We start from the raw sequence: 72,089 nt of genomic DNA, 5'->3' as shown, positions 1-72,089 counted from the left end.
AATATAATGGGGAATCATGATTATCATAAACTGTGCTTTCTAGGTCTCAGTCTCCCAGTGGCTCCATACTCATCCAAAGCCCCCATCACAGTTCTCTCCTAAGAGAAAGAGCCCTCCAGGCTTCTTGCTGAGAGTGCCAGCCTGAACTAGGTATCCTGCTGCTTCAAACATGGCGCAATGCTTTCATTCCCTCTTCAGTTACAAACTCCATAGCCCATCTGTTCTGTTCTGTAGATTTTTTCCCCCTCAGCCCTGAAGAATATATCAAGTTATAGACAAACGGAAAAAGCATCACAGCACACACAGACATGGTGTCTGCTTATTCTCCTGGACTGCTTTTGCCTGCTGTGTAGCATTCTGCCCTGGATCTTTCATCAGGAAAAGGAGAGGCCTCTGATAAGATTAGGACAGAGTCTCAGTCCCCCAGCCAAAAAAGGAGACAGAAGAGCCAGAGCTTTTGAGACAGTAACACTTCCAAAAGAAGAATGCTACACGGCTTAGTCATGTATTTAGAGATAGATGAGTTCTTTTCATTTAACAGTGGTGCAAAATCTAACAGTAATTTAAGGTAAAGAAGTCTGACTTGTACAGAGTGTTGCTCTCAGAAGGTCCTTTACTGTAGCAAACTGCATAGTGCTGTGCAAATCTCTGAAATGTCACTTCAGACCTTTGAGTAATTCCAACTAAGCTTTATTGAGGTGTAACTCCCCAAGTATAAAATTCATCCATTTTTACCATGCAATTTTTAAATAAATTTTCACAGTTATGAAATTCTGTCATCTACCCCAAAAGTACTCTCATATCCACTGTTAGCCAATCTCTGTATCTATCAGCAGGGCCATGCAAGAACTCTTCTGTGGTTCTATAGCTTTGCTTTTTCTAGATATTTCTCATGAATAGAATCATGAAATATGTAGTCTTAGCATCTCATTACTTTCACATCTGTATTGTTTTTGAAGGCCATCCTTGCTATGCAGATGTCAGTAATTTATTTCCTTTTGATTGCAGCGTTTAACTGTATGGATGTACCACACCTTATCCATTCATTCACCAGCCAGTAAGATGTTCAAATGGCTTAAATGTTTAGTTACCACGAAAGACGCTGCCATGATTCATGCATCAACCTTTGTGCAGATATTTATCTTTTTTCTCTTGAGTAAGTTCCAGGAAGTAAAATCAACACACTAGCAATAGAAAAAAATTACCTGAAGATAATAAAGGTCATATATAAAACTCTTACAGTTAGTATCATACTCAGTGTGAAAAAACTATAAAACTTCCTTCTAAGATCAAGAATAAGACAAAGATGTTCCCTTTTACTGCTTCAACTCAACACAGTAACAGAGGTCCTTGACAGAGTGATTAGTCAGGAAAAAGATAAAAGGCAAACCAATGAGGAAGAAAGAAGTAAAGCTCCCTCCGTTCACACACATGCAGAAGACTGCAAAGACATCACACACACACACACACACACACACACACACACACACACACACGAGCAAGGAATAGAGCAGGAAAGAGTGAGAGAGCTAAAGATAATTCAACAATTACAAGATGCAAAATCAACATGCAAAACCATCTGTGTTTATGTAAACTAATAAGCTAAGAAAGAAATGGTTTTTAATTTATGATAGAATCAAAAAGCATAAAATACTTAGCAATAAACTTAACAAAGGAAATAGGAGGCATATCCATCGAGAATTCCCCTGTTTTGGTAGCAAAGTCATGTATTAAGAACATGTCAGTAACACGTCCTGAGATGGTGCTTTCCGCTTACAGGCTAAGGACAATCAAGTAAAGTCACTTTTCAAATTTATCCTGAATTCTTGATGAACTTAAATTTTCCTGGTCCTCGTAGCATTAACTAATGTTTGCAAAAGTATCTGCCTTCTGCATTTTTCCACCTGAATGGTAAAGACAGGCTGGAAGACAGAGGTAGAGAAAAGAACAAAAGGGGTGCTCAGGAAGGGAAATTACAGGGAACCACATTGTCAGGGCGCAGTGTTTACGCAAAGGTGAGCCGGGAATTGTTTGTTTTTAGTCTGAAATACGGTGTGGGCATGTTGCTTCACATTTTAAGTAAGGGGTTTTATGCAAGAGCCAAAATTCTAAGTGTCTTCAATCACATACATAATTACTTTTCAATTATATTCAAGCAAAGCAAACAAAGCTTTTACTGAAAATTAAAATCTCCCCAGGACACTGAGGAAAAATAAGGAGACAACTTTTTACAGAACTTGGGAATGTCTTGATAAATTATTTTTCTCTAGCATGGAGTGTGTTGTAACAGCTGGATACATATATATTAATTAGTTTAAATGTAGGAATACTGAACACTCTGAGATCCAAGAATGCTCACTGTTAAGATTCTCTGCATGCATCCCAGATACAATCTGGTCCATTTATTTAAGAAAAATAAGAAATAATCTCATCAGCCACTCATTTGACAACATCCCTATCCAGAGAGGCTCGCCTTTCTTTGAAAGCACTTAAAAGCGCTTTCAGTTTTAGCTTAGAGTTTTTTTGCTATAATTTTATCAACTAAAAAACTAGAAAGAAAAACAGACATCAGTTTCTATAGCTCATTAATTTTATTCTCTTTCTCTGTCTCTGTCACTTCATTTACAGAATGAGAAGGTGATAAAGAAAACTGTCCATCCGATACACTTTCCCTCCCCTGCATTGTATTCTCTCAGGGTCTTTAATTAATACCTGAACTTAAAACAAAACAAAAAGTAACAAAGAAGAAACCCTGCTGCCTTTATTTACTGTCTTGCTCTTTCCTGCAGGGTGGATGCAAATCCAAGGCGGTCCTTGTCTTGGCTGGAAGCCTTCAAATGCAGCACTTTGAGTCTATTTCTCATTTCGCCCACCTGCTCAAACCTCTTATTAGGAGAGGAGATAAGAGGTGGCGTTTCTGCCAAAAATAACTACCTGATATCCCTCTCTGCTTTCAGGCCAGACACCTCAAACCTGGAGAGGACAGTCGGAGATTTTTTTTTTCTACGTTGACAGGCACATTCCCAGGAACCTAATTCAAAACTGCAGGGTCGCTCCAGGTTGCTGCTCTGTGAAATATCTGTGCCACCTCCACTGGGGTTTTATCCATCTCTAGGGTAGAAGCACTCGCTGGGAGGTGAGTTTCACTAACCTGCATTTTATAAGTAAAAGAAAAGAAGCCCAGATCCACAGAAATATATAGGGCACTCTATTGAAGCCTGTGTAATAGCTTAGCCAATTTCTAGTTCTCCAACAAGACTGGTTTTCCCTCTGCACCCACAGAAAGCAAAGGATAACAGTCTGGGACACAAAAGAACGGTGTCATCGCCTCCCTCAGATCTACTCAGGACTTCTAAGCGATTATGGATGACAGAAGGACAATGGAACTTAGGCGGAAAAAAAAAGATCTCTAAAGAGGATTGTGCGAGAGGAAAAGACCCCAGAGACCCCTCTAATAGTTGCCTAGATCTGAACACAGTCTTGGTTTCTTTCCAACAAAGGTTTCCTTTGTTGGAACTATGTGTGCTCAGGCAGGCATGAATTGACATCCAGTTTAGTCAATTACCAGATGTGTTTCCTGCCTAATGTGAGGTTTCTGAACCTTGGTTCCCAATGCAGTAAAGTGAACCTTGGGCCAGTGGAAATGGACTCATATGAACCAACTGGAGGTCCACGAGAATGACCAGAGACCAAAGTCATCTTGGAAGCAATGACATGAGCGACTAAACCAGGCTGAGCTATGAAATAAACGGCGCAGTTTAAGCTCATCATTCTTGAAACACTAAGCCACACGTTCCATGTTCGTATTTTTAGAAAAACCACTGAAGAAGAAAACATATACAAATATTGAGGGTTTTTCCCCTCTCTGAATGCTAGAAATACAAGCAATTTTTGCTTATTAACTCATGTTTTTGATACAGGCCCATTTTCTTTTCTAAATTTAATACATTAACCACATACTGCTGTCATCATGAGAAAAAAATCTGGTGTTAAAAAGTTTGCAAACAATTTGCACTGGCCTACCAGTTGGAAGGGAGCCCATGGAGTCCAATAAAAGCAGACAGAGTCACTTCCCCAGCTCCCCTGTACCCCGCAGATGGCTTGCCTGTAACCAGGAGAATGGAGCGTTAAAACACGCACAGTATCAGACATCCCGTGTTTACGCTGCAAAACCCTCCAAAGTGGATGAATGGCAGCCTTTGCGCTGATTAGACTGAGGCTGCTCTGAAAGGGGGAGAAACAGAGGCAGCTTCCTCTCACACTGTCTTCACCATCACGGAGCAGGGTGGCCTTCCTTTGGGCCCTCTGCATCCCCACCTGGAGGTTCCGGGAGCAGCAGGCGACACACCAAGGTGGGCAGCAGTGGAGGGGTACTTGGCAAAACAGCCTGGCCCAGAGGGTCTGATGCAGAGGGACACTCTGGATCTAGCTGGAGAAAATCCAGGCTCCTTCCACACCTTTAAGACCACCCCGCCTTCAGTCTTAAGGAACGTTTTTATTCTCACATGGCCTCCCTGGTGTTCAGTCATGTAGGTGTCCCTGCTTCTGTCTCCGAGGAACCACTGCAGAAGTTTGCCAGAACATTGACCACTCAGAAGAGGACCTGGGAAAATGCCAGCTGTGAATCAGAAACACAAACACATACCTCAGCTTAGCAAACGTGGACTGGAACTAAAGTGCGTTTGCCTTTATTTTTAATGAAATGAAAGAAAAACCCAAAACACTCTTTCCACGTGCACTCCAGGTAAACAACAACGGTGTAAGAAGAAAGGCTGGATGTTTTCAGCATAAAGTCTGATGTCAAAAGTTTGTAAACCATTACTGTCCACTATGAGAGCCACAGCCACATGTGGCTATGGAAATGCAGTTAATCTGACCTGAGACGTGGCCTGTGTTAAGGTTGCTAGCTTTGTCCCAACCCAGAACCATACCCGCTAACAGCACAAATTCCTCCTCTCACAGTTCAGCAGGCTGGAAGTCTGAGGCCTAAAATCAACTGTCACCAGGGCTGTGCATGTGTTTGAAGAAGTAGGAGTTGACCTGGTCTAGATTTTCTCCTAGATTCTGATCCTCTTCACCTGGGCAACCTAACTCCAGTCTTCGTGGGGTGCTGGCCCTGTGTGCAAGTCTGTGCACCCACTCTTTCCTTCTCCATAAGGACGTCAGTCTTACTAGTCCAGGCACCCTCCTTCCTCCAGCACGGCCTGGACTTACTAACTGCATCTGCACCAACCCTGTCCCCATGACCACTCACACTCTGAAGTAGTGGGGTCAGAGCATCAACCTCTGAATTTTAAGGGTGTACAATGCAACTCATACCCTGCTGCAAGTATAATTTCATTACATTTCAAAGGTTTAATGTGAAAAATTATGAGCTATCTCATTTATAACTTTATATTGAGTATCTGTTCAACTGCTAATATCTTAGCAATATTGAATTAAATGAAATATCTGTATTAATATTTACTTTTGATGCACTTTTCTAGAATAGTACTTAAGTGCCTGGACTATATTCCCATGGGATAGGAATGACTTAGAAGAAAGATTTTCTTTCTGAGGACAGACACGCTTTGCATGCCCTTCCTGTCTCCATGGGGCATGGTGAGGGCATGAGGTGAAGTGCACTGGACACAGGGTAGATGGCAGGACTGATAGGACGTCCCCACCTTCGTATTGATTGGGTAATGAGGGCTGTGGTGTGACCTGCTTTTCTCCTTCCTCCTCCTCATGTTTTTCCCTTCTCCTTCCTCTCTTTCTTTCTCTTCTTCCTTGATCTTTCCTCTTTTCTTTGTGCAAGATTATCTGTGCCACAGTGGCCTGCCACAGCTGAGTTCTGGCAGCAGTGAGGGGTCCTCACTCCAGTTGGTGGGATCATTAGCTGCTGTTGTAGTCCACTCGTCATTAGCAACTGATTTACTGGGAAAGTTTTGCTCCAGGTAAAATCATTACCTGCCAGGGTGATGTGATTTCGGAGACAGGTTTTGCCTGCCCAGAATACTTCCAGTGTTCTTTAAGTAACAGTGCTCTGGCTTTGCATTGCAAGGCGGATCAATTCCTTTGATTGTGTCATTCAGGGCACCAACTTCTTCTATTCCCCACTCGATCTTCAGAGCAGCCCAACTGCTTTCCTTAGAACTTGAGTCTCAAGAGAAATAGCACACCATGGGGATGGAGATAGAGATAAGCCATGTTTATACCAGGGTCCAAAAGAGAAGACCTGTTGCTCCTACTACTGGATCCTCAGAGCTGCCCTTGGCACTTACTGATTTCCAACTCTACCTTGTTCCTATGAACTCCCCAGTAGTCCCCAAATAACTTCCTTTTGCATGAAAGTTGTCACTTCATCTTCTGTTCCCACACAGCCTTCTCTACACTCTTATTCTGATACTGTGAAATGGTGAAATGCTGTAAAAAGTATTTGAGGAATTTCATCCCTGGCTGTAATATCAACATCAACATGACTAAGATAGAGAGATATATTGGTTGCAATAGACCAGCGTCTTTGTAAAAGCCACAGTGGACACAGTCCTGAGCCATAACTGGGGAGATGAGCCCACCAGGGACTGGGAGACCTCACTGCCTGATAGAGGTCTGAGATCTAGGAAACAGCATGACAGTGAGTTCTTCACACTCATGCTTTCCCTTTGTAATCGAATTTTGACGTTATGCCTGGAGCTACACATCTCTGCACCATCTTTAAAGTGCTCCTTAAATTTTATCCTCAAAGAAGTACTATGTTCTTGTGATAGGTATATGCAAATTCCATTACTTTTGTTATTCGGGCAGAACACTGGAAGTCGTGCCTAAACCTCCTGATGATTAATAAAGTTTAAGACAGACTTGCTTTCCTCTCAGTGGTTGCCTGACTCCACTTATTTGGAGATTTGAAAGACTTGGCCATGGTCACTCACTGAGGTTGATTGTTACCCAGTGTAAACTCTGTAGCATTTACAGTGGAAGAGGGAAGAAGTGCACATATGAGTTCATCTGAATTTTGCAGCTGCAGGCACTAAAAATACTGCATTTATAAACTAAGTTATCAAGAACTGGTTGTTCCAAGAACTTTACCTATGTGTCTTATCTTTACTAGAAAGACTGGGCCAGATGGGAGGAAATGACTCAGGGATGAATCTAAGAGACTGAAATAATGTTCATTCACACAAAAATGTTTATGTTTACATCCTAAATTTCAAGTACTGAAGATTTTTCATTTGTTGTTTCATTTGTGAGATATCATTATCACAACTTTAGAAACAAGGATGCTGAGATTTAAAATATTTCAGTTATTTAAGCCAAGAAGTGGCAAATAAAAATTTTAAAGTCCACTAATATCTCATTTCAAATCCAAGTTAATTCCATTAAGTCTTGTTCTTCCATGATTGCTGCTGTTTTTTTCCATAAAATTAATTTCAGACAAACAAAATTAAAATTGAGTTTTCATTAATCACACCTTGTTTCTTCTATGTTCATCTTAAGTGCTATGAAATAAGTATTTAAGACATAGGCTTCATCAGGGGTAGATGCATCAAACCAGTACAGTACATCAGTATCCACTTTTAAAACTTCAGCCTACCCATCCAAGTGTCAAACTGAAACTTTCTGATGTTAGTATTGTTCTCTGGGTACACATATTCTCTCACATCTTTGTGCTTAAAACGTCTAGATCCCAGCACCTGCACAGGCTTTCCCAGAGGTAACATCTCAGAATCCAATCTTTCTGGGATCCAGCTGCCAGATTTCCTCCCAAAGCTTAACTGAAAGCACCTTACTGATTCCACTGTTCACCATCTATCCCCAGCCCTGCAGTCCTAAGAATCTAATTAGTTTCATAACTAAACTCACCCCTGCCCTTAAGATGGATAGTTGAGCAACTGCACAGCATTGTTAGTAATTCTCTGGTTCCCAACCAGGATGAATCAGTCGGTTGTCAAAGGAGCTGTACTCACGACTCTCAACCGAACATGTGAAATAGTCCCAAATACAAGACACTAAGTTCTGTGGTCATTGCCAGACATTGTCACAGGTGAGTTTCTCCTGTTATATTACATAGTTACTTCTCAACATAGCTATGGGAAGGGTATTTCATACCCAAGGCCAAGAAATTCTGATTCTACCTGCTGCTCCAGCATATCTGTCTGGCTTGGGACATTGTATACAAAATGCCAGTCACTGCCTTCCAAGCCACTACCAGCTCTAAGGAAAGCACCTTTTCTACAGTTCTTGATTGCAGGAGGGGAGACAGGAGCAAGAGGAGACAGTTTTGTGCTAAAGACTGTTACTTATTGCACTTTGTCCATTTACCAAGCACTGAGGTAAGCCTGTCACACATACAAGTCTCATTTCTCATCCCAACGATCCTGTGAAATAGATACCATTATCATCCGCACCTACAAATGAGGAGCATGAGGCTTATTAAAGAAATCAGTGTACCAAAAGTAGCCAGCTTTGGGACCCAGGCATGCTGGCTGCAGGGAATTTCCTCTAATCTGCCTTGGGATCATCCTTGGTCCACCATATTGCCTGTTACCTTGGTGACCACAGCTGGTGGCTTATGGGAGGTGAGCCCCTGGTTTAAAGGTGGGGCAGCTACCCACAAGCTACATGACCTGGCCCTGTCCGCACCTCACGCTCAGAAATGCAGACTACGATACAAAGAATTCTGCAGGCAGCAGTTGGACCTGTGATTTAAAGTTGCAACTGTGGGTAAGGTCTGTGTCGGTGGACCATGTGATGTGTAGATAAAACTGGGCAGCAGATACCCAAGCAGGAAAGGAGAAGCAGTGTGGAGGGTAACCCTCATGCCCGTAGCCAGGACCGAAACCAGAGACCCTGCCGCTGAGGGCCTCCTGCAGTGCAGTCTCTGGGTACCATGCATGGATTTTCATATCTGTGGGAGCAGAGTTTCCAGAACAGCCTCCTGAGGATGTCCTTTCCCAAACACCAGAAACTGAGCATGAAGAGAATATGGTATGTTACATGGTGAAAGGGGCTGTGCAGATGTGATTAAGTGACCAACCCATTGACCTTAAAATAGGGAGATAGTGCTAAACAGTCCAGGTGGACATCCATCTAGGGGTATCCAGGGTGTACTCACCTGAAAGCCTTTAAACCCAGGGAGCAGGGGCCAAAAAAGTCAGAGCGATTCGAGGTGTGAGGAGAACTGGATGTGTATATGGTTTCCTTAAAGATGGAGGGAGCTATGTAGAAGGCTGAGGAGGACATGGATCCTTCCAGAAACCCCAGGGCTTGGAAGAGGACCCTGGGCCACGTGAGAGCACAGCTGCTGAAGGACTTGAGTGTGAGGAGAGAGAGAGGATGATCAGGAGAGAAACACTAGATGACCCACTAGACATTTGAGATAATGATATGAGATAATTAAGTGTTAGGCTTGGCTTGAGGAGAGATGATCGTACCGATCCCTGGTCATGACTGAGGTTGAGGTAAACCCCATGGTCTGGTCCCCTTGTGACGGTGCAAGTGTCATCAAGGTACTTACACCTGTATCTATTGGATAGCCTGCTATGCACACCCAGGTATCCAAGAAGGTTGCATGTGTTTATACATATTAGGGATGTAATATACATATATGCCTATTGCACAAAACTGAACAAGATTAAATCAAGCAAAGAAAAAATGACATAATCAAGAGACACACTAAGCATGAGATGTGTGAGGGCATTACAGGACATATTAGTTTGCAGTATTTGTGTATGTGTGTGTGGTGTACTAAGATTGAACATGTAGCTTTTTCACTAAGGCATATTCCCAGATATTTTAATTATTTAAAAGGCAAGGTTTTACTAAGTCACTAAGTTGTCCAGGCAGTATTCAAACCTGTGATCCTCCTATGTCAGCTCCCAGAGCTCTGATACTATACACATGAACCACAACACATAGTTTCAGTAGGCTTTTAAAATATATATATACATAGGAATACACTAAAAATTAAGTGTTTAAAAGTGCTTTATGGTGAACACATTAACCAGTAGCATACACATCTATTAGCATCACCATCAAGCTTTACATACTCTACATAGTTGAATGAGCTGTGCTTTTAATTCACTGACAGCATGCTAGGTCTTTTTACGCCTGCCTGAACACACACCTAGGGATATGTGGTGCTACATTACAATGGCTGTGACACTGTCAGCTCCTTATAATGTCATGGGACCACTGTTGTGCACGGGGTCCATTGCTGATCAGACACCCTTAGAGGCCACGAATACATACGATGGAAGCTTCCCACTGAGAATGAAAAAGGCCCAATATTTGAGTTAACCTGTAGCTATGTTTTAAGTCAAGGGTGATGGAAGTAACATGGAAAGGAAAAAAATGTCCTAAGTCATGACCAACTAGCTAAAACAAAACATTTGAAAGATGTTATTTCTTTCTTACAACTTTTATAACAAAATAGGGGAAAATTCGTATTTCTTTAGTTTTCCAAAATCTCAGTTACCGCAGTAGAAGGTATCCTTCAGATTTTGTTAAAATTGAATCACTAAACCATGAAGCTCTCAGGATAGCCAGTCAATCAGATGGGATTTCCACATCATCTCTTCAATGACGCGGGATCATCAGGGACATGACGTGGGGCAGAGAGAGATCCGCAGCAGCATTCGTGTAAATCTGGTGCTGAGTCCAGACGGAATGTAAAAGCCCGATGCCTGTAATGAAGCCTACATCACAGAAGCCAGATGTGGTGCAGCCTGGAATCCCTGCACCCTGGGAAACAGAGCCAGGAAGATTGCAGGTTCAAGCTCAGACTGGGCAGTTGAGCGACGGTGAGATTCTGTCTCAAAATTGAAGACTAAAAGAGGCCTCCACCTGCTCTCAGCCTGCCATCTGCCTCTGGGGACAAGGCTGGAGAAAAGTATATGTTATATAGTCCTGTAGGAACTAGGAAAAGACAAAAATTATAGAAGTTTGAGTCAAGAACAAGATGAAAGGTCTTCATCAGCGTCATCCTCTTTGCCTTTGAGCTGTTTCCGAGGAAGAGGGTTGGATGGCTGGTAATAAGGAAAAATGTCTCTTAAAATAGGAAAATACACATTGTATTCCTGCCTCACAGCACACTCTTCCATTTGTTTCAATTCTATGAATCTGTCAAAAATCGATACTTTAGATCTGTTTCTAAAAGAAGCACCAACCACTCCTCTGATCTGTCAAGCCCAGAGATTGCCCTTCTGAGTCCCACTACTTAGCAAGGTTTAGAAATATGCACAAAAGCTAATCAAAAGGTTTCTACCTCTATTTGTAGACCAGAAGACTGTGCAGTCTCTGAAGGTCTGAAGTCAGAAAGGACCATGTGTGTTCTGAGCTACTAAGGAGAGCCCAGCCAGAAGAATCCATGGTCCTGCGGCCATTAAAAACCACTGGGTAAAGATTCCAAAACCAGGTGAATCCAGTTCCAACTCCTGTCTCTCAGTTTAGTTGGGAAACAACCCCTTGCGTGGCAGTTGGAAAAGGAGGAGTGTGAAACCCGGTGAGTCTGTGTGAGGAGAGATGACTTTATCCTACAGTGGGGTCTGCAGCAGACAGCAGTTGCTCTGAAAAACTTAGCCCAGTGACCTCTGCCATTTTCCTTTCCCAGACTGTAGGTGAGGATGACTAAGATTTCAGTCCTGGTTCTCAAAGTGCTGCTCATTGGCCTTGGGTAGGCTGTTTAACTTCTCTACCAGGTTCATCAGTTAAAAGTGGGTATAATTATATTTGCTATATAGGATCATTGCTAGAATCCAGTGAGGTAATGCATGTAAGTGAGCTGGCTTCTTCTCTGGCATCATGGGTATTAGTGAATACCAACTTTATTCTTTAAACTTGAATGTATCTAACATTAAAACAGCCTAGATTTTAACTACAGATAGCATTGCACCCGTCTTGTGGGCTGAGATGAGAGCTCTCAGATGAGAGTTCCCATCAGGCTCCTTGGTTTCCTGTAGGAGGAGGCGGGACCCTCATCACACACCCAAAGGGTCTGTGAAACCAGTGGCTAGTCACATATGAAACTGTAATTTCCCGCACTCAGAAGTAGAGAGTTCTTCCTACAGGATTGTTAGCAGAAAATTAAATTATGCAAAATACCTGGCACTTTGTCACATTTACACAGTGTCTACGAATGTGGGTGTCTTGTGCTGAAGGGATGGTGCTCAGCTACCGCACCATGAAGACAGCTTCCTAAAGAGTACTTTAAAATCACTGTGGTTCTTGTTGCTTTTATCTCATCATCAGATGTACAACCCACCTGGAACTTATTTTGTATATAGTATGAGAAAGGGAATTTTCTGTAGTTTGATATTTAAAGACAAAACCAGAAAGCATACTCAAGACCACTTCAACAGTAGACTCTTCTTGAACCACAGGAAACTCTCATGACCTTGCCTCTACCCACGAAATAGAAGTCACCACTGTACTCTGTCCCCTTCCTCCTCCCTTGCCTCCCTCTCTATTTCATCAGTTTCCTGTAGAAGAAGAGATTGCCTACATATCCACCTGCAGCTCCCATTGTTCAGAGAAAATGGTCTTGGGGAATCCAAAAAGGCTGGGCTACAGCCTCTGCACAGTGAAAGCCCTGAATCCTCATTCTGATATCATTTTTATGTATCTTTGTTAAGGCATGAGGATGGGGTAACTGGAGCACAGAGACTGTGGTGATTTCTCTGGGGGCCTAGGGTGGGAATCCAGTTGTTTAGTCTCTGACACCTTATTTCTCCTCAACTTTTGATCCCTGCATCCATCCCCAGGCAACTGGACACATGGCACAGATCCCTCATCCCCTTCACCAGGTTAAAGTGCAAGGTGAAAACACAATCAAGACAGAGATGAGGGGTGCAGGCACCCGCTGCGGTACAGAGCTCCCAGTGCCCAGGAGGACACACTAACCTTCAGGGACCATGCCTCCTAAAAATTCCTCCTAAAAATAAAATAAAATAAAATAAAATAAGATAAGATAAAAGTTCTCACAGCTGGACAGCTGGAGATAATATTCATTATAAAAAGCTAACAGTCTCTGTGTTGTCAAAGAGCTCCACGACACCTGGGAAAAAAGCATTCCATTATTTTAGGGAGCAAAATGAAAGAAAACAAGTTAAAAGGAAAAAAAGGGGCGTGGAAGATAGAAAAAGAACTCTTCTATCTCAAAAGGGACAGATTTTCCCCATTCTGAGACTGTAAATTGCAGTTAACTTAAAAAGTCCCTTGAAATTAAGAGGTTGTATTAGCAGAGAGGAGACGGTCTTATCTAACAGTGAACAAGAACAGCCCCATTATGATGGGAAAACAAAACAAAAGTCTGTGAAGGACTCTGTGGCCGAGACAAAGAAACACTAAGGTCTTGCACAGCATTGCACCAGCACTGACCGAGCCAGGTTTCCTCCCTGTGTGACAAATGACATTAATGGGAACGTGTGGAGCTGTAGCCCACTTGGACTGTTATCATGGAGCAGGATGTGCTCAGAGCAAAAAGAGGAGAATAATGAAGATGTTCGGGGCAAGTACAGGAAGAGAATAGAGAGAACTGGGAGAGAGTCCCCAGGCTCTGCCCATTTCCCAGTCTCATCCCCACTTCCCACAGTCCAGTTGATTCTGTCCTGCCTGGCCTGGGGTTCAAGTGACTTCGCAGCCTCCTTCTCAGAGAGCTGGCTTGAGATGCCTTCTCTACCTTCAGCAATGAATTCTACTCAACCTAGTGGGTTTGAAGAAATGAGAGGAGCAGGTTTTTTCTACGTACAAGACTGATACAGCACGCTATAGCATTGACCAAGCTCATTCTGTCACAGGGGTGCTGAGCTGTGGCATGAAGCTCTTGAACATCAAGGAAGATGACCAGAGACACATATGGATGGGAAAGACTTGAGCAGTCCAGCCTGGGGAATAGGAGGTGACAGACTGGAGCTGGTCCCCCGCACCAGCTGGACATGTGATGTGGCCGCACCTCCATCTGCCGTACTACAGAGCGGTGGTGGGGAACCTACCTATGGCTTGCGTGCCACAGCCAGTTGTTGATTACTATTAAAAGCTCTCAAAGGTTCGCCATCACTGCTTCAGGGTCAGATAACCCAGAGCCCGCAGGGCAGCCCTAGCTACTGCCACAGCCGCACTTCCCTTAAGGTGAACCTTGCATATCCCTTATGCCAGTGTCACATGGCCCTTGTTTCCAGTGGCCTCTGAGATAATGTTAACACACATTTCATGAGGTCAAAGGTGCAAGTACTTTCATCTGAACTCAGAAAGCCCTAATGTCACCGAGATCAAGCACCACATTGTTGATTCTATGTAGGACAAATAAATAAAAAGAAAATAGCTGTGTACATTTGTGTAACTGTATGACCTAGAACAAATTATTTGAACCCTTTGGTTTCTATGTACCTCTCTGTAACACAAATTCAACGTGAATTCTGTCACGAGACTGTTCGATAGCTAAATGTACCCATGTAAAGCAATGACTTTACATAGAGAAGGCATTTCAAGCCAGCTCTCTGAGATGGAAGCTGTGAAGTCACTTGAACCCCAGACCATTTGTTACTGAACAAATACCAGCTTTTCTTATGAGAAAAAGTACCTACCTGCCCCTACCAACAGGATTCCAGAGGGACATGAACTCTTCTTTGTCCAAAAACATTTCAAACAGGACCACCACTTTGGGCTGTCATATAATCTCTACCATAATGCAGAAAATTGTACCAGGAAACTTAAGGAATATGAAATAATGAAATAGCAAAATACATGAAACAGTTAATAGTCATTCAAGCCTTTTATAAAATAGTTTTCAGGGTAGATTATTTCATCCTAATGAGTTTCAATAAAGCAAGACGAGATTAACTGTATGAACCCTTGCAGCAGGAGTAGATTGGGAGGATTTATGTCAGGGTGGGCTGGCATCATGACGGTCCCAAATTCTCTGTATTCACCAGGTAGATGAGACAGTATCCTTAGAGCTGCTCAAAGCTGGAAACTGGAGCAGGTGTGGTCCCGTTAGGTATAGTCGGTGGATGTTTTCCACCATCTATCAGTCATGTGTGAGAAGTCCAACAATTTGATGTGTGCAGAGAAGGTCATGGCTCCTGCATTTGGAGCACAGCATAGGAACCTCATTGACTCCCAGAGATTTTCTTCAGTTTACAGTTTACAGGGCGTGTCCCTAACAGCTCCTGTGAGGTGGAAATAAAAGTACAGCCTTGGTCTTTGTGGATCCACAAGCCTACAGCAGGCTTGGCTTGCAGCAGTTTGACAGTGGTTCTCCGTGGCTTCTGCATCTATGAAGTGAGGCGCACAGGCTGGTCCCTGCTACTGCTGGTATTCTGGGTCCCTCTGATGCCACATCTTTGTTTGAACCTGCATGCTCATACTTCCTTCTTCAGTAAAATTAAATCAAGGAGAAATTAAAATGTGTATGCAACTAGTTATTAGTCTCTGGGACAACTCAGTGATAAGGCAGTCAGGTGAGTACAATGCCTCTGACATCACCTTCCTCTTCAGGAAGCTGTTCCTTTTTAATTGCCTTGTTGAGACTGTATAGATCATTGGTTCATTTATTTAAGGTTCATAAATGAAATGCAAATTAGTGATGAGCGAGTTGCATGTTTCCAATTTCAGGTCCTCCTGAATGAAGGCTAGGAAGAGGTTTATAGCAGTAAAAGTACATAGTCATTTATCCATTTGTCAAAGTTTATTTAAAATACAATTTTTTTCAGTTTTTTGTACTAGATTCCTGGCTGGAAACTATTCAAACTCTTATCCAAAAGACTGTTATGTACTCTTTAGCATTCTATCTGCTTCTAACATTTCTCTTTCTCCTTCATTCTCATTCCATCCAATAATCAAGACAAAGGAATCTTTATACTCATTTTAATTGACAAACAAGAATTGCATATACTTACACTATGTAAGATGTTATCTTGATATGTACAGGGAGTGATGAAAATGCACAATGAATGTTTAAATTTTCAAAAGTATCAAAATAAAAGACACATTGGCATTAATTCCCCTCAAAATTCTTCATTTCTCTTCAAATGCACACATCCCATCATTCTTGACTCTTTCTGGAGCACCTTTGGAAGGCCTCTTTCATGAGTGTCTTTCAGCGGTGTAATAAACAATGCAGTGAATGCCGTCGCCAAGTGCTGTCCAATGGGAAGGCAGGCTCGTGAAAATATTGCAGTGTGTCTGCTATGTGCTCACAGGTGGGACATTTTGGAGTTGGCAGATCCAGGGTGTGTGATGCTGGGATGAAGGGTGTGTGTACTAAATTAGGGCACTGACTGGAATTAGCATAGCTCTGGGTGTGGGTAATGGGAACACCCACCCTTGGTTTGGGTGGCATCACCCAAACGACATGTGGCCTGGATGGGCTAAAAGGGAAAGATAGATTCATTTTGATACTACTTCTATTGCTTCTGCTGCTGATTTCTGCCTGCTTTGCCATGGACTGTTTCCCTTCTGTCATGCCCCTCTGTCCTGCCACCCTGCCTTGGAGCCAGTCAACAATAGACAGAAGTGTCTGTGAAGTGTGAAGCAAAATAAATCTTTCCTCCTTTAACTTGTAGGTGTCAGGTTTTTTTAACCCAGAAAAGTAACTAAAAAAAGTAAAGAAGACAGTTTCATCCTCTACCTGTTCACTGGACCTGGGACCTTGTGGCTCCTGGCTCTTCCCCAAAGTCAAAATAACCACAAAGGACTTCAAAAGTAACACATTGGAAATCTCTGAAAAGATAGCAAGTGAAATAAAAAAAAGCAACTCCATAAGGTTATAAAGGAAATCAAAATAGAAGTACTCTCCCATGTAAAGATAGAAATAACAACCATAGTAAAGAAATTGCTGAGCATAGCTAAAGAAGAAATAGAGAAAAAAGCACAGGAACATGGGAAACTGATCGAAACCTTCATGAACAATGTAGAAAACAAGCAGAATTCACGAAACAAACTCAGAGACATCCAAGAAACAAAAAATTATATTCAAAGATGGCAAAACCATTTAAATGAAGTTGAGTATAGGATTTCAGACCTTGAGGAGAGGATCACAATTAGTGACCATGAAAGGGTTGAACTTTTAAAAATACCAAAGCAGCATGAAATGACAATCCAGCAGCTTCAAGATGATGCCAAGAGTAACAATATAAGATTAATAGGCATCCATGAAGATGCAGGAGTCAATGCAAATCACATAACTAAAATATTCACAGAAGTAATAGCAGAAAATTTCCCAAACATTGGGAAAAAATCTCATATGCAGATAAATGAGGCATATAGAATGCCAGACGCAATATAAATCTAAACCCAGACATATAGTAATTTAGATCTCAGACATGCAGCATAAAAACAGAATACTAAAAGCTGTTAGAGAAAAGACAAAACTCATCTATCAAGGAAAGCCCATTATAATGACAGCAGACTTTTCAGCACAAACTCTCAAGTCAAGACAAGCTTGGAGTGAGGTATTTCAAGTTCTAAAAGAAAACAACTTTCAACTCAGACTGATGTACCCAGAAATTTAATGGAGAAACAAGATACTTCCATGACAAAAAACAACTGAAGAAATTTACATCCACCAAATCAACCTTAGAAAGAGTATTGAAAGACATACTGGATAGAGATAAAAATGACTACAATCCCCACAACAACCAGGTAGGACAAGCAATTAAATAAGGGGGAAAAGCAGAAAGCAAAGAACTGGAACATAACATAGTAAAGTCAAGCCAGTACATATCAGTGATATTCATAAATGTATTTTGTTCGTAAATCAGATATTCATAAATCAATTTGTCTATTAAAAGAAATAGGTTGACTAAATGGATCAAGACACATGATCCCACAGTATGCTGTATGCAAGAAACACATCTGACCCAAAAGGAAACTCATAGATTAAAAGTCAAAGAATGGAAAACAGTACTTCATGTAACAGGAACCAAGACAAAAGCAGACATAACTGTTCTATTTGCGGACACTGTGAGCTTCAAACCTAAAATGATTAAAAGAGATAAAGAAAGCCACTACATACTCATTAGTGGAAAAATTAAGAGGAAGAACTAACAATTATAACTATATATGCACCAAATACAGGAGCACCCAACTATATGAGACAGATACTAATGAACATGAAAAACCAAATACACAAGAACAAAATTATAACAAGGGACCTTAACAGCCTATTGTCAAAAGAGATAGATCAACTAGACAAAAACTGATAGATCAGCAAAGAAATGATGGAAATGAATCATACCTGCAAGCAATTAGACTTAGTAGATGTTTACAGAGTACCCAACCACATCAGAATACACATTCTACTCACCTGTGCATGGGACATTCTCCAAAAAAGACTATATATTATCCAATAAAACATTCTTAAGTAACTGCAAAGGTATTGAAATTATCCCATGCGTAATATCTGACCAGAGTACAGATAATTGGAAATTAATGACAAAAAAATTGCAAAACTTGCATAAATACATGGAAATTAAATAACCTTTTGAACAACTAGTATGTTACAGATGAAATTAAGAAGAAATAAATCAATACCTACAATTCAATGAAAATGCAGAAACAACATACTGTAATCTGTGTGATGCAAGGAAACCAGTCTTAAGAGGGAAATATATAACAATAAATTGTCATATCAAGAAAACAGAAGGATCACAAACAAACAACCTAATGCTTCATTTCAAGCTTCTAGAAAAAGAAGATCAAGTTAAACCCAAAGCTCATAGAAGAGAGGAAATTGTAAAGATTAGAGGGGAAATCAATGCAATTGGAACTAAAAAAAAAATACAAAGAACTAATGATTTAGAAAGCTGATTTTTTGAGAGAATAAGCAAAACTGACAAACCTCTAGCTAACCTTATAAAGAAAAAGAAAAAAAAAAATCCAAATTCATGCTATAAGGACTTAAAAGGGGGAAACTACTACAGATACCATGGAAATTCAAAAGATCATGAATATTTACTTTGAAAATCGTTACTCACATAGAGTAGAAAACAGAGAGGAAATTCACAGATCTCTAGAAACATATGAACTAACAAAGCTCAACCAAGAAGATAGAGCAATTTTGAATAACCCAATATCAGTTACAGAAATTGAAACGTAATTAAAACTTACCAACAAAGAAAAGCCAAGGTCCTGATGGATTCATGGCTGAATTCTACAAGAAAGTTAGAGAAGATATGATACCAGTACTGCTTACATTCTTCAAGGAAATTGAAAAGGAAGCAATTCTACAAAAAATATTCCTGGAGGCAAGTATTACTCTCATACCAAAACTGGAGAAAGACCTATCCAAAAAGGAGAACTATAGGCCAATCTCAAAAATGAACACTGATGCAAAGATTCTCAATAAAATACTGCTGCAAATCCTCAAGAAGATTATACATCATGATCAAGAGAGATTCATTGCAGGAATGCAGAGATGGTTTAACATACCAAATCAATAAATATAATACACTACATCAACAGAGTCAAAAACAAAAATCACATGGTCATATCAATAGATGAGGAAAAAGCTTTTGATAAAGTCCAACACATGTTCATGATAAAAACCCTTCGAAAAATCAGAATACACGGTGTCTACCTCAGTCTTATAAAGGTCATCTATGACAAACCAACAGCCAACATTATACTACATGTACAAAACCTGAAGGCTTTCACTGTAAAATTAGGAACAAGACAAGGATGTCCACTGTCATCACTCCTATTCAATATAGTTCTGGAAACACTAGCCAGGGCAATCAGACAAAAGAGAGAAATAAAAGGAATAAAGATAGGAAAGGAAGAAGTTAAATTATCACTATTTGCAGATGGCCTGATACTGTATAAAGAAGACCCATTTTAACTCATTTAGTAGGGGCCTCTTTTCAATAAACTGGCCAGACTACTTTCTCTTCACTTCCAACCAGGAATCCTACCCACATGCCTGAGTTTTAGTGACAGGGGAGGAAGCTGTATTCTAGGCACAAGACCCAGGAAGCACACCATGGCATGGCACAAAGCTTGCTGTGTTCCAGGAATGCAGAGCTATGCTGTGAGGTCTTGAACCGCTGGATACACCACCAGAGATGAACATCACGGGGGCAGAACTTTGGCAGTGTCTTGCCTGGGGAGGAGATGAGGGACAGACAGGAGCTTATAGCAGCACTTCATGGGTCACACTACAGAGGATTGTGGAACCCAGAACCAGCAGGTCAGTCCTGGTGAAAATACTCAGCTCCCATTTGCCTGGCTCCTGCCACCGTCTTTCTTCCCACGATTAATGTTGTAGCATCCTGACTCAGAGAGACACAGCTAAAACTGTTTGTCATATCCACTGCTCTAGAATGGAAAGATGTTGGCATAGGTGTCACGAGGGTAAGGGAGCAAAATTCCATGGGAACTCAAAGCCCCAATGTTGCTAATGTCAAACAGTACAGTATTAATTCCATACAGTATAAATAGTCATAAACATTTTAATTACATGACCTTGAGCACGTTACTTGAATTCTCTGCCAGTATATATATATATCACTTCATAGGATTATTGTGAAAACCAACACTGATTCACGTTTGTCCCCTACAAAACTCATGTTGAGGGGCTGGGGATTTAGCTCAGTGGCATGAGCACCTGCCTTGCAAGCAGGCAGTCATGAGTTCAATCCCCAGTACCAATAAAACGGAAAAAGACAACAAAAAAACAAAAAAACAAAAAACAAAAACCTCATGTTGAAATATAGTTCCCATAAATTTTAATGATAGTAATGATATTAAGAGATCAGACCTAAATCATTCTACCCTGATGCATGGATCAATTCCATATAGATATACTAGGTTCATTAGTGCAGGAGTGGGTGTATTGTATCTTTTATTTTTTAAACAACATAAAAAAAAATATATATATATATATATGAGTTTGTATGTGCTGTTTTCACTTTGTGTAAAATGTCCATATATACATTGTGCAATGTCAAAATCAGGTTAAGAATATCCACTTCCTCAAATGTTCATCATTTATTTGAAGAACAACATTGAAAATAGTTTCTTCTAGCTTTTTTTTAATATGCGATGCGTGACAGTCCTCGAACACTGGAACTTCTTCCTGCTACCCGGCTGCACTGCGGGACCCACTGACCACCCATTCCCCAGGCTCTCCTGTTCCCCACTCTCTCAGCCTCTGACAACCCACCACTCTACTCTCACCTCTGAGACATGAATTTTTCGGTTCTACACAACAGTGCAAACCTGTGATGTTTCTCTGTCTCTGGCTTGTTTCACTTAATAGAGTGTCCTTCTATAATTTCCATCCCTCCTGCCACAGATGAGAGAAGTTTATCCTTTTATGCCAGCATAGAAGTCCATCGGGCATACAACATGCTCCACTATTACTAGGATGCTGATTCCCTCTGGATATATGCTGAGTAGGGGCGGGTTCACTACGAAAGGCCAAGTCCGCTCTTTTCTTTCCCTCTGAACTTTCTGCCCTGGGAAGATGCAGTGACAAGGCCTTTACCACATCCCAGACCTTGACCTTACATTTACCAATCTCTGAAATTATGACTGCCTCTATCTGTTCACATCTTCTATGCCTTAGCTTTTGTCTGCCCTTCCTATTTTATCAGTTTCTGTAGCACTGAAATCTCTTTCATTTTGGAGTTGTCTGTTTCCCCTTCCAGTGCTGTCTGTTCAGTATTCATGTACTTCACAGCTTTGTATTTGGATGTGTACTTATTTGGTTTAATTACGTCTCCTAAATGAAAACATGGTCTTGACGTTTCCATCATGATGAAATGCCTCACTTTGGTATAGCTTACTTTGACATCTATTTTCTGGTGCTACTAGGATCTGTCTGATTTCATAATGTCATCAGTGATTTAAGATTTTTGGTCAGTGTACTTTTAAACCATTCTTTTTTGTGTATTTAAGGAGGTCCTTATTTATATTTTTTGTAGACCATATTCTTACATTGAACTTCTTTTAGTAAGCATGTAGCTGGGCCTTGCTGTTATTCACAGTTTGACAATCTGTATTTTAATTGACCTGTTGACTTATACTTCATTCAGTTACAAACACACAATGTTGACCACCTTACCATTTGTCCTCTGTTTGTCCCATCTGTTCTGTATTATTTTGTTATGCTTTTTCATCTTTCTCTTGTATTGCTTATATTTATGGTTCCACCTTTGCTCAGTTCTAGGCCTATTACTTTTTGGCATTTTGGAGTATATACTTTTTAAATTTTCTTATGGTTAAAAAATGCTTCTTTATCACAGTGTAACTTCAACTAATAATATATAAGAACATTACAACAATGTGCTATCATTTATGACTTCCATTTGTACTATTGCTGTCATTTGTATTATTTCTACAAATATTATAAACCATATGATATACTGTTTTTCCATTTTGTTAACTTTTTAACATTTAGCAAGATAATAATCACTTTTATAACACTTTATTTATGTACATAATTTAGTATACTATCTATATATATAGTAAGTTACAGTGTGTATGAATTATCATATAACAGTCATAAAATTTAATAATATTTAATAAAGTAACATTGTCATAGCCAACCACATACCAGGTGCTAATTTATGTGTTACACTGGGTCATTTAATACCATGGAACATCCATGGAAGGTAGGTACCACTATTGACATCACTACTGTACTGATGACGAAATCCAGGCTCAGAGGGGGCTGAACGCCTCTAGCCAGGGTATAGTGACCTGTCTGAGATACACAGTGAACACTGCATACCAAAAATATTTTAACTTGGTCTTAGAGGGCATATTCTTCACCCACCTAAAGTTCATAGGCCTAAGAGCTGCGTACAAAGTATCATTTTCTTTTATATTCTACATTCATGTTCATTTTAACTACATAAATCAGTAAATGCTTAAATCATATAATTACTTAAAATTCGGCATGTTTTATCAATTTTACTTTATAAAGATTACTAACAGTATATTGTCAGCTATATATTTCTTGTAAAATTGTTTTACTGTCTGCATTTACATATTTTCCTGTATTATGTACATTTTCTTATAAGTTATTTTGTGATTTTTAACATGTTTTGTATATACTTTTTTTTATAATTCACACATTGTATTTGCTTAAACTTATATATTGCTTTTACGTTATAATAACTATATATTATTTATGTTACCTAGTATATATAATAAGGTTCCACATCAGTAATTGGTTTTCATTGTCTTAATTATAATTAAAATAATAACTAGCACCAAAACCTTCCACTTAGCAATGGCTCAAAGTAGGCTAAGCACCTTTAGTCGCTTCAACCCAAGCAATCCACAGCCCACAGGTCTATAAAGGTTGAGTCAGTGTTTCACAAGGGGAAAGCCATGGCCTTGGGCACTTGGGATGCTACAGGGTCCTGGAAGCTTCTTACACAACGCCAAACTTATCCCAGGAAGTAACCTCCCATTCACCCAGCCCAAGAGGGTCTGGCCAGTCCAACACCAGGAGATGCCTGCAGTGCCCTCCACCCTGCCGCGGCCACACCCCTAACCAGAATTCTGTCCCAGGTGACAGAGCTGTGGCTCCAAGTGATCAGGCCCTCTGGGGCTTCACCTCCTGGGTCTGGGGGTGCAGTGTCACTCAGCTGGCTGAGGACTAAGCACGGGCACCTGGAGAACGTCAAACAGATGCAGAGACACAGAAGTAAAGAGTCACCCAGATACATTACTGAATTCATTATATCTAAGAGTCTTTCAATGGAGTTTAGGGGGTCTTCTATGTAGAGTATCATGTCATCTGCAAACAATGATAATTTAACTTCTTCTTTTCCTATCTTTACCCCTTTTATTTCTCTCTCTTATCTAATTGCTCTGGCTAGTACTTCCAGTACTATATTAAATAGGAGTGGTGATAAAGGACATCCTTGTCTTATGCCTGATTTTAAAGTAAAGGCTTTCAATTTTTGGCCATTTAGTATGATGCTGGCTGTTGGTTTGTCATAAATGGCCTTTATTATATTGAGGTAAAGACAATCTATTCCAATTTTCTGTAAAGTTCTTATCATGAGTGAATGTTGGACCTTATCGAAGGCTTTTTCTGCATCTATAGAAATGATCATGTGATTCTTACTTTTGGCTTTATTGATATGGTGGATTACATTTATTGATATACATATGTTGAAACATCCCTGCATTCTTGGGATGAATCCCACTTGGTCATGGTGTATAATCTTCTTGATGATTTGCTGCATTCTATTTGCCAATATTTTATTGAGGGTTTTTGCATCTGTGTTCATTAGGGAGATTGGTATATAGTTCTTTTTTTAGTTGGGTCTTTCTCAGGTTTTGCTACAAGAGTAATATTTGCTTCCAGGAATGACTTAGGAAGGATTGCTTCCCTTTCAATTTCATTGAATAGTTTGACGAGTGTCAGCATTAAGTCTTCTTTGTATTTCTTGTAGAATTCTGCAGTGAATCCATCTGGGCCTGGGCTCTTCTTTGTATGTAAGGACTTAATTACATTTTCAATTTCATTAATAGAGATTGGGTTATTCAGCAGTTTTACATCTTTTGATCTAGCTTTGGCACTTTATATGTTTCTAAGAATCTGTCTATTTCTTCTATGTTATCAAACCTTTGAGAGTATAGGTTTTCGAAATAGGTGTTGATGATCTTCTGTATTTCTAAAATCAATACTCAGAAATCAATAGCATTCCTATACACTAAAAACAAAATCACAGAGAGAGAAATAAGAGAAACCACACTCTTAATACTAGCAAGCAAAAAAATGAAATATTTAGGAATTACTCCTACAAAAGAAGTGAAAGACCTATACAGGGAAAATTATAATACACTGAAAAAAGAAATTGAAGATGATCTAAGAAAATGGAAAGACATCCCTTGCTCATGAATAGGAAGAACGAACATTGTGAAAATGGCCATTCTCCCAAAACTGTTATACAGATTCAATGCAATCCCAATAAAAATACCGTCAACATACCTTATAGATATAGAGAAATCACTCCTAAATTTCATCTGGAACCAGAAGAGATCTAGAATATCAAAAGCAATTCTAAGCAGCAAAGGCAAGGCAGGAGGCATCACAATCCCTGATTTGAAGTTATACTACAAAGCAACAGTAGTAAAATCAACATGGTACTGGAATCAAAACAGAGCCAAAGATCAATGGAATAGATTAGAAGATATAACCACAACTACAAAGACTCAACCACCTTATCTTTGAAAAAGGAGCCAAGCAGGTTCACTGGAAGGACAGTCTCTTTAATAAATGGTGTTGGAAAAACTGGCTCTCCATTTGCCGAAAACTAAAGCTAGACCCATGCCTATCACCATCTACTAAATTAAAATCTAAATGGATCAAAGATATGAATATTAAAACAGAAACACTAAATCTACTGGAAGACAAATTGGGTAGAAACCTTGAAGACATAGGGGTAGGTAGAGAATGCATGAACAGGACTCAAACCACACGGGAAATACTTCCCAGAATCAATAACTGGGACCACCTCTTATTAAAAAGTTTCTGCATGTCAAAAGAAATCTCCAGCATAATGAAAAGAAAACCCACAAACTGGGAAAAGATCTTATTGAACTCCCCCTTAGACAAGGGACTTTTGTCTAAAACATATAAAGAATTAAAAAAAAAAAACTCAGACCCCCAAAATTCAAAGATCCAATCCAAAAATGGGCAGTGGGATGAATACATCCTACTCAGATGAAGAAATACAAATGGCAAACAAATATATGAAAAAATGTTCATCATCATTGGTCATTAGAGAAATGTAAATTAAAACCACACTGAGATTCCATCTCACTCCTGAAAGAATGACCAAGATCAAGAAAACCACCAACAACAAATGCTGGAGAGGCTGCAGGGAAAAAGGAACTCTCCTGCACTGTTGGTGGGAGTGAAGACTGGTACAACCTTTGTGGAGGTCAGTCTGGAGATTTCTCAAAAAGCTGGGATTGGAAGTACCATTTATTCCAGCTATTCCACTTCTAGGCATATTCCCAGAAGAACTTAAAGCATCATACCACAGTGATATATGTGCACCTATGTTTATAGCAGCACAATTTGTAATTGCCAGATTTGCAAACAACCCAAGTGTCCATCAACTGAGGAATGGATAAAAAATTTGTGGTATTTCTATACAATGGAGTGTTACTCAGCTATAAAGAAGGATTACATTGAGATATTTATCAATAATTGGGTGCAGCTTGAGACCATACTCATAAATGAAATAAATCAATCTCGCATGTGTGAATACCGAATAGTTTCCCTAATGTAAGTAATGATTCAAATATATAAAACTATGTGGTAATCATGATTCCCCATTATGTGGACTTGAAACCTTGTAAAGTTTTCACTTATTAATTGGATTGGCTTTATTCTCGGCTGCTTGATATGGAAATATTTGAAGCTATAGTATATGAAGTTATATTCAAATATTTCAAGGAAAAAGACACTATGGTAACTACTATTAAGTCAGGTTATTTGGTGGTGAAGCACTATGTTGCTGAAACAGTCACACTTTGACATATATTGTTATGTTGTTATGTCCTCTTTTATCTCACTCAGTCCCTCCCTTATTCATTAAAAAAATTTATTTTTTATGATTTTTTAATTAAGGGGAAAAATAAAAAAAATTAGCAGGATATATTATAGTAACTTTTTTGATTTCCTATTAACTTGATTTGAAGTCCTGTAATACTCCCACTATCTTGTTTTGACTGATTAGACTCTGTTCCGTGCTGTATTATAGTATCAAGTTTGAGGGTATAGGCAAGTACTTTGAAGACAATAAGATTCACTAAGATGCCCATTCTGGTTTGACTATTATCTCCTCTGGAAGTCCTGTAATGTTTACAAGGTTTAGGTTTTCCTGGTCTTGTTCTCTACTGTTTTCAACTTTATAATACCTAATGAGATAGGCAATTCTTTTTAAGGAAGCAAGAGGCATTATGGTAACCATTGTTGTTAACCTTGTACTCTGTTTTTACATCATGTGCTATGTCTCTCCTTGGTTTTGACTGACAGCTTTGTTTTGCCATATTTGACTTTATTCTCTTCCAAAAAAAGAAAGTAATAAGAACTAAGGAGTAATAAAACCCAAAATGTGTGAATTTTGTTGTAAAAAAGAGAGGGAAAAAAGTGCTCTAAAGGATACAACTGCAAGTGTGTTTAGGGGTGTTAAATAGATGATCATATTAATGTTTTTGGTTGGATCATTGAACACAACTGTTTGCAGTCTCACTGTTTGAATGTCCACTTTGTATGCTTTGATACTGTGACTTGAGTAACTATCTGTAAGATGATAATGTGTAATCTATTAACTGGTGATTTCTTAACTGTTTTTTTTTTTTTTTTTTTTTTTGTAGTTCTGTATTACTTGTACCCTTACACCGCTTTGTTTTGTTTTGTTTTTTCTTTTTCCTTTTAAATAAAATTTAAAAAAAAAAGTCACCTCGAGACAGAGAGGCTGACCTGTGCTAGCCATTTCTTAAACTGTCACCTTGGAGTGCCTTCTGCTAGCTGTCCAGGCCCCTCGCAGAGTTCCGTGAATTGCAGTGCTCTTCAGGCTTCCCGGAATTGGAAGATCCCATCTCGTGTCAGCGGTCCTCTTTCTTTGGGAGCCAATGAAGCAGGCAGCGGGCCATCCAATTGCCTTGTCCAGTCAGCCATAACGGTGTGCAGAGAGCAGCGCGGCGCTGTCCTCAGCCACTGAAGAGGTAGAAGCACAAAGCCACGCCCACCGACACACCCCTCCCCATTAGGCCTGGAAGCCTAATCTGCATGGTTCTGCCCACAGACCCTCCCCCTACTTAGCAAGCGGTGTCCGGGTGAACTTTTGGATGAACACTTTTCATACTGCACCTTTACTTTCGCAACTCTCTTTTCGATGCCACAAGGGTGTTCGCAGGTCGAGCTTCCGCTGCTCCAGGGTCGCAGAGCCCTTTGGCTGATCGCGGCGACTCCGGAGTAATTCCCACTTCCGAGAGGTCCGCCTCTTATTTTAGGATCCGAGTTCCATAGGCTGACCAGACTGCGTGCCGCACTCCGATTGGACCAAACAACTGCTCGTCAAGCATCCACCACCCCATCGAGTCTTTCTTGGAGATTAAAGAAGAATGAAGTTACCTCATCTCTGGGGCAGCATGCTTATTGGACCAGCACGAGGAGTATCCTTTAGAGTTTAGGCTGAAAATGTCCTCAGGTGAGAAGAGAAAAAAGCTGGAGCTTTCGTGGACCCAGAGAGACGTCTCTAGTAGATGCCTAGGTAAGATTTGGACTGGACTGGAGGAAGGCGACAGTCTACCCGGATTGGGCCACAAGAAGGAATGCCCGCCCTTTCTGCGCTCGGATTGGCTGAGTGCGAGCCGCGCCTCCCTCACGCCCACTGCCCGGATGAGAGACAAGTGCTGCTCTCGCCTGGCTTCCGACTTCCAGTAGGTTGCTCAGGAGAGTATAAAAGGGTGCGCTGGGCTCCAGACTTGATCCGAAGTTGATCCTGGAGAGGCGTGCTCCATCGCAACGGTGAGGGTCTGCAGGAGAGAAGTGTCGCGGGGAGCTCTGTGACCGGAAATGTCATTTCTGAGCGGTGGTTTGCTAAAGTGTGGCCGAACCTCAGCGGCACCCAGAAGTGTGGTGCTGTCCTGGCTTCGGAGTCAGGATCAGTTGAGATACGGGGCTTAAAACAAGTGTTTATATGCCTTTGTTTCCCTCAGGCTACTAGAGCCTCTCTGCAGAAAGCCTTGGAGGGTGCAGGTATTTGGACACGATTTTGAATGGCTCATCCCGTGGAAAGCTGTGGGGGGAAACAAGCGCTGGGAATGTGTCCAGGGGACCTGGCTCTGTAAAGGCTTCTGAGAAGTGTCTTTTGCTGCCTGTCACCCTCGATTCCCCTTCCCCCAGGGATGTGCAGATGAAGGCCAGCAGAGACGCTGCTGCCCCAGCCCCTGGGGACACACAGGACTTGGAGGGCACGCAGTTCCCTAGGGAGGAGACTGGAGCTGGTGGAGTTCCCTCGGGCCCACCAGATACCAGAGATGGGGACCTGGAGGAAATATGTATGCTGCCTTCTCTAGGGTTTTGGAAGAAAAGCGCGCGTGGGGGAGGACATGTTGGGTAAGGGAGAAGAGGATTAGTGAAAGATCAATGAGGAGTCTTTGGGGACTCGGAAGTAGCTTGAACCATCGCCATGCTGGGAGGAGGTAATAGTAGACTCATTTGTGTAGTTTAAATCATTAAGGAATTAAAAGGAAGTCAGTAGGTATCCGCTGGTGTTCACCAAGTGCAGTTCTGTGGTCCTGGTAGATGCATGTTGTGAGGGATCAAACCTATTTGTACCGGAAAATACCCAATTTAGCACTGAAAGACCCTTATCCCAGGAACCTCCCAGTTCTGGGCAAACCAGAATGTATTTGGTGAGTTCAGGTGACTGACAATCAACAAAAATGTGGTTGGTGTCAGAGAGGGCCACTGGGGGCCTAAGGTATTTAGGTTAATGAACATGAATAGGGTCAAAGGAGGAACTATTTAGAAGGTAAGTGAGGGCACTTGGGTATAGAATCCTTGTGATGGGAAAGGAAATCAGTAGGGAGTACTGAGCACTCTGCCTCCGCATTATTGAAGAATCAGTAAAGGATTTGAGGGTTGGTAAGGAACCAAATGTTAATGTGTATTAATGGTAGTCGGTGGAGGAAGAGGGCCAGTTCCCCCTCATTCTGGAGAATGAGGTGGTGCAGAGAGTGGCTGTGGGGGCCAGGGCAGGGATCCCAGTGAGGAGGACTGGCGCAGCCAGCAGAAGCATGTGTTTGTGCTGAGCGAGGCTGGCAAGCCCATCTACTCACGGTAGTGTAACCTGGAGCCGCTGTCAGCTACCTTGGGCGCGATGACAGCCCTGGTGTCCTTGGTGCAGAGTGCTGGGGATAACATCCGCACCATCTAAGCCAGTGACCAAGGGGGTGGGAAGCGGAATGGGAGCCATGGCTGGGAATGTGGCAGGCTGGCTGGCCACGGGAGGTGTGTCTGTCTGTCCGTCTGTCTGCCTGCCTGCCTTTCACACAAGGCACCAGCAGCCAGCCCGGGTGACCCGGGGTCTGACTCTGTGTCAGCACCGTCCTCTGCTTGGTCTGGGTTCTGCATGAGCAGCGTCTCTGAGTAACTGGCTGGATGACCCTGTGCTGAGAGCCTGGCTGGGTGCTGGCTCAGTGTCAGTCCTGCTGGATGACCCTGTGCTGAGAGCCTGGCTGGGTGCTGGCTCAGTGTCAGTCCTGCTGGATGACCCTGTGCTGAGAGCCGGGCTGGGTGCTGGCTCAGTGTCGGTCCTGCCCCACGTCACTGCCTTACTTCCTCTCCTTTCCTATCTGCTAGTCATGCTCCTTACTAGTGACAGGAGTAAAACAGTTGTTCTCACAGTTCAGACTCACTGTGGAGTTGTGGACCAGAGAGGAAGCTGCGCCTTTGTTCTCATCTTCCTTGTGAAAAAGCTGGCAGCCTGGGGCCGCTCCCTTATTAAGTATGTTGTGTATAACTTTCCTGTGTCCTGCCATCAAAGTGAACAATTTGTCATTGTGTTCCCTTAAGATAAATACCGATGAAAAAATTACATGAAAAGAGATTTCACTAAGATGTGATTAATTAAAGGAAATATTCAGGTATAAGTTATTTTGATAATTCATTGAGATTTTATGGGATTACAATTCTGCCACATTAAAAAATCTCACTTAAGATAATTATATAATTTTAAAGTCACATGGGATAATGTGCCCGTGTCCTGAATAATGATATATGTAAACCCATTGCAAAAATGACTGAGAATCCCTGTTCAAAGGCTCAGCAGAGTTTGTAGCTGCTGTTTGTTACTTTCATGTCAAGCATGGAACAGTGCAAGAACACTGGCCAAAGTTGTTGGTGCTTCATGGTGGTAGAGAGGGTGTCAGGTTGCATCCAACACACTCACTTGGCCTCCTTCATAGTGAATCAGCTCTCTCACCTGTACCTTTCATATCCAAAATTGTACACTAAGTACCAGTTCTGTTTGTGGGTTGACTTTTACGTTAGAATCTGAGTTTTATAAAAACCAAAAATTGTTTTCACTTGTTCTGAGCAGCAGCTCTGGTATATTTAAAGGCGATGGATCCTTTATCTCTCCTGAGCCTGCAGAGGCAGGAAGTGCACCAAGTTCTTAGTGGTGATTTCAGCCAGATGTAAATAAAGGTCTAGGGGAAGAGGACATCTACTCATTCTCCCCAGGACAGCATCGGTGACTGTCTTCCATCTCCAGGATATTTTAAATAAAACCTGCTGGAAAGCCGAAAAGTTGCATTAAAACGTTTAATTAGATTTCTTAAGGACACTGTGATTTTTCAAATATCTTGTCAAATGGTACTTAAGAGACAGGTTATGCTCCAAGCAGAAGATAAACACAGGTCACTGTGAGACAGGTGCCTGTAAATAACTTCTGTGTTAACTCGGTTTTCAAGATTATATTTCAGGGGGTAGACCTGGCAAGCAAACAGATGCCTTTTATGGTTAACTTTTCCTTTATGCGGACAGTATTTGTTGTCTGATTTGCCAGTTCACTCTTCTACTCGCTCTTTTTGTTGAGTAATTTGAACAAGGATCAGACTCTCCTACCTGGCTCTAGCTCTGACTCCTCCTTTGATGAGCAGCATGATTTTCTGCAGACCTTTTTTATCTTTATCGATTAAAGATACTGAAATCCCTTTTTAGTTTAAAAAAGCCGCTTTTCATAGGTATGACATTGTAAGTAATTTAACTTGTTTTCTGAGGTCCTATATTTTTTATTATGTATTCTTGCTCATGAGAGCCACAAGAGATTTCATAAACTATCCCTGTAATTGTTCCTACATTTACTGTCACATCTTCCCAGAAACAGTCCTTTCTCTGTAATGGAAAGGCACTCAATCAAATTCCAATTTCTTGGTACTCCATTTTTCTCCCAGACCTTTTGTTAAGAGGAGTCTTCATTTTACCAGCAAAAGTCATGCTCTTGGTTGGCACAGATATGATCAAGTCTTCTTTTCCATTGGGCAAGGCCACCCAAGAATCTAAGTCAGTTAAGGACTTTCATAAACACCCAAAATATAGTTACCTCACCAGGACTGCTGTGATGAAGAAGATATCTCTCTTCAATTCCATCCTCCATATTTCTTTTTCTAGCCTTTACACTGCTTTGGTGTTCTAGGAATTGGATAACAGGAAAGGTAGATGTTTTTTCTTTAGTTTTTGTTTAGGTTAGTTTTGTTTTTTGCTCATTAGCATTAGAAGCACAATTATCCAGACAGATAAAGGATGCTATGCGTTTCTAAGGCCCTGTGCAGGAACACCTTGGAGTACAGCTATTCTGTTTGAATTCAGCTGTGGGCTGTTAAGTCCCTTGTAGTTTCTACTCCCAGTGCTAATTCTAGCCCATCACTGGTGCTGAAGCAGAAAGCTGTTGGTCCATCCCACCAGCAGGGATGAATCTGGAAACTTCTGAGCTTCTGAGTTAGAGTTTGCAGGGGTTAACCAGCCTAGGAAAACCTCAGGGAAAAAGTTTGAACTCTGTGAATCATCCACACAGGTGAAAGAGCTGTGTGAAGAGGAGCTGAGGGTGATCTGAAGTGTGGATGAAGTCCTTTCTATTCCGAGGTTTGGTGCAGAGAAGACACTTCCTCTGGGGGTCTGGCTGCCCCACTCTCTGGATTTAGGGCTACAGACTGTACATGGTCTGCATAATCCAGATTTCAGCCTCCTAAAGCTGGAAGTAACTGAGCAACATTGAGTAGATTTAAACTCCATCCTTAAAAAGATGTAACACCAACAAAAAGGCAACCAGCCCACCAGACAACAGAGAGGTTTCTATGAAAGTAAAGCTACTCAAGGAGACAGACAATGACATGGGTGAAGTGTAGAAAGAGATTTGACATAATTCTAGGAAAGCATTGAAAGACCTCGAGGAAGTAACAAATAGGATTTTTTTCCTGAAACTAAAAAATTCAACTGGAATAACTAAATATCAGTATTCATATTTTCACTTATTTAACAAAAAAAGAGACAGCTAACTTGAGCATGTGGCATGCTGTGTCCCTCTAAATGCTGTACCCAGGGGTATCGCCGAGCAGGCTAAAGAGAAGAGCGAGCCAAGCAATGTTCAGTCAGTTTGATTACAGTTTATGGAGTCAAAACTCCCATGTGTCCATGCTAACGTGCATAGTAATTGAATGAATCATTGATCACTCCCAAGGGGCTACTGTTTGTAGAGAAATATCAAATCAGTAAATGTGGAAAAAGGAGAGAAATCCAAAATTGCCATTAGTGATTCACCACTATAATAACAGTTGAAAGATTTGCCAGTGAAGACCCGAATCAGCAAGTGAAAATCTGAAAAGAAACAGGCTATAATGCAGACTGAGAGTAACTTCACAAAGAAGAAATCTGACACTTCATTGACTAAGAATTTAGCACCATATTCACAAGGAATAGGACCTATTGACATAGGTACTCAATAATGATATCACATACCAGGAAGGACATGACATCACTTCTGGGGAATTCTTGCCAAAAGCTACATAAGCTTGATTTATGTTAGGAATCTGAATTGTCAAGATCATGAAACACAAGAAGAGACTAAGGGACTCTCAGACATTGGAGGCTGTTAAAAAGTCTCAGGGACTAACTTCCATCAGGGACCCTGAATTATATTCTATAAGAAAACCAGGCAATGGAGATGGGGGAAATGAGAAATTTGCATATGATTTGTAGTTTCATAATTAATGTTAATGTCCATGCTTTTCATAATTGAAATATGGACCCCAGGCACAAGATAAATGTAAACTCAACCAGATTTATTATTTTTCTATAAATTTAAAATTATTTCAAGACAAACATTTTTCAAAAGCTACACATGTGGCAGTTTCATGTGGACCCATTGATTTTTTTTGTGTCATTTGCATACTAACCCATAGACACTACAGGGATATATATATATATATATATATATATTTTTTTTTTTCTTTCCCAGTACACATTTGAATTTTCTCCCAAAAGCTGCTACTAGTGTATGAGTAGACACAGGTGCTCATGTAATTTGCAAGGACTGTTGATAAAGCTCCATCTAATTACTAAAAAAATGCATTTATCATACATGTGTTTACACTCTGCACGATAAGTAAAATCACAATACAAAAGTCAATGATGAGTGCAGCATACAATTTAAAATGTTAATTGCCCCTTAGTGTCACTGTGGATAAAGTGGTGTTGCATGAAAGTGACATCTTAGCACTAAATATATATAACACAACTCATTTAAAACACATTTTTGGCACTCCAAAAATAAAATTTTGTAAATTTTGGGTACTGGGTAATTGGTTTTCATTAAGATTTCCTTAATTAAATATTTGCTAGATAGGTTTATTAATCATCACAAAGTGAATCTATAAAGCAACTTGTAAAACTGTAGAATTTGCCATGTAATGGGCTATTCCTGGTTATTACTATCAAGAGAAGCAGGGTGTGTGATAGGCCACATTTTGCTTAATGTTTGCTTTGAAGTATTTGATTGTTCTAAATAGGTAGTAAATGTCCATTTAAAAAGAAAAGCAATATTCAGCAAGCTGCATAAAAAATTACTGCAGGGCTGTCTGTATTTCCACCAGTTTTCATCAAGTAAGTGAAAGCAGTCACCCTCAATCATCCCATCTGCTAGAGTCACTTTCAGAGGGAGCCAGGCTGACTCCCATGGAAACCACAGCAGGAGGGTGTTTCAGTCCCAAGACTGAAACCACTGGCAGCTTACAAACACACCCCCACTCTCTCTCTGTCTCTCCCTCCACCCCGCCTCTCTCCCTCTCTTTCTCTGGCTCTGCATGCTACCCCAAAATCTAAATGGATTTCAAATCAATTTTTAAACCAAACAAATACTTTAAAAATTGCTCTGTGATATACAAACTGTACTCATTAAGTCAAATACTGATAACATTGTTTTTAATTGTGACTACTCTGTGTGTAGATTTGGCATGAACTATAAAGAAATTTATATCACATAATTGTGCATCAACCAACTTTCAGTTCTACATGAATGCTTTGGTAACACACAACAGATAAAATTAAATGACTGACCATAGCTTCCCTCTTTTATAGAATGAAAAAAATAAGGGAGAAGGCAAACATGTTTCAGTGAGAGAAAATAAAAGAGACAAGAACTAGATGACCTGAGATTTGCAACAAGAAAAAGTTTCCCCAGCATACATTTGTATTTTGCTCCTTTTGCTTGCTTGTAAGAAGTAAAATGAGGGTGAATTTAAGTGTAGTATTACACAAGACACTCTATTTATAAAAAATCTTTGGGAATATGTTTATTGATGGTTGGTGTGGAAGAGGAGTTAATTTGTTTAATAGTGGAAGTTGCATTTAAATAGTACAATGAATGTTTAAATTCTAGAGACAAAGATAATTATTCTTTATAGTAGTTTTCCCTTCTCCCGAGGTGCATCCCCAGAAATTGACCCTTCAATGATGCACGGAAAACAACCTGTTTCAGTTATTGTTTACTCAGTGTTTATTGAATTAACTCTATTGAGTGTTGCACATCAGGCCCTGTGCTTGGTGATGAAACAACATGAAACACAGAGAGCCTTCTGCTGACCTCACAGGTGCAGACCCACGGAGCGGGCAGGCAGATGCTGGAAGAGGGGTGAGTTCTAATAATTTCCCTTAGAAATGGAGATGAGGAAAAGCTGTGCTGACAAAAGATGCTCAAAACAATGGAATGAGTCAACTCATGAATCTAAGGGGAAAGAATTTACTGTAGAGGAAGAGCAAATAAAAAATCTATGCAAATAAGAGCAGAAGGTGAATGGGAAGTAAACTGGACGGGACTGAAAGAATATTAGTGTAAAAAAAAAAAAAAATAGAGCTACTGGGGCCCTAGCTGAGACTGGGGCCAGGTCAAGATTATGTTTAAATCAATGACGCAATTTACCCAAAAGCAAAATTTTTGTTAGGGAAATGTGGTATCTATAATTAACCTGGCAGAATAGGTTACCTGTGTGAAACACATGCTCATGCTCATGTTGCAACCTTGTGCCTGTGCACTGAGATGCAGGAGAAATAGCTGAAGAGGGGTAATGAGTGGGGATGACACACAGAGAGGTTTGCAGAGAAGAGAATGGCTTGGAGGTTGGAAAGTTCACGGTCCTCATGCTACGCGGATTAGGACACTGCTTCGGTGGACTAAAAGACGACAATCCTGAATGTTTTGTTTGTTTTGTTTTGGTTTGGTTTGGTTTGTTTCGAGGAAGAGAGAAAGAGCATATATTTATGATACGTGTAACTATGGGGCAGATGGATCCTGAAGATGGATTAGACAGAGAACACAGTGGAGGAGGGACTCCTGGCTTGATTTCAATTTTTGACAACGTGAGCAGTGCTGCTACTCCAGGAAACAGGAAACACTGAAAGAGGCCAGTGCAGAGAGCTGCAGAAGATGCATTATGTGGATAAGGCTCAGAAGAGGGGGAATGAGGGTTGTCATTGAAATGAGCAGTAGGTCTCTGGAGAGTATCATAAGGGGTAGCCACAGCATTCCACGTGGTACTTCATAAGCACAGATCTTCTGTACTTTAGAAAATTTTCTGAAAAACATCTTTATTGTCCTAGCAATGAAGAGCAGCTACAGTGAATCCTATGTCTAAGTAGAGATTTCCAATAAATAATATGATTATCATTCACTCAAGGATAGAAAGAAATCATAAATTGGTAAGGAGCTGTGGTCTTTACACTTCAGGGTTGGAATTGGGGTGGCAATCACCTTGCCTTGATGGAAGGGGAGTGGTCAAAATCATGAGGCAGAAGACCCATTAGAATGCAAGACTGTTGATCTCTAGGAACTATTCTTGATACCTAATCAAATTCAGATTTTCTTCCACATTGTAGTTATTTTCTGTTATTTCTAAGACTTCCATAATTTTTCTCTTAAATGTTTTAGTCCCATTGTTGCTTTGTGGTGGAAAAAAGGGAAAACTCGGAGCTTCTGCCAGAAGTTAATCATGCAAAAACAGGGATGATTTACTTAGCTTAAACTAGACACTAGTTTGGTCATTAAACAGTTGTCTAATGTTGGCCACTTAGCTAAAATATTTTACAAGGACCAAAATGGGATGGTATAAAATGACACTTTTCCTTCAGGGACTCCTGAAGACAGACCCATTTAAAAGATCTACTTTCCTATAGTGTTGTGATAGGAGCTCACCTCTCACTTAGATGATATCTAGAAGCTTTATGCATTAGATTGAGGTCTGCCTGGATTTTGCTTATGACTGAACTGCCTGGAAGTCACTGGGAGACTGTAAACCCCTTTCTAAAATCATTATACCCAAGGAAACCTACTTCTTCAGTGGAAAACAATTTACATGGCAAAAAATAGTGAGGTGCATAATACGATTTATTTTGGTAACTGAGTATATGATATTAATGACACCATACAGTATGTATATAATATCACACAGTATGCATGATTGTACAGCATGTATGATATGATATCTCAGAAAACATTTGCCTTCAAATTATGGATTATAAGGCAAAGACTAACTCTTGAGTTTGTATTATGTTTTATAGCATAGTGTCTGTGCTTAAGCTTCAGTTTCACAATAGAAGCCAATAGAGAAGTAGAAATTGTTACAAAGAAGTTTTTGAAGCATTTCAGCACCGCATCAATTTCATACATCATGAAATTTCAACTGTGATAAAGCCAGTGTGCGATAAATTTCTACTAAGAAAGACATAAAAAAAAGAGATTTTCTTTCTCTTACGCAAATCAAAGTTAGAATGTATGTACAGTAGAAAATGTGACATCATTCAAAGGCTATCACCACATTTCCTTTATCCACTGACCTGCAGAGGGGGACACTTAGGCTGAGTCCTTATCTTGGCTGTTGGGAATAACGCTGCCAGGAGCACAGAAGCGCAGATCTCATCTTACTGGTTTCATTGCCTTTGGCTCTACACCCAAGTTGCTAGGTTGTACTGTAGCTCTGCTAATGTTTTGAGCAACCTCTAAACTTCTTGCACGATGGTTGTACTAGCTGACATCCTACCAACAGTGTGCCAGGGTTCATGGACAAATGTTGGGAGCCGCGGCCGAGCCCGGTCGCCTTACTTGGCGGACGTGAGGCCTGTAGGAAAGAGCAAAGCCTGAGCTAGATTACCCCTCCCATCGAGTGAGCCAAAATGGCGCCTGCTTCCTGCCCCCTGATTGCCCTGGCGACGTAAACAACCCGCTCTGTAAGATAGTCTGCCTAGCAACAACTGATGTTAGCCAATCAGCCCGCATCGCGCGCTTTGAACTGATTGGCCACTGTTACCCTATAAAAGTAAATGCCTCTCCCGCCACGAGAGAGAAGCACAGAGAGAAGCACAGAGAGAGATAGAGAAAGTCCACCGGTAAGAAAAGACTGGTGGCAGAGCAGAGGCCTCACGGGGCCCACGCGGAGACAAATAAAGACAAGGTTGCACACCGTCAGAATCTGTCGTGTGTTTTTCCTGCCGGCCGGGAGCGACACCGACAGACAAATCTGGAGGACATTATGTTAGTGAAAGAATCCAGACGCAGACAGACAAACGCAGTACTGCATGATATCACAAATGTGTAGAATCTAACTAAGCTGGCCTCGTAGAAACAGAGTAGGATGATGGCGACTCCAAGGATCGGGTGGCTGAGAGGAAGGGGAAGGAAATGTTGGTCGTAGCACATAAACTTTCAGTTAGATACAGGGAATCGATTGCAGAGATCTTTTGTACCACAAAGTGACTACAGTTAACAATATGCCAAATTCTTGAAAAATACCAACCGAGTGGATTTTAAAATTTTATCACCATAAAAATGAGAACTAGGTCAGATGATGTGTATGTTAGTCCTGTTTACTCATTGTACTATATGTAACACATGTATACATTAAAAACATTATGAATGTTGTACATAATAAATTTGTCAGTTTAAATAACTAAATAAAACTATCAGCCTTCTCACCAATAGTTTGCAGTGTAAGAATTTACCTGATTTTCAATTAATTTGATCAGTGTCTTCTTGTCTGAGATTTTTATAAAATAAAATGTGGTTGTTGTCATGTCATTATATCTGGTTTATTTTCTTTCAAATAGCTACAATCTCATTTGAAGAGATAGTGCTTTCCAATCATTTATCAAGTGCTATAAATTTCTACTCAGAAAAGTTGGCCAAATCCATTCAGCAAATGAAAAAAAAAAAATTCAAAGTCTTTCTCAATCCTCACTGTCATTTGTAACTATCTTCTTTTAATATGTATTTTGAAGAAAAGGTCATTTCACTGTTCAATTAAAAAATTAATTTTGTTCCTGTTGAAAATGTAAAGAAATTCGAATCATTTATAACACTTTATTTTGAAAGAAAACATGAATTCCTCCAACAGAAACATAATTTACCAGAAAGTTGATCACATGCACAGCTTAGAAATATACATGTTGGTTTAACAGGCATAAAGTAATGTCTAGTTTCAACACCCGAAATAGGGGAATCATTTCATTAAGAGTGAACACAAGTTAGTCTGGCATGATACAAAGAATTATGATACGAATTAGATTTGCTAGTTCCTGGCTTGATAAAATAGAAATGCATAATTCAATGGCTTTTCAAAAAATAATTGTTGGAGCTCCTAATTTTCAGAGAGAGGTAATAGGAAAGCACAGAGCAAGTCAAGGATGAGACTTTCCAGTCTTTTCTCAGGGGAAAGAAGGAAGAGCAGGCAGGAAGCCAGAGCCATGGCAGGAGCCCAGATCCGTTCTGGCAGATTCACTGACTATTTGAGGGTGAATGATGTAAAGAAATGGGCTGCACATTACACCCTGACTAGGAAATCCAGAAACAGGCAGTGACTTCATCAGGATTTCACACACAGAAGTAGAAAGAAACACCAGAGCACAGATCTCCTTCTGGAAAGATCAAACAGAAAGGAGCTGGGGTACATCAGGCCCAGCTAGATGAAGCAAGTGACAGAAAATGGGGATAAAACACCCAGAGCTGTGTCCTCCAAAGCTGGCTACTTCCTGGTCCCTGACTCCTGTGAATCTGTTGCCTTAGGAAATGGCAAAGGGAATCTAGGTGGAGATGAAATGAAATACACCAGTTAGTTGGCGTTGAAACAGGGAGGTTACCATGGATTACTGGATTGCCTTGACTAGAGGCTCAGTGTAGTCTTTAAACTCCTTAAAGGGGAAAGGGAGGCCTTAGAGGTCAGACTGGCATGGCATGAGGACTTGGCCCGCTTTTCCTGACTTTGAAATTCAAGGAAGGGAACCAGGAACCGAGGAATACGGGCAATGAATAGACGTTGAAAAGACAAGGAACTGATGAGTTTCCACAAGGGAACACAAGCCTGCAGACACCTTGATCTTAGCCCAGTGAGACACACTTTGGAATTCTAAAGTACAGGAGTGAAAGGTGGTGGATTTGTAGTGTTAAGCCAGTATGTTGTCATAATTTGTTACAGAAACAATAGAAAAATAATAAAGGGGGAATTAAGTAAGAGTCCATAAGCAGAATTATAAGAACCTTCTTGCCCTCTTAGAGTTTGAGAGTTTGAAACTCTTCCTAAGGAGGTCAGTTTCAGAAAGCCTCATTAATATACAACTTCTAATCAAGTGTTTCATCACTTCATATCCAGATGACAGCCAAAGATAATCTGGCATTTGAGGAGTCTTTGCCATGAAAGACATGTAAAACAAAACAAAAGTAAATACTTCCCCTTAAAAAAGAAAATTCAGGGGAAAGAGGCTACATAGTGAGAAAAATAGATTTTCAAAAAGCTATACATGATATAATAACAGATGATATAAATTTGTATATAGGTGAAATAAATCAAGACACTGAAAACTACGTTTATACAAATTTTATAAATACAAAATCTGAAATTAAAATGTTGCAAGCATTATGAGAATAAAGTTGAGAAAAATTTTTCAAGCTGTAGCCCAAAATGGAAAATAGACAAAGCCAGAAAGAAATTTAAACTCTGGAGATTAAAAAAAAAAAAAGTTCTATGAAGAAAGAAGAAATAAAATGGTACATAATAAAAATTAACTTTGCCCAAAAGAAAATCCGACCTTGGCGTTTGGCACCTGAAAAGTAATCCCCAAGGTCTTCAATGTATGCCTTGCTTACATAAGTGGTCTGTGATCTTCACAATCATGCAAGGGCATCACAATTATGCAAGTCTGAGGAACTATTTTTAACCAAGGAAAACTACAAACATGTGACAACAGAATACAACGTGAAATTCTGAACTAGATCATTTTTGCTGCAATAGACATTATTAGAACAATTGGTGAATCTATGTGGCCTGGGGATTAAACTGTAATAACATGTTATAGTTTCAAATTTTCTGGAGTATTTTTCTTTTTCTTTTTTTTTTTTTTTTAAATCACAATTCATTGTTTCTGAACACAAGCCAATTTTCAAACCTAGAATCTACTGACTGAAGCTTATGGCCTAAATTGTAGGAAGAAAGATGATGTACCAACATAGGAAGTAAATATATGACTGATTCTCTAGTGCTTGCCAAAGAGAATTAGAGCCACATAAGAACTGTACACTGTGTGGAGAAAGGGGAGGGCCCTGGACACTGGCTGAGCCAGCAAGAGCTCCCCCCCACAAAAAAAAAAATTAAGAGTAAAGTTATATTGAAAGTAAGTGGGGTTCTGTCTCAGACTCAGCCAGTGGACACAGCTGTAGTCATTTCAAAAGTACAACTGAAATAGACACCCCCAGGGTTGCTCCTTCCCTACTTCCCCTGGTTAGCTAATAACGCTGGGTAAGAAGACCTGTCACACAAAGACAGCCCTAGAGGAATTCTCTAACAGTAATCCCACTGCTGCCCCACTGGCCAAAATAAAACATCTGTGCTAGGGAGAGAGAACACAGACTAGTGCTACCCTGAATGGGTGAAGCAAGCAGGGGTCTCTATAGCATCTCCAGTTAATTCATTGATGAGGCTCCTGAAGGATCCAAACAATGCTGAGAAGGAAAGCAAACAGCACAGTATCAAACAAACACAAGTCCCAATCACAGCTGTTGTGCCAGACAGCACTTCTCAAGAGTGTATTTATGTGGTCTAGGGTCCCGAAAGTTGTATGTGGTTATTGATCTAAAAATATATCCTTTACCAAGTCTAGCTCATTGGAAATCTGCTTTGAAGAAGCCATTTATTTCATCCTCAGCAGAGAAATCCACTGCTTCCTAAAAAGGCTCCTGGCATGTTACTGAGCCCACCTAGAAATGAAGACCCTCACTATGGAACACTAAGTGTGAGCAGAGTCACCCGGAATGGGCAGGGTTCTGTCAAACCCAGCAAGGCATGGAGTTCACTGGGCCCAGCAGAAAGCAGCACAAAGTGGAAATGGTGCATGTGAGACCCAGCAGAGCACGAGCTGCACACAAAGCACAGGCTGCACCCTGGGGCTCTCCACCATTGTCCTACCAGGGCTTTTCCCTCAGCGCACACCCAGGGCTTCATGAAGGGTCCCTTATTACCAACTTCTGCAGCAGGGGAAATTCTAAACTTGTGTTGGATGTCTTGGGCTCAGAATGACGGAACAAGCTGCAAGTGGAAGGTTGCACTAAACAGGGTGGCATCACAGTGTGGATGCCCAGCCCTCCAAACACACACGCAATGAACATTCTTGGGTGGTTTCTCTGCTCATTCACTTTGTATGAGAAATGCTACAAGATTATAATTTATATGGACTCTTTGGGTCCATGAATTTTTGACTAATTGTCAAAATGTAGAAGATTTGGAAGATCAAAGATAAGAAGCTTTGAAGAGCTTGTAGTTGGATATGGAAGAAGGCATGAAACATAAAGAATTTTTTCCAGCCTCTGCTAACCTGGAAATATTCCTAGATAACCAAGCAGACAGAATGATGTGGACAGCTGGTACCAACCATTCTCAGTTACTGGTCACCAAGTCGCTCATACAATGGACACAACAGAGTAGTGATGGAGGCAGGAGCGGAATCTATGTGTGGTTTCAAGTAGCACAGGCTTCCCCCCCAACAGGACCGATCTAGCTACTACCACTTCCAAATGGTCAGCAACAGAGGCCAGCATTCATTCTCCAAAATGGTTTCCTTTACAGGCAGATAAATTTTGTGGCAAGTTGACCATATGAGATCCCTTCTGCTCTGAAAGATAGAGATTGGTCTTGGTTCAAATCATCACTTCTTTCTGGAATGAGTTGTCTTTGCTGCCTGCAATGCAAAAGCTGACACTACCCAGGGAGGGTGAGCAGAGACACCCTGCTGGCACCAGCACATCTCCTAGTAACGTGTCATCTCGTTCACTCTCTGCTGTAATGTGAAACCCTGTGTAAGGCACTGATTCACAAGAGGTTCTGTCTGGGGAACTTGTCTCCTATCAACAATAAGTGAAAGAGCTACTATTACACTGTGGGGCCAAGCGGCATGTGTTTGGGGCATAGATAATTATTTGGCCAATTTTAATAGCAAATAAAAAGTACACTAGTTCCAACCTGAGAAGCTTAGAGAAGATAAACAAAGATTCAAGCTCTTCATAGTGTGGTCAGCTGAGCTATGGGAACCCAGATTGGATGGTACTGGAGGGAGAGGATAAGCACCAAAAACGCATCTGTAGGGCAGAATCTGTGGTTTATTCCACCTTCCTCCTCATTTATGTCCCCAAGAAGTGGCTCTCTAGAGGCCCAGCGGATCTGCTCTCAAAACACACATGGAGCAGTTAGAACTGAGCAGACACAGGCACCTTCAGAGTCCCTGTTCTGTGCCAACCAGACCTGTTTCAGGACTTAACTATTTATCCTCTCTAGTTCTCAGGCAGGCGTGGTCTCAGTTTTTAGGAACTGCATGAGCTTGGACAGAGCCAGTTGTCTCAGTTACCAGGTAGCCAGTGTCCACTGCTTGGTCTATGAGGAATATAAACATTGAGCCCTTCCCTTTGACTCAGAAGATCTCTACAGTCACTCCAGCAGAATCAGCTGGCACTTGTCATGAGGCACTGCAGCCCGAGTCCCCACTTGCTTCATTATCCTTTCTCACACAAAGCTCTACAGCACTCCCTTCCACACTTCTTAATGTCACTTTCCTTTCAAAGTGTGCTTTCCAGGGAACCCAACTGCAACATCTCATTACGGACAACCATGGAAGCAGCTAAGAAGAGACGAGCTGAAGTATGGAAACTGATGGAGATGAAGGGCAACGGAGAGCTCTTCCTCCTGGTAAGATCTGGTAAGCTGTTTGACTTTTTAAAGCGCAATCATGTATTTTTTTTATAAAAACATAAGCATGCATGATGTTAAAAATGCAAAAGGATTTTTAATGATTACACTAAAGAAGCACTATAATTTTGAATCCAAGTTATTGTCACTTGCAAATCTTCAAAAACAAAGTCCAGAAAAACTACTGATAAACTAAAATCCAAGACTTCTTACTATGTTATATTCAAGCTATGACATATTCCTTCTATTTTCATTTGATTTTCTTTCTGAGATACATAAATGTGTTCACCCACACACACCCATAATGCACCGACACTTGATTTCTGAACTTTTTCCTCCTGGTTATCACTCTATCATTCAGACATTGAAGAACTGAAGAATATATTGAAGGCATCTCATTTAGCTGATATGTGAGTTTGAAAAGCAAACATCAGCTGGACGAACATTGATGCAGAATGTGTCCAATTCATTCTTCTATCAGGTGGGAATATTTGATGACTCATGCAATCTCTGGTAGATTTCACAAAACTCATACAAAGTGCTTTACTTAGAATTGTTTTTCCTGGAACCAAGGACCATGAACTTATTAAACAGTTTTCAACAAACCAATCTACCAAAGAGGATGATTGATCAAATGCAGGCTGATATTCACATAATTTGGACAGTGGATAGTATCTAAATCTACAAGTCATTTTGGACAAGGAGATAATCAAGATGGTTTAGATTTTTTTCATACCACTAAGTATTGGTCAAAATTTCAGATTTTGGAAATGCTAAGATTAAGATGCAGAGTAAAAACAGACACTGAAGTCACAGCTTCATCATGCACACACACACATGTGTTGTTATTGCCACTTAGGAAGATCACTTACGTGCATTATATGCTTTTCATCTGTTAAACCAAGCTGTCTGTCTGTCTGTCTGTCTGAACAGGACGCCAGCACTCTCCGATCTCATAAAGGAATTGTGTGACTCTGTTATACTGAAAGACTACACCATCTAATGGAAGATAGTTTTAAGTGGTAACTTCTCTATGGTGTTCTCTGGTTACTCATTATTGCGTTTTTGATTGTTTGTTTGTTGCTTTTAAGCTATGTCTGAAGAATGTACTAAGTATGGTTTAAAGCACAATTCTTGGAAGTGGATAAAAATGAAGCTGTAGTCTAGAGTGGATGAGGACCATTTCAACAAAATGAACACATCGCTCCCACTGATAACCCCGACTCCTGCAGGTGAGCCTTCAGTGCCACATTAATTGCACTCTGTTTACATAGTGTTTATCTTAATTTCACGAGATTGGGACAGTATAGTCACCTTGAAATGAGAATGTTAATTGTGTATTGGTTTCAGTGCTTCATTTGAAATCATCAGAAAGCTTTTTTTTTTCAGTTTTAAATTATAGCAAGCTACAATATATTTTCCCGTATAACACTTGTGCATTTATACTTTGTTCACTGGCCAAGCTCACTGGAGAAGAGAAGAGAATGAAAAGACATCATCCAATTTACACACATAGGAACCTTCCCACGACAACTGCTGACAGCCACATCATTGTTCCCTGGCAAAACTTTAAATCTGTGGCAACTTGAATTCACTTGTTACAATCAGTGAACATTTTTCTATTTTTCTTTCAATTTTGATTGATTTAAAAGGAAAAATACATAACTGCAGCATTTGTCAGTGGTCCACAATAATCACAAAGTCTTTCAAAAGGATTAAACATGCACAGACACACACACACACACACACACACACACACACACGCATCTACAGCAGTAAAGAAGCATACATCTATGCACCTTTTTACTGTTTTAAGAGAAAGAAATCTAGTGTAATTTCCTAACATTAAACTTTTATACAACATCTCTTAAAATATATTCTGCATTTTATTTCAAAAATGCTTTTTATTAAGCGAAATACAGGAATTGATTACAAATCAGCAAATCAAAACTGTGGTCTATAATGTGTTAGTGCATTCTGATATCAAAATACTGCAGCCTCTAGCAATGCAAACCACAAAGGACTACAGAGGTTCACCATCTGCAAACTTGTCTACAGTCTAGCTACCAACAAGATTAATATTACCACCAAATAAAACAAACACTTGGAAATATTTAAATCTGTGATGGTGGATGCATTCATCTTTACATTGAGTAAACCCTACCGTTTCTATGTTAGATCTTTCCCTTGGCACCACAGGTCTGCCAATTTAAAACAAAATGTACTTTGTTTACCAACATAAGTCCTTCATGAACTGTTATGCTAATTCATGTCCTTCAAATTCAGTCAGGCATTACAGAAACATTAACATGGGTACAGTGCTATGAGAAAGACAGACAAGTTTTTTAAGGGCTGCTAACACAGAAACTGTAGAAAATTAGAGGACAGTAATGGTGAATGCACATATTTCCAAATTTTCTGGTACATACAAGCAAAGGAACCTAACTTTCACTTGCAGGCACCTGGAGGTATCAGCATGGACAGCAAAGTGCCTTTCTTATTTAACTGTCTCATGGAATCCAGAGACAGCTCCAAGCAAGTATCGTGTTTACATGGCTTCAGAATTAACAGTTGTGACAGCTCTGTAAGGCTATTGATAATTCCTCAATCTCCTAGTGGATATGTGCACTCTAGTCAGAATGCCCTAGTTAGTGGATCTCATTGATTGTTGGTACTTGCTGAGAAATGAACTTCAGCATTCTAGAAGAGAAGTGACTGGAAGGAGGGGTTTGGTGTGGATTATATAATACGCTATTTTGCCTTCAGTGGACACCCTTTCTTTGGTTACTGGTTGCACAGAACAAGGGGCATAGTAGCAGCTCATATTTCAAATAATGTGTACTGGAAGTTCATGCAGGAAGGAGTACATACGTTAGAATTTTTAGCATAGGAAATGGGGCTCTATAGTTCAGTTTGTTGCCTTTTTTCTAATATATTAGAAGATACCACATGGAATATAGTCATGGGAGACCAAAGAAAAGCTGATGGTAAACTGTAGAAAATCAGAAACACAAACCTACAAAACAACTGACATAAGGTTCGGGGAAAACATTCTCAGAAGTGTATTTCATTTGAGATATTACAGTTGCAATTAAAAATAATTTTTGTTGTGTCAAGAATTATTTTTTATATGATCAACACATTTAATTGAAAACATTTTATAGTCTTTGGAATTGGAATTACTCAGGGTCTTAATTACTGTCACCATCAAACAATGATAATAAAATAGAAAGCTTTTAAAGGTAAGACGTCACAATGGACAGCCACTGCACTTGGAGTCTTGTTACAAATGAATTGTGTGTTCAGAGCTAAAGTCAGACACTCAAAACCAATGTATCCAAAATCATTAAGAAGAGTCAAATAGAAAAAGAGCAGTACAAACCAGCCAAAGACAACGAGACATTTTTCCAGACTTCTGATGTATTGAGCGTAGCACAGAGAAAGGCAAAAGGGCTTCATATACTTTTGGCCACTGAAGATGCAAACACCAGCCAAGTAGGATCTTAGGAGCGTTTCCAGGTCTATGAACAACACCAGGGGAGACTAAAGCAAACGCAGCATATGTTCTCAAACAAAGCAAGGTCGTTATAGTCCAATTTTGTACTTTTTATCTCTAACAAAACAGTTAAGAGACCAGGACCACAGTTTCCACATTTAAAAACTGTAGTCACTAAGCAAGTGAAACCGGCTTCCGATCATGTGAGAACAGCTGGAAATTAACAGCAGTATCTAATTCCTTGCTATGCATAGTGACACCATGAGAAGACTGTCACTAGATGAGGCCTTCTGGAGTGTTCCCAGCCTGGACAGGGCAAGAGGGCAGCGCTGCAAATCCATCGCCTGTGCATTTAGTGTGAGAGCAGGTCTTGTCCATTTGCAAAGGCCCTGGTTATTAAAACAAACTCTCATCGGTATAAGCGAAATCACAGCTGCCAATCAGAAGAAGTCCTCTTTCTGATACTCATTCACTGCGTTTTGTATATTATGCTTGTTTTTCAAAACAGTTTCAGCCCTGTCTACATTCTCTGACCTTTTTGCCTCATTTCTCTTGTATAACCTTTTCTGCTGATAAATGTGGATGGCTATGGCAGTGATGCAAAGCAAGATAAAGATCACAACAGCTATCAAACCTAGAGAGAGAACAGAAAAGAAATACAAAGTCAGAGTTTTGGGCGGAATAGAGCTGTGTTGACTTCATCTCTTACTCAATTGTAAAATACAATTTTTTCCACTCGAATCAAGCATCTACTACACATAAACTGGATAGATTAAAACTTCAGCTATTTAAACAGCATTACAATATATCGAGTTTACTTTTGGTTGCTATCAATTTATATGTTCCTTCTGTTTAATCTGAATGTACATTATATTAGTTCTACTTTGTACATTTATATTTAACACAGAATATTACCTGCGAGTTTCTAAGACAAGGTGTTAAGATGTAGATAAGCCTTAATTCTCTTGAAGTTATTTAGGAACAGTAAAATAGCAAAAGGTTTAATGTCAAAAGGCTTATCTGTATTTTATGGTTAAAATTTTATAAAATAGGTTTTCAGTTATTTGTTTCAGTATTGAATACCAACAGTAGGTCAGTTGTATGAACATTCTTTAACAAATCATAGATATAAATGCATAGATGTACTTAAATTATTTTTATATGAGAAATGTTGAGCTTTTGAAATTTGTTTCAAAGAATACAATTTTTCAGTACCACAATTCTCAATAGTATCTAAAATACTTACAATAATTAACTCTGGCATTACATTGTGTCTGCTGTCCTCAAAATGTGATTCGTGAACCTCAGGACACTTGGAGAAGGATCCCAAGGGTGAAATCTCATTTTGTAACAATGTGCTGAAATTTCTGCTGATGATATAAAATAAAGCAGGTAAAATTCCCAGTACTTTGCACAGTTTAGTGCAAGGATACCAAGCTGGAATCCTAGTCACAGAACTCATGAAGCTGAGGGCACTGTACTGCCAGGCAAAGCCACCTGTTCATTCATTTAAGGACATCCTTAATGCAGCAGTAAAGATGTCTCATTGTATTAAACATCGACTCTTGCCTGCAGGTCTTCTGAATGTTTTGTGTGTTGAAATGGGAAATGCACGTGAGGTGCTTGTGGCATATTCTGAAGGGTGAGGCCTGTCCCCAGGAGGAACACTGTGTGAACTCGGGAGTTATCAACTCGCGAGGCCTTCCGAGCTCACAGGGCCATTGCCAGCTGCTCGGCTTCCTGCAGCTCAGTCCCTGAGATGGAAATTCTATGGCCCTGCTCCTATGGTCTCCATGGTCCCTGGTGAGAACTTGTGCCATGAACTTTCCATACTGTCTTTCTCTGCATTTGAAATACATTTGATTCAAGTAAGAATTTCACGGGTGAACTTGTTTTTGAATAATGTTAGAATGACATACCAGCATATTTAGCCCTTGACTCTATAAATCTTGGACATAAACTTTGCCCAAAACAAAAATGTAAGAATCACATATTCTGTTCTAATATTGGCTTGACTATACAATGCTCTATATTTATATCTATCTTGGTATCTATATTTACCTCTATCTATACAAGAATACATGGAAAGGCACTATTGTGTGACAGCTTGTTTGATAGGAATCCTAGTTTAAAATGTTGAGCACATTGTATAAATCCTACAGCTTTATAAGAGTTTTTATCTATTGGATCTTATTACCCTTTCAGGTTTTTATTTTTATTATTTTTTACACTAGGGAAACAATACAATATTTATAAATGTGAGTTTGATCTAATTCACTCATGAGCATGGTCTCAAACTGCCTCCATTCACCTATAAAAGTCTCAAGATTATTCTTTTCTATAACTGAGTAATATTCCATTTTATAAAAATACTACATTTTTTTATCCATTCGGCAACTGATGGGCATTTGGGTTGTTTCCAAGATTTACCTATTACAAATCATGCTGCTATAAACATGGGTACACATATATTGCCATGGCATGACATTTTCATTTTTTTCCTTGAAAATACCCAAAAGTGGAATAGCTAGATTGAATAAGACTTCCAATCATAGTTTTCTAAGAATTCTTACACTGATTTTCATAGTGGTTGCAACAGTCTGCCCTCCCACCAACATGGATATTATAATAATGCAAGGGAAAGAAAATTCTCAAAAGGAAAGAACAGCTGGGATAGGGGAAAGGAGAAAAGGAAAAGATTATATGAATGTAGATGTGCATATATAAATGTATGTATGTGTACATGTACAAGATAGATAACTATACTACTAATCACTGTTAGTGTACCAAATGGAACAGTGTGTACTGTCATTGTTTGATCGATCATGATCATTTTTATGCCTAGATCTTGTAACCTGAACAACCATTTCTAGGATAATAATATGCAATATATTAACTGGTATTGATTTCCTACTAAGTTTTAAAATTGTGTATCATTTCTATCCCTTTGCTATTTTGTTTTTTAAAATAAAATTTTAAAAAGGGTTTTTACTGTTTACTATTTTTTACATATTTCTAACAAACTCTGTAATTATTAAACAACAGATTATTTTAACTAGTATGCATGCAAGGTAGCTTTTCTACTTGCCAGGTGATTAAATGAAATTATATTTTACACATCCTTAATTTGAACATCACAGATTTGAGGAAAACTAAAGGAGCAGGAATAATCATGACGGTTAACCTCAATCCTTGACTGGATTAAGAGCCACCTAGGAAATCAGTGCAGCACAGTTCAAGAGTCTCCACCGATGACTGGCGTGTGGGAAGTCAGCTGGTGGGGCACTCTCCCTGAATGTGGAGGAGAGCACGGAAAGAGCGCTGCCCTCAGCTGGAGTGGAACAAAAGTAAAGGAAGGAGAAGAGCTGCTAGCAGTCTCCAGAGAGGTTTCTCACTGTCTCTTCCTGGCCGCCAGGAGGGAGTGACTTTCCTCCTCCAAACCCTTCTGCCATGCTGGTCCTGCCTAATCACAGGCCTGAAACCAAAGGAGCCAGCTAAACATGCACCGAAATCTCCAAAACTGTGAGCCAAATACACCTTTCTCCTGTAGGTTGTTACTCTGATGGATTCTGTCAAAGTGATGAAAAGGCTCATAAACAAAGTGAAGGCCAAAAATATTTGACAAGTAACATTCACTGTCTGAATAAAATAATAACACATGAAGAAAATCTACATCTGGATGAGTAAGAGCCTGAAAAACAGAATTAAATGGACCAAGTATAAAGCCCACATGAGTTGCCTATAGATAAATAACCACGTTATGTGGCAAGGTATTAAAATAATTATTTACTTTATATGTGTCCATATCATATTCAGAGTGGGAAAAAGCTAAACCACTTAACATTTCAATAATTTGATTAATAACATTCTTATGAGCATTAATCAGGAAGAGAAAAGGTTTATTTCCAGAGCTGGTTTTGAATAAATTACATCACAAAGTCTGTGCTTTCACATTACCAGGGAGAAATACTTTAAAAGTTTTCTGTGTTAACTCTGCAATTTGAAATTACTGCTAACCACATTTAGTCCATTAACCCAATATCTGATAAAAATGAAATTAAAGGTATAATAGTCATTGATATTGAACATTATTTTTAAAATACCCAGGTTAATAAGCATTAAGGCAACACAAAATATAAGCTTCTCGTGTTAATGTTGTTCCTCCTTTTTGCAGGAGCTCTTGCTGGAGCAGTCATATGTCCACGCCAAAGGAAACTGAAAATGACATTTTCTCAGCTGTATTCAGAATTCCATAGGGCTTGTAACTGGACATTTCAGGTCTAATTAATATTCATTTTTACAGTTTTGCAATCATTCCTTGAATATGGTGTTCCAATGAGACTGTCAATTATTTATACTGAAAATTTCCAAGAATGCCAATAATCCAGAAAGATCCTATAAGACAACCCAGTAGACACAGTCAGTTGACCTCACAACTCAGTGCCTGGCACTTGCGAAGTGAGTAGGCTCCTCAGAGACATTTATATAAAATTAAATATTCACAGTTACCAGCAATACGATGAGAAACCTAGGTGAACCCATCCACGCTTCTCATTACCTCCAGTTACTGCCGAGTAACATTTGATTACGTTAGTCAGGGGCTCCTGCCCATCCACTGCTCCGAATGATCAGCAATGAAGTCACAAAGAGGGACCCAGGTGACACAGCTAAGGACAAGAAAGAAATTTTGAAAGATTCATAAATATTTTATGCCTGAACATGGTGCTGGAAGTGAATGGAATCTCTATCATTTTCAAATTGAACCATGAATCAGAAATTAAGACTCTAGAAAAAAATGAGAATGAGAACTCAAAACAGAATCAACTTTAAGAGGCCATCTTGAGAAAGCAGCATAGTAACAAAATCAGAAGTTTCCCCAATCCAATGGACTGGTGAGGTTATGAGTGGGTAGAGGCAAAGGTTTAAATCACCTGCAATGAATGTGTCCTTTCCCTTGATGTGGCATCAGTGCCAGCCGGGGCCACACAGCTGGATTCGGTCACATGCCCAGGAATGGTGACAGGTGCTGGGTGGCTGGGGCGGAGGGCAGCCTTCAGAGGGGCCACGTGGCTGAGCTGTACTGCAGACAGCATCCCGTGAAGCCCTGTGCTCCTGCCAGTGCTGTGTCCACATAGCTGTGCTCTGCAAACCCTGAGAAACACAGTAGTCATCACCATGGTGAAAGCACAGACAACCAGTGACACCACATGGAGTATTCCAAGTCTGCTCATGCAGTGGCCATAAATATACAACTGATAAATAACTCTCTGCCTTTAGTAAAAAATCCAATCTAAGGCTTTCCACAACTAGCGCTGAGATTGCCTAGGTTAACTAAAACAATTTGTTAGAATGGTTAATTGAAAGTGACACAGGGATCTCTCTGGAAATGACGAAAGCCTCCATAAGAATGGGTCAGGCTATGAACTGATAGAGGTCATAATATTTCAAATTTTAAAACATCATTAAAATGTATTTATGAGAGAGCTTGGAGTCAGTATCAGGAGGTGTGTGTCCTGGATTTAGAAATGAGTTCTGCTCAGATTTTAAGACTTAACCCATAAAAATAACAGAAGCTAGAGGCAAAATTGATCCTGTAGAGTCACCTTAACAATTATCCAATCTAAAGACTTGGTCCTGCTAAAAGCTTTCTGATACTTTACAATCCCACCTAAACCTGCCAGCTGACACAGCATCCTGCTGTCAGGTAAGAAGCCATGCTCCACAGCCACCGGCATGTCTCCTTAATGACCAGGGTCAGCACAGGAAATGTCTATGATCCATTTGTCTCCCTTCCTAGTTTAATTACAACCTGTACTTAGAAATATGCTGTGCCTTTCAGATAGACAACTCCTGCTCCCATGAGTTTAGTTAGTGTTGGAACAGAGACTGGTTTGAATGCCAGAATATTAAATTCATTATATCCTAACAAATAAGGAACCCTCCATACTAGTTGTTTACCAAGAATAAAATCTGTTGTACGTTCAAGTGTTGTCAGACTACTGTCCAAGTACAGTCACAGAATAGCACAATTACTCTCCCTTTACCTATATGGGCATAGATGAAATTTTTATTTTGTCTCTTGTTTTAAAAAGATAGTAAGTGTTAAATATTTACTGACTTCACCTTGTGTGCTAGGCACTGTCCTAAGGGATTTGAATGTTACTTTTCTCAATGAATAGGAGCCACATGAACTTCTTATTCCAGTCATGCAAATACGAAACAGGTTCAGGAGTTCAGTGATTTTCCTGAGATCATGCAGTTGTTGAAATTATTTACAGGACCCGAATCCTGTTGGGCACCAAGTCCCGAGGTTCTTTTGTTTATGAACTGTTTTAGGCTGGAGATATTCTTCCCTTCACCGTGGTTGTATCCTCAGCAGCATCTTGTTTTGTTTCTGTCTGAGGTGCTCTGTTTTGTGTGCTGCTCACCTGAGTGCTATGTTTTAAGTAATCCTGAGCATCATAAATCTGAGGCAGCCTGGCTGTTCTTGTTGTACTTAGGCATTTGAAGAATATTTCTTTGACTCCATTTTCTTTCACATTTTATACCTAATAATAAAAATGCTGGCCGGAATTTCTTTAAAAAGAATCCCGAAATTTGGAGAGATGGCATCACCTTCTGTGGGGGCAACTATTTCAAGAGTTCAATGTATTGTTGCTAATTAGGCTGCAGTAAGGACTTCTGTTCATTAACCTTGGAAATCTCAACACTGGTTGTAGAATGGCTTAATGGATTTCTTCCAATAAAAGCAGAACAAAAAAAGGAATTACTAGCTTCATGTTCATTGCATTAAGTGAACAGACTCAGACATATTCTGGCCCGGGTGCTCAGACTCTGTGGACCATGCCTGCCCTCCTGAGTGCCCCTGTCTCTCTACACGAGGAGAGCACAGGAGAGCATCTCTCCGAGCTCACATACACTGCACTGTGGGATCCTCTGGCACACAGCTGACCTTCAACACCCAGAATCCTGCTAAGCAGCCTCACAGAAGCAACTTTGTCACCGTGCTGAAAACAAAGAAATAACTGTCCACTGCCACAGCAGCCTCGTGCATGCACAGTCAGCCTTCCATACCTTGGATCCCACCCACCAATTCAGTTCGGGATCAAATATTGGGATCAAAGATTGTTTTTAAATAAATGACGTCAACACCAAACATGTAGAGGCTTTCTTTCTTGTCATTATTCTCTAAACAATATAGTATATTGACTATTTACATTGTAGTAGGTCTCATAAGCAATCCCGCATATTGGAGATACCTGTCAGTTCTATGCAAATACCATGTTACTTTATACAAGGCACTTGCGGATTTGCGGGATCAGCATACAGAATCCTGAAACAAATATCCCATGGATATAGACATACAACTGTATATTTAAATCTACATTTTTAGGGGAAAATGCATTCTCACATTGGAAATGTTTCAACTATAATGATGAATAACAAAAAAGTATATTTTACCAGCTACGTAAGACACTGCTTTTTATAACAAAAAAGTATATTTTAACAGCTACATAAGACAGTGCTTTTTATATTTGTTCTACAAGAGTAGAATATTGAATAGAATTTCTATAGGCTTTTAAAATAATTTTATTTTTGAGTCAAGAATGCAGTCAAGTTTTACTTGTCTGGTTAAAATCAGATGTACAGCATATTTTTTAAAAAGCCATATTTACCAATTGAAAATATTGTTTTCCTCCTTAGAAACTACCATACAAAAATTTAAACTTTAAAACCTAAAACAGGGAGTCAGTCAACTAATATTTATTGTTTTCAGAGGTAAGACACAGCAAATGAGTTTTCTGCAGTTTGGGCATCTTACACTTTACTGGGGGAGGAGAGATGATAAACAGAAACAGAAACTAAATGAGAATTTTGAGCAGTCATAATACTATAAGGAATGTACCTGGGACAACGTGATGGAATGTGTCTGGTACAGGAAATTATCTGGATGCATTAGGTTGTGGTTTTGTGTTTATTTTAAGGAAAACTTTCTATAGCCCTATTTTTCTAGTACCTATGATATTACTTCTACATCTTTAGTAGTAGTAATCTATTACTACTTTTTCACATCTCTTACTTTTTATACTTTTTCTACATCTATTACTTGTTTTTCAAAATTTGTGAGATTGCTTATGAGTTTGTAACCTTTATCAGATTGTTCCTAGGTGTGTGTGTGTGTGTGTGTGTGTGTGCACATTTGTGTTTCTTGATATTCTGCAGAGGACCTCGTGAGCTCTTTCCACCAGCACAAAGCTTCATTTGGCCTGGAAAATTTCATGCGTTGTGCATGCAAGTATTGTTTCACTTGGCCCTTTTTATCCTTTGGGAATGCCATTTATTCACGTTAGATCCCCTGTATAGTCTGCAAATATATTTTAATTTCCCTCCTGACTTTCATATAGGACTTATTCCTGTGTGGGACAAATGCTTTTCATTCACTCAATCTTCCAGGTGATAAATTCAAGTATCAATAAAATTTGCATTTACCTTGTGCCTACGTTTCATAGTTCAATTATGAAAAGCAGGAAATTAACATTAATTAGGAAACTACAAATCATATGCAAATTTCTCAGTTCCCCCACCTCGATTACCTGGTTTTCTTGTAGAATATAATTCAGTGTTCCTGATGGTAGTTAGTCCCAGAGACTTTTTAACAGCCTCCAATCACTGAGAATCCCTTAGTCTTTTCTTGTCTTTCATAATCTTGACAATTCTGACTCCTAACCTAGCTAATCAGTTATTTTGTAAAATGTCATAGAATTTGGGTTTGCCTAGTATTTTCTATTAAATCAAACTTCTGAAGATTTTGGCAAGAATTCCATAGAAGTGATGCCATGTCCTTCCCGATATGTGATATTATTGAGTAGCTTTGTCAGTGGGTCCTATTCCTTGTGATATGGACCCTAAACTCTTAGTCAATGAAGCGTCAGATTTCTTCTTTGTAAAGTTACTTTCAGCCTGTGTTATAGCCTGTTTCTTTTCAAATGTTCACTTGCTGATTTGGGTCTCCATTGGCAGGTCTTTCTACTATTATTATAGTGGTGAATCACTAATTGAAATTCTGAATTTCTTTCATTCTGTTTTCACATTTACTGATTTGATTATTTCTCTACAAAGAGTGGTCCCTCGGTAGTGATCAAGGATTTATTCAATCACTATGCATGTTAGCATGGACACATGGGAATTTATTTGACTTTGTAAATTGTAATCAAATGCTGTGACTGAGTGTTGCTTGGCTTGCTCTTCTCTTTAGCTTCCTCGGTGATGCCCCTGGGTACAGCATTTAGAGGGACACAGCATAACACATGATCAAGTTAACTGTCTCTTTTTTTGTTAAATAAGTGAAAATATGAATACTGATATGTACTTAATCACAAATGCTTAACCTCTGTACATTTCTAAAAGAAAATTACCTAACAGAATAAAAATTAGCAATTTTCTCCTTGTGATATAGGCTTTTCTCTGTGTGTTAACAGCTTTAAGCACAGCTGAGCACAACCTAAGTGACATTTTCCATCCTCTTTCCTTCAGGAGAGTTGTGGTTTCTTTTCCCCTTTACTCGGCTGTTTAACGTGGTCTCACTCTCTTCTTCTGACTCTTCATCGTTCCATTCGTGCTAACTGACTTGCTCTGACGCAAATATATTATGATTTTACTCTGTAGGCAGCAGAGCTCTGAAGTTCCTGAATCTATTTGAAGGAATATCTCTTCTGACGTGTGCCTTTGTACCTCTCCCTCATGCAGTCTGGCCATGTGACACGTATTCGAATAAACAGATTCCTCTGGTGATGTGTGCTGTCTAATGTCTTCAGCTACTACTGTGGTTCCCTATGGCTTGATAAGGTTTGTCTTCCTTGACACTCATGTGGAGAGTTAATCCCCATTGTGAGATGTTAAGGCAGTAAAGAGTTGATCTAACTATCTAAAAATGAAGCCTTTTGAAGGTGATTAAATAGATAATTATGGTAGATTTCCCACAATGGAAAACAGGTTGCTTATAAAGAGTGGGGGAGAAGAGAAGGGAGGAGAAGGAATAGGAGACAGAGGATGGCGGGGATGAGAGAAAGGAGGAGAGGAAACAGGAGATCACGGAATGCACACACGCGCATAGGTACACTTCCTCGTCTCTCCTGATGTTGGGACTCGCCAGCAAGAAAACCTGATACAGAATATGCCCCTTTGACCTTGGATCTTGTTATGGCTGTGTCTAGGTGTCTCCTCAAAGCTTCTTGTGGTCATAGGAGGGACTTTTTCAGAGGTAACTGGATCCAGAGTATGTAACAGTAGGATTGATTCATGGTGCAATACTGGGACCTATGGCACTATGAATAAGGGTGTGAGTGCTACCCAACTTGAGCCTCCAGATAAGATATAAGGGACAGAAGGAGCTGTGGTCCCCCTTGCTTTAGTTTGCTTTCTTCTGTCCACCACAAGCTGTTTCTCCCCTGCCATCCCTGTCTGCCAGCAGCCCTTCTTAGAGCCAATCAAGTATAGACTGTACTGTCTGCAATCTGTGAGCTAAGTAAACCTCTCCTCCCTTGACTTTGGATGTCATGTATGTTGTCTCTGCAACAGGAAAAATAACCAAGACAGCTCCAGTTCTGTGAGCCAAGATACCACTCTTTTCTTTGAAACTTGCCTAGTTTATGTGGTATTTGTAGTTAACAATGGAAAATTGGCTATACACTCTAGAATATTTATAGTTTTGTAAAGTTTCAGAGCACAGTACATTTTGTGATCTTCAGTATTTTGAAGATACCCACACTATAGTTTTTCCTCAGTATTTTAAATACACTCATGTAGAACATTGTATATTTGAATTTATATGTATTTCTGTACACTCTTCATATTACGTGCTCATATATCCCCCTCCAAGTAAGTGGGTAGATCTCCTAATCACTTCTCAGAATTAACAGCTGTTTTATAATTTTCCTTCACAGAACTAGTAGAGAACTATTTTCAGAATAAGTGAGTTAATACAAAACATTATAAATAGATTTGTTCATTCATTTGTCCCATAAAGTTTTTAAAGTGTCTATTTCTTCAGAATCCAAAGTGTTCTTCTCAAATTTTCTCTGGCAATTAACATCTTACAGATTCTACCTTTGCTGATAACTTTCAGTATAACCTGTATAAATGCACTCTAGTGGAAGAGGAAATGTACAGGAAAATACATCACATTCTAAGTGCTGTGCACTATCTAGCATTATGCATTCCACTTCAGTCTAAACAAAGCACTCCTCAGTAATAAAAAAGTAAGAATGATTTCCACACAGCATTCAACATATACAGAGCATTATTTATAAAATTCAAAAGCCGAATTCCAAAAATCTTTTACAAATCAGTTTCCAAACCACTTGATTCACAAGATAGGATTAATCATAGGAAAATTACTGGGGTATCTCACTTTGATGAACATTCTCTGTGTATTATGTTGTAGCACTCAAAATTTAGTGAAAGTAAAAATCACCTTAGTTATTTATTCCAGATCTCAAATCAAGTGATTCTGATTGTGAGCCACAGGAATTTCTATTTTATGTCGGGATTCCCACACTGACAGAAGACAGAACTAGAGTCCTTGACTTGCAGGCTGTTCCTAGAATTACCTTGCTTGCTCATGGATAGAAAGAATAAATATTGTGAAAATGGCTATTCTCCCAAAACTGTTATACACATTCAATGCAATCCCAAAAAAATACCATCAAGGTACCTCACAACTCTAGAGAATTCACTCCTAAAATTCATATGGAGCGAGAAGAGACCTAGAATAGCAAAGACAGTTCTAAGCAGCAAAGGCAAGGAAGGAGGCATCACAATCCCTGACTTGAAGCAAGAGGCATTATGGTAACCATTGTTGATCACCTTGTATTCTGTTTTTACATCATGTACTATGTCCATCCTTTTGTTTTGACTGACTGTGTTTTGTTTTGCCACATTTCGTTTTATTCTCTTCAAAAAAAAAAGTAGTAAGAACTGTGGGAGTAATAAAACCCAAAATATGCAATGTTATTGTAAAAAAAAGAGGAGAAAAGAAAGTGCTCTAAAGGATATAACTGCATGTATATTTAAGTGTGTAAGATAGATAACCATATTACTAAGTTTTGGTTCAATCATTGAGCACAACTGTTTGCAGTCTCACTGTTTGAATGGCCACTTTGTATGCTTTAATTTTTTAACTTGAACAACTATCTCTAAGATGACAGTATGTAATCTATTAACTAGTGAATTCTTACTGTTTATTTTTAAAAATTCTGTATAACTTGTACCCTTTTTCTGTTTTTTTTTCTCTCTATAAATTACAAAAAAAAATTGCCTTGCTTGGCTGGAGGAAGGTGGGTGGGAAGGTCTCCAGGATATGGAACTGCATGGGTTTCTGAGAAGCAGCAGCCTGGGAGGTGAGCTGTCCCAGCCTGGTGGAGGATTCCAGGAGGCAGAAGAAAGAATTGCCATGGGGAACTTGGTGAGTCTCAGTAAACCAAACATAGGCAACCTTTGTATTTGACCCCATCTGATTCAGTGTTACATTTACTGATAGGTAAGTCATCTCAGTATTGATTTTAAGAAAATAGACAGAAGCCATGATAGTATACCAGCTAAGAAAATCCCCAAAAGTATACCTCTAATTTTATTTTTAAATCAAGAGAAATGTTCAACTTAATCTTTCTTAATACAAATGACCAAACGTGGCTGGAGATTTGGCCCAGCAGTATAAGCACCTGCCTGGTAAGTGCGAAGTCCTGAGTTTGATCATTTGATCCCTGGTACAAAAAAAAAAAAATTATAAAAAACAACTGAGCCAACTCATTCCTGCCTTGTGATACGTACAGAGGCCATCAGTTCATCAACTTTACTTGTGATTAAAATGCAGGAATTTTCTGTTTTCACATACTGTTATTCTGTACTCTCCTACTTCTATTTGTTTTCAAACTTGAATAAAAGAGATAATGTAGCATTCTGTTCTCATTTCAAGCGTGCTGTTAACTCCTTTGAGGTTGGAGAGTGATTGTCTGGTGTGCTGAGTAGGCTGATGTTCAATCCGATTGAGCATCTTCTGAGCTGTAAAATGCATCCTGTTCCTCTGGTATCTGGGAATTAAACACAAGCACCAATAACATGGATGTAAACAAAGCTTGTCACCTGGGATCCGAATATGCTTTCAGCATTGTGTAATGCAAAACACTTATTTATTTATTTATTTATTTATTTATTTATTTGCTGTAATTAAGGTCCAACATCAATTTCTTCCAAAGCAATTTGAAAAATTAAAACCCATGGCAGAATATAGTAGAATTTAGAAGAGTTATGATATTTTTATTCAGTGATAGATTGCTATAAGGAGTGACTCATAAATATAGTGAATGCTTTTAAAATAAATTGTATTAACAGACATATTGTCAAGACCAATGGGGTAGGTGTGTTCAAAGTGAGCAGAGAGTATTTTAAGTATTTTAAGGGCAATTTATGGCAATATGTATTTCACTGCAATTAAATTGTTGAAAGATTTACCATATTTTTTGGGTGCACCATGTTGACCAAATGTTTATGGCAATTTCTGCAAATAACTACATGACAGCCTGTTATCTTCTGCCTCATTCCCTGGACCTGGAGCAGTGGGCTTCTGGCTCCTCCCCAGTCCAAAGCAGCATGAAAGGTAAGTGTCTTGAATCAGTTCAGAACATTAAGGCAGCTATAACAGCACAAACAAAGACAATTAAGAAAGAGAACTCCCAGAACTGTTTTAGAATATGGCAAGCAACATAATATAAATGTATTCAAAGCTAAGGGAAGTATTTGGAAGAGGATTAGTGGCAATGTGTCCTTTACCATAGTACAGTGCTGCTTTAAGTATTTTCCATATATTTTATCATATATCAGTATGTTGTACTACCTACACAAGGAACACTGAACTCAAACAAAATAAACCCCACATTTGCAATTTAAAATGCCATTTCAAAAAAATATATTACAGGGTATTGTAATACGCATTGAAGGTAAGATTGTATCAAAAAGTTGGATGCCTCTTTTAAGGAGGAAGCAGTATTTAATATGCTGTTAGATCTGTATCAAACCAGTGTGATCGTCAAAATCATCTGAAAATCTCTTGTAATTATTATTTTCTTTTCTAGTAGTAAAACTAAGACATCTTTAAGGACGAGGATAATTAGGTTAGCTGTTTTTAAATTGTTCTAAGTCTATCAAGATACAAGGAATCGATAAGCATGTCTGAAATCTGAGACAATTTAAGAGAGGTGAGATACTAGAAGGGAAATGACTTACCCATACATTACAGTGTAAGCTGTAGAAGGCATGAGATAAGATGAGCCTGGCAAACAGAGCAGCTGGGAAATCGTTAATCTACCTGTTTAGGTGTTTTGCCGAATGTGAACTTTTTCCCCCAAATAATCACCATTTGTGAAATTACAATAAAAATGAACACAGAAATTTTAAATATGTGAAATACAATAGTATATATTTCAAAAAATCTGAAAGGCAAGTTACACAGAGTTCTGACTGTTCATTTCAACCTACACATAAACCACTAGAGATCTTGTTAAAGCTGTTTCTGATTCAGACCATCGGGGACTGACCCTGAGACTTTGCACTTCTGACAAACTTCCTGGGATGCTAAAGCTGTGGCTCACAGCCTGCACTTTGCATCGAGAGATAATACAGTGAGCAGATACATCCGCAGTGACTATTTTGAACAATCAGCTGAGGAGGGAACACAAAATAAATCAGAGAATTAGGTCAACAGTTCTCAGCTTTATACAGTTTTCTTGCTAGAAATCTGGGTGAGAGACCACAGTGCTCTTCGCACAACACCCACGTGGTGGGAGAATGAAGCACTGATTAGCATCCCGCTCTTGAAATCCTAGGGCCCTAAGGTCCAGCAGGTGCTGCTCTGCAGAGAAGCAGCTGTTTGGAAATACAGTTGATTAGGTAGAAACTGGAGGAGAAGCAGATTTAGATCCAACTTGTTAAAATGTTTGAAAGAATGAAAAGATCCTCGGGAGTTTCAGAGCTTAGAAATTCCTTGGTGGAATGATTTTGGGAGTGTGTGTGACTCATTTTCAGCATGGAACATTTCTACTGGAGTTTCGTTTGTTCTCATCACACATTTTTTTCTGCTTCGGAGACAGATACTGCAAGATTGTTCAGAAAATTGCATGTTGTGGTTTAAGAAAATGTAAAAGTGTTGTTATCGTGTGATATTAAACATTTTTGAAACCATTGTCTAAATTTATTCTGCTAAAACTAAACCAAAGTTTCAGTCATGGAGATTCAACTTCTCTCAGCTGTAGATGTAAGTTCAAATTGATCATTACTGGATAATGATCCATCTAGTCTTTTTTGTAATGTGAACGCTTCAAATATGAATACAAGTTTTAAAGTAAGTTATTTTTTGGTAGGTTGGATCAGGTGAAAGTGTGTCTTAATATGAAATGAATTCAGAAGTACGGACCAAAATTTTTGCAAACTGTATTTCTGACCTTGGAATGACAGATACAATAGTCTTTGAATAGACATTTTGTTGTTTCTGTTGTTTTTTTGGTGACCTTCAGAATGTTGGCCACGTGTATTTCAAGTATATTTAGCTGAACATATCTAAAAAATGGCTTAGAACTTTACAGGCTAACAAGTAGTCAAGAAATGACATTAGTGATAGATAATAGGTGACATTTGGTTTTATTTGCTGGTGTACGCATGCAGTTCACTTATAGCCTTAGAACTGACCCTCTGTTACTATCAGTGAGGGTCTGAGTTTGAGGTCTAGAGCTGATCTCGGGGCCTCTTTGAGATTGTTCTTCATGTTTTTGCATATTTCTGAGTTAAGTGTCTTTTGATCTCAGCTCCTGGCCACATGATCTTGGATATCTCCTGCATTAGCCCCTGTGTGGCTGTCACTCTGTATGGTATCTTGCAGGGCTCTGCCCACGTTGTCTGTGACTTCCACATGGATTCTGCTATCATACTGCACGTTAGCATGTCTCAGATCTTCACATAATTTGATATGGTGGGGTTTCTGGTTAGTGCTTTATTCTGTGCTTGCTTTTCAAGATGTTTTTTGATGTCTACAGAACTAGGTCTTTATTGAATCACTTTTGTCTTCTGTGCAGTGATTCTCAGCTTTGGAGATCTTCTAAAAATCCCAATCCAAAGCTGTACCTTAGACCAAGAAAATCAGAGTCCTTACACTACTCCAGCAATACCTCACATTTTCTACTACGTCAACAGTGAAGATAAAAAAATAAACAGCTGTGAATTTGTAATTTTGGTTGATTGTGGAACCAAAAACCTGACTTGAAAAAACCTGTAGAGGCTGAGAATGAGGCACCCATCCCTTCTCACTGTGGCCACAAATGGGCGATGCTCCAGCCTAGGTGCTGCTGTTACCCGAGTGACACATAGTGCTTGTGTCAGTGCATTACAGCAGTCATCACCATGCTTTCTTCACCCTCTTTATTTGCATAAAATATTTTTGCAGTGGCTTCAAAGAAAGTTAATGTTAACTGCAATAAAGCTAAGAGAAAAATGAGAATCACAATGGAGTTAAAGAAGGAAATCATTGTGAAATATGTTAAAAGTTCCATAAAAATGAATTTATAAGTGTAATTTTGGGGCCTCAGGGCCAGTTCTCTGACTTTCCATTATTTGTTATGGGCAAAACATCCTCACTCCTCCAACTTTTCAGTGTTGAAACATGAATTTAGGATGAACTGAGCTCCACAACTGAGGTATCACGGCGTTGGAAAAATTCCCTGAGAGATTACAATGATGTTATAAGTCAAGTATGGGAGCCTGGGGTAACAGACACTTGTCTGTTGCTTGTGGGTGGCAGCCACATCCACCACCATCTGGGGAGCATTTTGTGCTCTGGACAAGACCGGTAACAGTGGCTTTGCTCTGAGTATCACCACAGCAAGTCAGTTGACTCCCTAGTACCTGTGACAGCGTCTCATAACACCAGTCTGTACTCAGAGATCTGTTCCCTTTTGTGTTCCTCTTCAAAATAATTAGTGTACTCCCAGAAAGAAGTGTCACGTTTTTAGTGGAAATATTTTGTTCAGCAGCACTAACCATTCATGATGTCTCTGGTCTTTCATTTTCCTTGAGCACATTTACTTTATATCAAAAGCAATCTTCTAAATTTATAGCAATGATTTGCAAATAAAATTTTTGGCTATGGAAACAAATTTAAAACTACAACTCATTCTCTGCTTATGAGAGTATAATAGTCTCCCTTTATTCATGTGAAGGGAGAGTATTCCAAAACTCCAGTCCATGCTTGAAGCAAAGATTTTCAAACTTTATATACACAATGTTTTTTTCCTAAATACTGTCCACATACATGATAAAGTATAACTTCTTCGGCACAGGAAAACAGGAGAATCTATAACAGAACAATTACAAAATTACTGAAATAAAATTATAAATATCACGCTGTAATTTGGGGCCACTATTAAGTAAATTAAGTGCCCTGTAGGCACAGGGTTTGTAGTGCATGTGGCATGGATGTGCCGGACAAAGGGATGTTTCTTATCCTGGACAGGATAACGTGGGGCACCACAAGATTTCATCATGATACTCAGAGTGGTATGCAATTTAGTACTCATGAATTGTTTATTTCTGGAATGTTCCATTTAATGTTTTTGGACCAGAGATGGGCAAGAGTGACTGAAACCACAGAAAGTAAAACCACAGATAAGAGGGGAATATTGTGATAAAATAGAACTGTGCTGCAAAACACTTACTTACATTTCCCTTTGTTAGAGACAGGACATTTAATAACTCAGCTATTGTATATATACATCTTAGTTCAAATCATTTCTTCAAAACTTTAACCCCAGTGACCTACTAGGAACATGTCCCATACATTGAAATGGGACTTGTGCGAATACTATGTTGGACTTTAATCTCCTGTGCCTGGCTTGTCTTTATGCAGCCAAGATTTGGTCTCACTGGAAAGCTTAATAAATACTGCTCATGAACATTTCCCCCAACCTATATTTAATTTGAATTGTGCCTTTATATTCTGCTTGTTTGCAATAATTTTTTAAACTATTTAAAAACTATTTAAAACTATTTATAAACATTCAACAGAATTGAATTACAGAGACATTTGCATTCCTGCTGATTGGTTAGGTATCTGTCAGTAACAGCATAGTATTAAAATAGATGCTCAATAAATATTTTTGACCAATGACCAAGAAGGTAGAAGTGATGCTGTGATTATATCTGTATTGCATGTTCAGCTGGAGGATGGGTGGGATTTTGATGGATAAATGGATGGCAAGGAAGTCTGAGGGGGGAGAGTGGAGGTATAGAGGGGCTTGAGTCAGTCCCCTTTCGTTATGTGCAGAGGTGGAGAAATTGGATAAGTGAAAAGGGAGCTGAAAATTGTACAGATTCAGTCATTTCCCCAGCAGTCATCTCTCCTCTGAAGGTTGAGCTGTAGCTGCTGGCAGCTGGCCAGCCTGCTCAGTCCTCTTAAATTGACAGAGAAGCCAGATAAATACCCACTCTTGGCAGCCCTTCCCTGGCAGATGGTCTGGCATTCATGGTGTGATCCAAGACAATGATGGTGAAGCTAGAAACTCTCTGGCCTCGCGTCTCCTAGTTACTGTGTGCAATATGTAACTGGGACTTCCATGTGCTTGCAGCTCCTGTGGGGGAAACCAGGGAGATGAAACCGCATGTGATAACCGAGAAATTGCACCTACACTGAAGACGGTGGGTGTTTCGGACAGGGGTGTCCTTTAGACTTGAAATGGAAACATGCACGAAAGTAAGCATATTCATTTATTTTCTCCCCATGAATGCCAGGCATACACTCCAAACCCCCCAAGGAAATGGAAAATAAATGAGCTTCCTAGAAATTTCATTTGGCAGCTTTTCAAGACTTCTGGTCAGCAAGTCGGGTTTTAGTGCCAAGAGGAAAATTCAAGTAGGTTGCAAGTGTCCTTGACGACTGTAATCATTTGTACCCTTATTTCCTGACATTCACCATCCACATTCGAGGATGCAGGACAACGTGGTGTCACACTGGCTGTGTGATTCAGAGGAGCCCGACAGTGACAGCTGCTGGAGCACAGCCACGGAAACTTGGTCCCTCAGCATGTCACTCTTCTCAATGCTACTTGCCTTTTTTCTTAAAAATCCATCCTCTGTGCAATGAACTTTTATTTTGGAGAACCTACTGCTATTTGGTGGAGGTTGTGTACTGCTATTTTGAAAAGAGTGCCTTAGAAGGTTAAAAACAAAGAGACATGCTCAAATAGAGAAGGTCACCTAGAGTTGTATATACGATGCAAATAAGTATCTCACAGTAATGGACATCTTGAAATACTGCATAGACAGACTTGATGCCTAAATTAAGATCTTGGAAGGAAGTACGAAACTTCATCAAAAATGGAGCGGACTAAGGGAGAAGAATTATTGACGCTTCCACGCCCTTCAGAACCATGAAGCCATCTGTCACCACAATTGCCAGTATTGGCAGTAGAAGCGGTTTGAAACTTGTCCTCTCAGAATAATTACAACCTTGTAGTTACTGTTTGAAAGAAGCCTGTGATTAATGGTGGAATCTCCTAACTTTATATTGGTTTTAGCTGGGAAGTTCATTGTACCTGTTCTGCGTATTGGTTTAGTTATTTGTTTCCTTAACACCTGCTTAACATTGGTATACTTTTCTATTGTCTATCAATGAACAACTAAAAAAGGGAGAAAAACCTACATTATGGCTGAAGATGTGTATTTTAGAAGAAAATCCTCCCTAGGTTCTCACTTTCTCATTTACACAATGCGAAGTTAAATTGAAAAGGTTTTTAATGGTCCAGGTCTACAAGGTCTCCTAAAGGTTTTTAATGATCCAAGTCTACAAGGTCTCCTGTGTTCGGAGGAGGTGGGGCTTTGGAAAGATGACTGGATTGTGGGCTGTGAGACTCTGCAGTTTGTTAATTCATGGAAGAATCCATAGCTAAATGTGCTATTTGGAGGTGGGGTCTGCCCAAAGAGGTGGGACACAGGAAGCTGGACCTACAAGGGTGTATTGTATCTCTCCCCAGCTCCCCGCTTTCTCACTTTAGCTTTGTGGCTCCCATGACATGAAAGGCATTCGGTCTGCCGTGGTCTCTGCCATCCTGTTTCTGTGTTGGAGTCAGCTGACTCTGGACTGCAATCGTGAGTCAAAATAAACCTCTCCTCTACATTGTGAGTGTTGGATGTGATGACAGGGTCCTTGTCTGAAGGGGACGCAGGGTCCTTCAATGAGGACCTCTAAAACTGTTTGCCCATGGTGATCACTCAGTGTTAAATGAACATGCTAAGTGAAAGTGTAGAATAGTGCATACTCAAATTTGTGCAAAAACAAAAGCATAGACACATATGAATTGCTTTATAGCAAATCACTGTAAAGGCAGTAGCTTCAAAAACCAGATTTGTAGAATGTGTACATCTGGAATGTGGCCACAGATATTTGTCTTCAGGATCTCCTGAAGCCTGAAGCAAAGTGGGGACCAGACCTGGAATCCCAGCTGAGGCTTCCAAGCTTTCATCCTCACTCACTGGTAGAATTTGACTCCTTCAAGGTGGGTGAGCTGAGGGCACAGATCCTCACTGTCAACTGACTGTAGGCTCCCATTAGCTCCCTGTCACATAGCTTTTCTCTGGTTCTGTTCCATCAAGTGCAGAAAGAAAGTAAAACAGTTAGCAAAACTCAAGTCACAATTTTTGGCCACCTAACCTCAGAGCTGGCATCTTCTCAAAATTGATATCACTCATATTTTTTTTTATTAGAACCAAGAAATAGGGGGACCACAAAAGGCTTTGTGTAAAGAAGAGGAGACCACGTGGGTCATTGTGGATGGTGTCCTTCACCATGTGTCTTATCAGATGCCTGCAGCATCTCCAGCAGAGTAAAAGGCAGAGCTGCCGTGTGCCATAGGAGGGGTGAGAGGCAGTGAGGGTTCTTTCAGATTCCTTTATAACTTTGGGCTTGCGGAGCCTGACTGTGTGATATTTCTATATCCCATGCATAGGAATCTGAGTTGGACAGAATCTGCACCTGAATATGATATTTAGAGTCATGAATCAGAGGATGATGTTGGAAGCCATGGCGCTGGGGAAGGTTACCCGAGGGGAAAGGACAATAGAAAAGAGTCTGAGATTTGAGCCCCAGGGTATACTCTTTTGAACATTTAAGGAGATATATTAGCTACAAAATTTCCTAGCAAAATATATTTTGGTAAAATAATGTATAAAGACATACTTAAGAAAATGGAATTGGTAAAAATGTACTACAGTTGCATAGAGGGAAATTTTATCGTAGGTAACTGGGGTTTGGTTTCCATCTGTAGTCCAACAGGTCCAAATAGTATCTGGACTGACAATTTAGAAGGAAAACTGAAATTTCAGAGTTTCCAAAACAAAGTCAGAGGAGGATAAGAAGATAGAGTCAAATGAGCCAGTTTTTTCTAAAGAATTCGCCTTGGAAAACCCAAAGATCCCATTTATCTGCAACCAATGGCCACGTCTGTGACACTGTATAACCTTTACAGGTCTAAAGCTTATTCAGTTTTGGTTTCTTTAACTTGCTTCTGTGGTAGGGCCAGAGTCTGTTTATTTTCTCCCCTTTGAAATGCAACTGTTTTCATTCTGAAACATGTGGTAGTCAGTATCCGATAGCATGACCAGACAATTGGAACACAAATATTTGTAGGAAGAAAAAAAGTTGAGGTGATAAACTCCTGTGGACTTCAGCTAGGCAACTGCCATGAAAGGGACTTGAGGAGAATTACCTTAAGAATTACTGGACATTTTAAGTTTCAAGAAAAAATTGCTTGTGGTGATGATCAAATAGAGCATGTTAAACTCTAGGCAGCATGTCATGGTAAGTGCCAGGCTCCCATGAGGTTTGTAAAAAAACAATTTTAAGGCAACAACTAATATCTGTACATTCTTATGAGATATCATGAGGTGTTCTGATTCCTACACATGCCAGGTAGTGATGACCCAGGGTAAGTAGTGGACCAGTCGCCTTACCATTTTATCATTTCTTCAGGTGGTACGTTGAAGTTGTTGAAACTGTCTTTGGTATCGTCCCACATCCTCATCACCATCCTTCAATTTCCTCTGTATCTGTCCTGAGACTGCTCTCCCCTGTCTGTAACCACTAGAATTCAGTGCTCCCTGTCAAGGCCAAGGCAAGCCTGTCTGCATAATGCTCATCAATGCACACATCCAAACAGAACAGATGTGATCCTAAAACATATGTATTCAAATTCCACATATTTAATAAAACCAACTTTCTGCATTATGAGTTTAAATTAGCTTTTTAGTTTCATATGAAAAACAAGAACAGTGAAACTGTCTTAGGAGTGCTGATTTTATGGAATATCCCATCCATGGGAAAGTCCAAGTTAATGCTCCTTGAGCTGACAGATGGAGTTAACTTGATGGATTTTCCCAAAGCAGAACTTATATATTAAATTTGTACTTCCTAAAGAATTTACCACCTGAAAATAGGAGTTTTTGGAAGGAAAAACTACCACACACACACACACACACACACACACACACACACACACCACAGAAAGAGAGAGAACCAGTGAGAGATACTAGATGAAACTTTTGTGAATTATTAGAAATCACTTCTGAATTGGGTGTAGTGACACATGCTAATAATCTCAGCACTCTGGGAAGTTGAGGCAGGAGGATCAATATTTGGAGCTACACAGAGACTTAGCAAAACTCTGTCTCAAAATAAATAAGATTTAAGGATGAAGCTCAAGGTGAAGACCCTTGGTGGAGTACCACACAATCACATGCAGCCACACACACACACACACACACATTAAATCTACACTGATGAGCAATTTCAGGAGATATTTTATTAAATTCTCACAATGTACTCATGAGCTTGATGAAAGTAAGCTATAGCAGAGTAAAGGAAAACAACAACTGTTTTTGCAGTAAATCTAAAATTTGCTGATCAACCCTTCGTCTCATTTTAGATCAGGTATCTTAGCTACTACTGTCACTACCACTGCTACTGCTAGCACTACTTCTTCTTCTGCTTCTTCCTCTGTCTTCTTGTGACAGAATTTCACTGTGCAGTTCACACTGGCCTGAGTGCTGGGATTACAATTGTGCACCACCATGCCCAGCTGTTAACTTCATTTTAAAAATCTGAATAAGTAAATGAAATGTATCTCTTAGACATGATCACAGTAAACAACTACAGAAGGATTAATAGTACCTATGATTTTCACTAGTAGACACCAGGTATTTTCTATCATGTTACAGCTAAATTGTAGATATCACAAAATCTAGGTTATGATAATCTCTAAAAATTATAGTACTTACTAGCCTGATTGCAGACCTTATCTCTGTTTTCTTGGCTATGTGTGACTGGATATTGAACCAGGGCTTTCACACTGAGCTACATCTCCATCCCATTTTCTTTTATGCTTTGAGGCAGGGTCTCGGTAAATAGCCAAGTTTCTAAGGCTGCTCACAAACTTGTCATCTTTCTGCTTCAACTTCCCATAGCAATGAAATTATAAACTATCCTTTTAGGCTCACTGACCTTGTTATTTAATATAATCAATATATGTAATTAAATATTTAACATATTTTATATCTATACCTAATACTTTATATCTCCATGTACTGTGTTAGTATAACTCTCTCATTGCTGAGACAAAATATCTGACACCCAAGTTAAAGGAAAATAGGTTTATTTAGCTCACAGTTTGTGAAATTTTAAGCCCTCTAAGGCAGCATGGTGGCACAAAAGACAGGAATTGTGGAGGCAAAACAGTACATGGCAGGCAGAAGATAGCAAAGCAAGCAAGTAAGCAAGCAAGAAGCAAGACAACTCTCTTTCTGTCCCTTATGTTGTATCCAAGATGCTATGATGATGGCAAGTGCCAAACCAATCAGTGGATTGATTTGGTAATCACACATCCTTAATCCTAGCATTGCACCATGAATCAGTCACCTACTCTAGGTCCAGCCACCTCTGAAAATCCCCACCTAGGATAGCATGAAGCTCTTAGGGGTCATCTAAACACAAGCCATAACATTCTATCCCAAATCCCGCAAAAGAGTCGTGCACATTCCTTTACTTAAAATCCATTTGGTCCACTTACAACACTTGCCAAGGTCCTAACACTTTCTGCATTACTTGGAAGTCCAAGTCCAGAGTCTCTTCTCAGATTTATGGCAAACACATAGCAGCAAGTACCTGTACAAATCAGGGTTAATCACTTTCAACAATTAATAGCACAAGGTAGATATTTATATTCCAAAATTTACAAACAAGGGTATCAAGGAATGTGACTAAAGCAAGTCCAAA

The 72,089-nt window shown here is 39.7% G+C and overlaps 1 long non-coding RNA gene across 2 annotated transcripts; it reads left to right on the top strand.

The window, feature by feature from the left end:
* Positions 1-27,798: 27,798 nt before the first annotated feature.
* Positions 27,799-54,884, top strand: LOC134475794 (uncharacterized). 2 transcript variants are annotated; one of them, XR_010047054.1, is made up of 3 exons: positions 27,799-28,486; positions 44,109-45,464; positions 51,903-54,884. It is a non-coding gene; the product is annotated as an uncharacterized LOC134475794 (long non-coding RNA). The 2 variants fall into 2 exon arrangements; XR_010047053.1 differs by lacking the exon at positions 51,903-54,884 and adding an exon at positions 49,304-50,622.
* The last annotated feature ends 17,205 nt before the right edge of the window (positions 54,885-72,089 follow it).

Source organism: Cavia porcellus, unplaced genomic scaffold, assembly GCF_034190915.1.
Source record: "Cavia porcellus strain 051 isolate PalLab524CR breed Dunkin Hartley unplaced genomic scaffold, mCavPor4.1 scaffold_4, whole genome shotgun sequence".
Taxonomy (NCBI): Eukaryota; Metazoa; Chordata; class Mammalia; order Rodentia; family Caviidae; genus Cavia; species Cavia porcellus.
The sequence above is the reverse complement of the archived record's forward strand: the minus strand, read 5'-3'. Positions and strand labels throughout refer to the sequence as shown.